The sequence below is a fragment of the Halichoerus grypus genome, chromosome 2 (assembly GCF_964656455.1).
Source record: "Halichoerus grypus chromosome 2, mHalGry1.hap1.1, whole genome shotgun sequence".
In the NCBI taxonomy this organism is placed as follows: domain Eukaryota; kingdom Metazoa; phylum Chordata; class Mammalia; order Carnivora; family Phocidae; genus Halichoerus; species Halichoerus grypus.
The window spans coordinates 158,420,646-158,492,734 of NC_135713.1; the positions used below are offsets into that span (position 1 = coordinate 158,420,646).

Below are 72,089 nucleotides of genomic sequence, written 5' to 3' on the forward strand. Positions count from 1 at the left end.
ATACACTTAATAGACGGTCTATAAAACTTTGCAAATAAATGGTTGTTGAGACCACCCATCGTGGTATAGAGAAGAGATCACCAAGAAACAGAAGACCCAGGTTTATGTCTGGAGTTGCACTATGCTGGTTCCATGATATGGAACAACTAAATAGCATTCCTGAGCTTTGGTGGCCTAAATTTTCATGTGGAACTCTAATCAGTGTTCAATAGCCATATGTGGTTTGTTGCTACCATTTTGGACAGAGAAGATATAGACTATTTCCATCATCACAGAAATTGCTATTGAACAGGGCTGATAGATAAAACACCACGAGAGAAATGGTGTGGCTGCCAATAATGTCATAAAATAGTATTTATGGGAAATGCCTAGAACAGAAGCTTCACTGACAACAGAAACACAGCTGCATTAAGTGGAAGAGACAGCCAAGTGTCTCTGGGATGGACTCCCATATATCTGAGGAATTAGATTAGTGGAGATTCAGATAAACAACTGAAAAACCTCCTCATAATCCTCTGGGAGTTATCTGGACTCACTGAATGATAGGAAGGAAGAAGGGAAAGTAGCCCCACCTTACACGGGAGTCCCTAGCATTAAGCTGAAGATATGGGGAAATTCCAAAAGCTACTGAGAGACTTCAAATGGGAAATGGTGATTTTTCAGATCTTTAAGCTTCTTGACTAAGAAATCGAGCCTTGAGTTGAAGAGCCAAAAAAGTACTGGATGGTATTTAGCTCAGAGAAGAGAAGTTTGGGAGGAGCCTTGTAGGAGATTATAGCTTTTCCCAACCAAGAGACTTTATTAGATGACCTTCCCCCCAATTTCCCAGGATCCTTTTCAATATATTTCTATAACATATTACTTTTAATAATGACCCTTGGCCAGATTTGGTTTTACCAGCCATACTGTAAGTTCCTAAAGGGCGATAATAGTATTCATCCTTCCATTCTTCATATCACAACCAGAGTGGTCTTTCAGAAATCAAGATATGTCTCTTCTTGCCTAAAACCCTCCCATGGCTATGTATGACAAGCGAAATCAAGATCAAACTCCCACAGCCAGGACTACCTACATACTTTATGGGTCCCGGTGAAAAATGAAAATGCAGAGCTCCCCATTCAAAACTTATTAAGAATTTCAAAATCGTAACAGTAGAGCATAAACCAAGCATGAGCCCTTCCTGAGCCCAGGGCCCTGAGTGGCTGACAGGTTTCATGACCATGAAGCCAGACCTGTTGGTATCTAACCCTTGTATATAACCCCCTCAAGGTTTCAGGGTCTTTTAAAAGGTGATTCTCTCTACCTAGAAAACCCCTGGGGGGCTCTCTCACCCCCACCACATTGCGTATTGATTTTTTACCTTCCAGATAGTTGCTTAAATGTCACAACTTCAAGAAAACCTACCAAGGTCTAATTCCTCTCATAAATTCTCATAACTAACTTAGTTCTTTGTATGATTATCTGATTGTCAGTCTAATCCACTGGTCTGTAAGCTCCATGACCTCAGAGACCATGTCTATCTTGCTCATCATATTATCTCCAGAGTCAGGTAAGTCCCTAGCACATGGAATGTACTCAGCAAAAATCCATGTATTGAGTGAACGAATAGACTGAGTTGCAATTTTCCACATACTATTTCTTCAAAGAATTGGTCGGTGAGAAGAGGAAGAGGACTCTGCAGGAGAACTTATCACTGTTCCCAGTCTATATTCCAGTTCCTAGCTTAGCTTCCTTCCATATGCCTTGCTTTGCTCTCTGCTGAGGAATCAACCAGCCAGCAAGCAGGAACACAGAGTAAAGCCACGGCTCCAATTATTTGTTATTGAACCATCTTGCCATTCCCATTGGGTCTCAGCGTCTTCTCATTTGCCAGTGGATTGGACTTATATTTTGTTTAGGGATTTTTATTGATTACATAAAATACATAATTAGCATATTTCTTTTTAAATTTAAATTCAATTAATATACAGTGTATTATTAGTTTCAGAGGGAGAGTTAATTCGCATATCTCTTAAGGTCCTGTGGGGTTTAAAAAAAGAGTCCTAATGGGTTTTAACCCCTGCACTGAAGGAACATAGTAATGGTTTCCAAAGAGCCAAATTAATTAGTCTTTACAATTAAAAACATGACACTATCTCACCAAACCAATCACAGTACTTGCCTCTAAGGAGAGAGAGGCTGGGACCACAGGTGGTGGTCAAAGGAGAATTTAGCCTCATCTGTAATGTTTCATTATTTTAAAAGGATAACATATTTCTATGTTATCATATAATTGTGAATAATATTAAAATATAAAATATAAATCTTATGCTGCATTGCCCTGGTCATACAAAATTTAGAACTTAAATCCTTAAAGACTAGAATGTCCTAGCCAAAAATAAATAAATAAACATATATATATATAATAAAAAATATATAATATAAATATATCTATAAAACTATATATAAACATATATATGGTTGTTGTATAAATATATATTGTTAGATATATAGTTTAAGTTTTAAAAATAAACAACTGCCTTCATTATATCGGTCACAACTGACTTTACCTAGCTTTTCATCATTGGATTGATTTTGTTGACTAGTTTAATTTCTATGGTCATGCAAGACTATTTGCCACCAGATCCTTCCAAATGATCAGGTTGGAACTTGTACAAAGTCCTTCAACTATGTGTAGCCCATATGTGCCTCTCCCTCTGGTTGCCCTGTTACCACCTCAAACTTATTAACACTAGAGAATGTCAAGCTTCTTTTGTTTTCATAAATGGAATTAAGGTATATATTATCATACCGCTTGTGCAGATTTGGAGGTATGTGTATTTGCATACTGTACTCTGAGTCAGGTCATGTCTCTTGATTTATCATAGCTATGTACATTTTTTTTTTTTTAATTACAACACTTAATTGCAGCATCGGCAAAGGTCAGATTTCTGAAGCTGGTGAATATCGGGCAGCATTTCCATGTGAAATGTTACAACTTTACAAGTTTTGTTCTTATTTAATTCTACATGCAGAAACTGAAACATGGTAAAAGAAAAAATGCAAAATAGCTAGAAAAAAAAGATGTAATCAAGTTGTATAGCTATGTACATTTAAAGTTACTTTCTAGGTCTTAGTTCTCCTAAATGGTCTTCAATGCCATCTCCTATTTTTCTATTGGACCATATACTGACTGGTACGATAAACTAAAACTAAAAAATGATGTTGCCTGTCCCCACTGGTGCATTCTTGCATTTCAGGGCTTTGGTTCATCTTACTGTGGTCATCAGCACTATACTTTACAGTGTGAATATAATAAACCTAAGCTCCAGCTCTAAATCAGACTTCCCACCCCACCCCCACAACTTATTGTTAGGTTGTTTTGTAAAATAAACATCTGAAGGTATAGTATTATTATAGGTTTGCCCTCTCTCATCTCTCCAAGCGAAATCCTCCTGACTCTTGCTAAGGTTTGAATCACTGCAACAGAAAGGTGCAGAATCTCCAGCTCCACGAGGCCACCTTCCTGCATGGCAATAATGAGTCAGAGCAGAACAGTGGTTCAAAACACTCTTCACATAGGTAGACTATAAAACAAGTCAGATAGCTATTTGACATATAGCTCAGAAGCATGCCTCTGGTGGGTGACAGGTCCTCAGTATTTTCTTCTGTAAAGCAGGGACAAAACTCCTACCAATAATCACTTTATAATGTGAAAACTCTCAAATGAGTGTAATATGCCAGTTTTAAGTGAAAAGCAAATCAAAGGGGACTCTCCTATATGTCTAACCATACTTTCAGCAAGTGGCTTCCTTTCTCTTTTTCTTTAATAATTGCATTCATTCAAAACTACTATACATTTGAATGAATTTGTAATTGTTAATATTTGAATATAAGCTCTCTTCAAAACCAAGTCCAAATTCCTAATCAGAGTCAGTTGGTTCAAGTCAAACAATCTCTTGCCATCCTTGCACAATTTTAGTTGGGATGGTGGGGTTGGCTTCCTCAGTATCTACTCACACCTTCTGAAAATATACCCTACTATACCATAGAGGCTAAAGCCTTTAAAAAAAAAAAAAAACTCCATTTCCCAGACTGTCTTGCAGCTCAGGCTCTGGACATGATTGAAGTTGCACTGATCGGGCTGTACGTGTGTGAGGCTTGCCTTTGGAATTCAGCTCCATGGGAAGAGAGGAAGGATGCGAGGCATGAGTTTTGCTGCTGTGGATGACAGAGGTCATGTTGCTGGAGTTGGTAGCTGTGTTTACCACTTCCTGATTTAGCAGAGGTGACTTTCTGATCCCAACAGAAATAGTGCTGGATGTAATAGCTGTTAGTGGTGGCTTCTCAACTCAATGGGAGTTTTCCCAGCCCATAAAAGGCATCTTCTTTGGTGGCCTAGTTTAGCGACTTGGTTTGGGAGTAACTCAGGAAATCAGCCAAGAGTCTGTTTCTTTAGCTTTACCAGTGACCCTAGAAAATATTCAATACCCTATACAGATGGTCCCCTACTTAAAATGGTTTAACTTATGGTTTTTCAACTTTACGGTGGTGTAAAAGCAATAAGCATTCAGTAGAAATCATAATTCAAATTTTGAATTGAATCTTTTCCCAAGCTAGTGATGTTGCCTGTCCCCACTGGTGCATTCTTGCATTTCAGGGCTTTGGTACAATCCTCTCTCATGATGCTGAGCAGAGGCAAACTGCAGCTCCCATTCAGGCAGGGATCATGAGGGTAAATGACTTATACACTTACAACCATTCTGCACCCATGTATCCATTCTGTATTTCACTTTCAGTAGAGTATTCAATTAATTACATGAGATATTCAACACTTTATTACAAAATAGGCTTTGCATTAGATGATTTTGCCCAACTGTAAGTTAATGTAAATGTTTTAAACACATTTAAGGTAAGCTAGGCTAAGCTATGATGCTTGGTAGGTTAGGAGTATTAAATGCATTTTCTGACAATATTTTCAACTTACGATGGGTTATCAGAATGTGACCCCATCATAAGTTGAGAAGGATCTGTGTCTCTTTCTGCCTAATGTAGCTGGAGGAGATCATCCTATCATGAAACTGCCCACTAGGGATAGTCATTATTTCACCATTGATGGGTCTCTCTCATCCCTGACCTTTTGAGCTTTCTCCTCAAGAGATAAACATTATCCTTCTCTTCTTGAAGGATGAACAATAAACATCAAAACTTCTACCCTCTATGTAGGTAGTTACTCATCCTGAGTACCAATTAACCAGAACAAGGATGATTCTGGAAATCTCACTAGATAGCTCTGTGCTTGTAGATTTAGACTTTTCATCGATTACTCTCTACATTTCATAATTAGACTCCTTTCTACATTCGCTAACACTATCACACCACAATACTTAGTACTCATTATATTAATATGTTCCGGTGTCTCCTGAGCTCCATATGAGCAAAGAAATATGTTGAGAACTAAGGTGGGATGACGAGAGTCCAAACCAACATAACAACGGGAGAGATCTAGTTCTGAATTCTCTTTTCTCTCTAGAGGAAGTTAGGGAGCTATTTTTGTAGCTATAACTTCACCTCAGATGAAAACATAAAATACACACATATGGGAAAGAACTTACTTTAGTTAACTAGCACGAAATGCTGATGTATGTGGTCCTAAACACAATCACTTCCCATCTGGGACTGAATGTTCTTTAAGAAAAATATGCTGGCAAGACCCAGCACATGGAAGGCAATCCTGCAATCCATCAGTGTCTACGGTTATTGCCGACAGAATTCCAGGAAAGGCTGAATGAAGGAGAATTTGATTTCTAGAACAGAGTACCTTCTATTAAACTGTCAGAGATTTTTTTTCTTCTATCTGAAAAAACAGAGTATACACCCAGTTATTATCCTTAAATTCTACTTAAAGATAGAATCAAGGAAGTTTAGAGCTAAGACTTTGAAATACTATGGTAAAATTAATTTATTGTGTTTATGAGACTGCTCAAAATATTATATCCTCATGAACATCTTTTGGGAAAAATAGCACATTGGTTGCAAAATATTTTTTTAAAAACCCACAACTTTGAGAATGTCTAATTCATTCTAAAGAGTTTAGAAAGCGGCAATGTAGTAATGTATCAGTGAAAAATTTTTTTCAATTTTTTTATTTAAATTCAATTTGTTAACATATACTGTATTATTAGTTTCAGGGGTAGAATTTAGCAATTCATCAGTTGCATATAACACCCAGTGCTCATTACATCAAGTGCCCTCCTTAATGCCCATCACCCAGTTACCCCATCCACCCCCACATCCCCTGCAATAACCCTCAGTTTCTTTCCTATAGTTAAGAGTATTTTATGGTTTGTCTCCCTCTCTGTTTTCATCTTATTTTACTTTTCCTTCCCTTCCCCTATGTTCATCTGTTTTGTTTCTTAAATTCTATATATGAGTGAAATCATATATTTGTCTTTCTCTGACTGACTTATTTCACTTAGCATAATACCCTCTAATTCCATCCATGTCATTGCAAATGGCAAGATTTCATTCTTTTTGATGGCTGAGTAATATTCCATTACACACACACACACACACACACACACACACACACACAGCCACATCTTCTTTACCCATTTATCTGTCGATGGACATCTGGGCTCTTTCCATAGTTCGGCTATTGTGGACATTGCTGCTATAAACATTGGGGTACAGGTGCCCCTTCGAATCAGTATGTTTGGATCCTTTGGATAAGTGCCTAATAGTGCAATTGCTGGATCATAGAGTAGCTCTATTTTTAATTTTTTGAGGAACCTCCATACTGTTTTCCAGAGTGGCTGTACCAGTCTGCCTTCCCACCAACAGTGTAAGAGGGTTCCCCTTTCTCCCCATCCTCACCAATATCTTTTGTTTCCTGAGTTGTTTATTTTAGCCATTCTGACTGATGTGAAGTGGTATCTTATTGTGGTTTTGATTTTTATTTCTCTGATGCCTAGTGATGTTTGGAAGAGAACCTATCTGAGTTCAGCTCCTGACTCTGAAACTTACTAGTGTCTTGACTCTGGATTATTCTACTTCCCTCAGTCTCAATTTTCTCATTTTTTTAATGTGAATAGTTAAATGTGTGCACCTTAGAGAAGAGCTGTGATTATGAAATAATATTTATAAAGTTCCTCTACTCAGCACAAGTTGACTATCACCGTTTCATTACATGTGTCAATATCAAGAGATGATCATCAACCCAGAGGATGGATGCCACTCATGCTTTAATTTTATGCAAATTTTCCAAAATGAAAGCTTCTTCAATGCCTCTGTTCTCAATTCTAAATCCAACTGTGCCATCATTTTTTTTTTTTAAGATTTTATTTATTTATTTGACACAGAGGGAGACAGCGAGAGAGGGAACACAAGCAGGGGGAGTGGGAGAGGGAGAAGCAGGCTTCCCGCTGAGCAGGGAGCCCGATGCGGGGCTCGATCCCAGGACTCTGGATCATGACCTGAGCCGAAGGCAGACGCTTAACGACTGAGCCACCCAGGCGCCCTGTGCCATCATTTTACACATTTTGTTGTTGTTGTTATTGCTAAGAAGAACTACCTAGAGACCTTCTAACAGTATAAAATAGTGGTTAAGAGCTCATATTCCAGTGTCAGATAAGGGGGTTGAACACGTAATCCAGCATTTCTATCTGAGTAACCTCAGACTAGTTGCTTAACAACTGTGGGGTTATGCATCCTCTCTGAGCTTCAGTTTCCCCATTTGCAGAGTGGCAATAATAACTCTCTCATGAGATTGTTGTGGTTATGATGAGAACATAGTAATGAGCAACTCAAGAAACCTGAGTCTTAAAAATATCCAAGACCTTAGTAGTTTAAGACAACAGTTTATTATTTCTTATGATTCTATAGGTTGGTTGGGCAGTTCTACCTCCCATGGTGTCAGCAGAGGCACTGGGAAGGCAGGAAGATTCAAATGGTCTCATTCACATGACTGGCAGCTGGTGCTGGCCTCCCTACGAGCCCATGTGCAGCTATTGGCTGAAGTTCTGTCCCACATGAGCTTCTCCATGTGGCTGTTTGGGCTCCTTCCCAGTATGGTGATCTCAGGGCAGTCACACTTCTTACGTGGCAGCTAGGTCTCAAGAGCATAAAAGCAGAACCTTCCAGGCCTTCTCAAGGCCTTGGCCTAGAATTGGCACAATGTTAGACTGCATTCTGTTGGGTCAAGTGATCGGAAAGTCAGCCTATATTCAAGGAGAGGAGAGGATTTTGCAAAGATGTGAATACTTGGACGTATGGTTATTTTCCCACAAGACCCTGAGAAATATCTACTACATCTACCTTTTAGGGAACTGAGAAAGTTGGATACCCCTTCCAGCATTATTTTAAAGTGTCAATGCTTTGAGGTTCCTGGGTGGTGCAGTCAGATCAGCATCTGACTCTTGGTTTCGGCTCAGGTCATGATCCATGATCTCAGGGTCCTGGGATCAAGTCCCGAGTCGGGCTCTGCACTCAGCGGGGAGTCTGCTTGAGGATTTCTCTCTCTCCTTCTCTCTCTGCCCCTCCCCCTACTCATGGGCACATGCTCTCTCTCTCTCTCTCAAATAAATGAATAAATCTAAATAAATAAAATGTCAATGCTTTAATCTTTCATTTGATGGTATGGGTGGTGCTCTTAAATCTTGTCTGTGGCCCTAGCTTATTATTTTCCTCTCAGACTTCCTGGCCTCATCTCTTTTAAAAAGCCTCCATCTTTGCTACACACATCAAGTGACCTGGGGTTGAAAGTTGAAACCGACTAGCTTGTTGCAAATAAAAGAATATCCCCCAATACATATCATGATCTTTGTTATCAGTAAATGCGTAAGTTTCCATAAAGAGCAGGTTCTCAGGCAAGCAGAGCACCATTTGGTGGGGGGCAGGGGAGTAGGAAAAGCATCCTTACGTCTGAGTGACTGAAGAGCTAAAATACCCAAGACAAGAACCTTGAAACTTAGTCCAAAGCTATCACTTCACCTTACAGGGAGGAGGAAAAAGTAATAGAGAAAAACAAGGAGTTTGTATGGTTCCCACAGCCTTATCCATCCATACACAATGAGGTACCATTTAGAACAGCAGTAAAATGCTCCCTGTTCCCCAACAAGCTCCCTCCTCACTGTGCCATGTGCCACCAGAGTTGCATTTTGGTCCTGGTGAGCTCTTTAGAAGGTCATTTCACTAAAAGGAAAAAGTTGGCAGCAGAAAGCTCCCAACAAAATTAGCAAATAGCAAGGTCCAGAGGGAAAGAGCCATAGTTCACAAAACAGAACCTTTTTGATGTTGACAGAGAAAGATTTGAGCTGAGGAGGATTCAGAACAACTTAGAGCAGGGTTTATTGTATTTATGCTGCCTCTTCTCTGTCCTGGATCCCTTGCAGACAACGCTATCCTAGGGCTCCTCTAGATTCTTACCAGTCCAAGCTCACCCGGGACCTGAGAATCCTTCTCAACTCAACACTCCATAAATACACACTACCAAGGTCTGGAGCTGGTCTGCAAGGTGAAATCTATTGTCCATCTCTGGTGAAGAGATTAAATATTGTCTCTTTTCCCCACGAATTCATGAATATATGGGGTTCCAAAGAGGCCATCAGACCACTCTGCACAGAAGGCTGGTCTTGGCAATCATGCCAAGGGTGAACACAGCACTACTGGGAACAGTTGAAGGAAGGGTCAGGTCTAGCAGAGTGGACACCGACAGGGGAACCTGGGGACACGACAATGAGCAGCCACTCTGCCTCTTCGTGTATGCCTTGGGTCAGCCCTGTGCACAAAGGGAAGGACTCCATCCCTGTTTTCAGAGCAAAACAAAAATTATAACCTAAAACCAGACCCCAGCTCAGCTATTTACAGCATGAACTCAGGACTCAAAAGTGCCAGGTGAGGTGTTTATGACAACACTTCCCCGGAGGCATAAATGGAAATTACTAAAATTATAGGTGACTTGGCTATTTAGGGGCAGTTACGCGCATTTCTAAATCTGAATGATGCTTGGGGAAGGTGGAAGCCTTTGACATTCCAGCAGCCCTTCTTAAAGCCACATAGTATTAAAGATACTTGGGGCCTGAATATATAAAACCACATCCTGTGTTGATATCTGCAGGCCTGTGATTCTTAAACAGGATCGCACTTTGTGATTCTTAGCTGTTCGTGGATTTCAGCATTAGAATATTTATCCTCGTGAAGTGGCCACAACATTTAAGACTAGTAACCGAATGTTTATTTGTGGAACTTAGCCTTGCCCACGGTTTACCGAAATAACAGGAAAACTGGCCTTTTTCTGTGTCTGAACTATGTTTTCTTCCCAACACGTTCTTGCAATGCCAACAACGTATGTTTAAGGAAAAAAACTCCACAGGCATATAGTCCTTAAAAAAGGTAACAATTCATGGAAAAAGTCGGTAAGATTTTCCCCGAAACATGTAACAACTTAGAGACATGTGGGATTTCTTTTTATTCTTACTGTCGTCTAAAAGTGATGACTATCAACGCTTGATTACTCTCATTGCCTAAGTGTTCGAGTGGAACTTATAGATCTTTGTTTCCATTAGAAGTGAAGGGAGAAGGACAAAAACCTACAATTTGATTTCTAAAATGATATACTGAGACCACAAAAATACCCCTGGTCCAAGCTTACCATGTTTACGTCAACTCTACTAGCATTTTGAGATGTTTCATGAAGTTGACTAACCAAGGTCTGAGAGACTTTTAAGGAACAGAAAGAGAGAGAGAGATGGGGTTTGGGGTTAATCAACAGTGCTTAGATGGGAGCAGAGAGGATAGACAGAGAGATGCTAGCTAGCTAATGGGAGAGAGGGGGCTACACCTAAGTGACAAGTAGGATAACAGGCAGAAAACCTTTCCCTCTGGTAACCCCCCATCTCAGGACTTCTGTGTCAAAGGACTCAAAGCCAGAATGCTGTCGACATCCTATCAGGTTGAATTCCAGATGGTTAAATGTAAGTTCAGAAAACACTAGAGGAATTAGAAGAAATTACAAGTAAATAATCTTAAGATGAGGAAGAGCTTTTCCGGTGTAACTCCGAAGGCATAAATAAACCATAATGGAAACATTTGTACACTTCACCCTCTGTACGTTAAAAACCATAAACAAAATGTAAGGGCAAGTGCCGTATAAAGAATCCATGTTTGGTACCTATGGCGAAAGTGTCCTATGGTTGATATACAGGGAATTCTCACAAATAAATGGAAAAAAAAAAAGATAAATACTCAGGGGAAATAGGCAAATAACAAAAACAAGCAATTAACAGAAAAAATTCAAAGGCCCAGGGAACAATGCTCTACATCATTAGGGTCCAAAGAACAAGATGTTAAAGCGATTAAGATCATTTTTATAGTATTGAATGGTAAAAAACAAAAAAAATCAGAAAGAGTTATTAAAGATGCAGAAAGACACACCCTGTCATAGACTGCTGGCAGGAGTACAAAATAACACAATTTTCAGGAGGGCAATATGACAACACACTGTAAAAAAGCTTTTTTTCAAAAAATTGGTGATAGAACATTCTAGAACCTCCATGCAATGGTATGTCAAAAAGCCATTAAAATGAAGTTGTGAAAAGATGTTTAATGACATGGAAAATGTACATATGATTAAGTGGAGAAGCATAAATGGGTTGAGGTGAATGAGGCACTGAGAATGGTATCGGACACATAGTAGGTACTTTATTCAGAATGATTCTGATTTTGAGAGGAGCACCAGTGTATAAATATAGAAATAAAAATCTATGCATATCAAAATACCTAGTTAGTTTAGAAATATAGAAGACATTTATTTTCTTCTTTTGTTGTCTGTATTTTCTCAAGTTCCCACAAGCAATATGAATTGGTTTTTGGAGGTAGAAAGGAAAGGTTTTCGAAAATGATGCTGTGGATAAACAGCCAGTGACATATTTATATATGTAAATAACCATAAACATTACATGATACCCACATGTGTAGATAAATATTATATGCACATAGAGTCAAAGCAAAGGAATTGAGAGCACAAAAAATAAAATGTTGACAAACCTCAGTGACCATTTCTGGGTGTTATGATAACGTGTGCTTTTTAGGAGTTGGTATGTGTGTGTGTTCTCCATTTCCAAAATATGTCATGCAAATGTTTTTCATTTATAATAAAGAAAAAGTTATTTTAAGCAATAACCCCTGGGATACCACAGGACCTCCTGGAATTTAAGCAATGCCCCATTTTGCAACCCATCTAGGGTCAACGCCTCTGTCATCCTGGACCCCTTTGCACTCAGTTCCCACGGAAAGAGTTACCAAGTCCTGTTGATTGGTTAGAATATGTTTTGCATCTCTCCTTTCTTTGTTTCTACTGCCATCACTCTAATATCGTTGCTTGATCGCAATTTCATAAGGCCATTTTCCTGCTCAGAGGTGTCCGTCAGCTCTCCCCAACTCCTTGACCTGGAGTTGAAGGTCTCCCCATGTTATATACCCTGCATTATGAATCACAATCAAACCGGTCTCATTATTGTTCCAAATACACTGTGTATTTGTTTCACCCTTGTTTTTGCTCAGACTACCTCCAACCACTACATACCCAAGGGCCTTTCTCCTTTCCTCTGGGTTTCCTCTGAGGCAGAGCTGAAAATCCACCCTATTTGTGATTCCTGCCCCCACTGCCTAGAGGAAATACATTTCTCCTTTCCAGCCCATTCATGTTACACAGAGAACAAGAATAATAATACAAATAATCTTTTTTTTTTTACCTTCTCTATTAGATTGATTATATTTCTTTATATCCTTACCATAGCTCAGAAGCCTAGTAAATAGTACAAAATGAAGGTTTGGACGTAAAACAAAACACTCTCCAAGACAGGACGTTGTTTACATTTCTATCAACACAATCCTTTAATAAGTGAAGATATTAGCACTCCATTTAAATTAGCTGCCACAGGGCTGTGGTTCCACTTTGCTGGCTCCTGGTGGGGTCCCCTAACAGAAGCCTTCCAGCCGAAGGGTGTTGGGGAAGGTCTTGCGCATGCTCATGCATTTTTCTTGGTCAATGTACAGGGAGTTGGCTTTGACGGCCAGGTCATGCTCCAGGGTGGCCTTGGTGTGGACCAGCGACTGCAGGGTGTCCTCCGCGTCCCTCAGGCGCTGCTGCAAGGTCTGAATGGTGCTGTCCACCTCGTACACTTCGTTGACAAGGCTGCGTGAGGAAAGAGGCATCAGGTTAGATCAGCAGAAGTCACAGTCTGCAGGCTGGTTATGCGCTGAATCAAGGGCCTGCAGGGTTATTGAAGTCCTACTGGAAGCTGCTGGGCTGAGTGCACACGGAGCTCCCAGAGGCACACGGGTCATCCCAATGTCAGGACAAACATGCAGAGGAAGCAATACTGGGCTTCCTTGTGGTTCTAGAATCAGGCCAGCGCCACTCCCATTTATAACGCCCAGAACCCAAAAGGCAAACTAAGCATATTTTAGGGACACCATCAAATTTACCATCAAGTTTTCATACACACACACACATATTATGGTATTTTTTAAAAAGGGAAAACTTGTAAACACGTGACATTTTTTTAAATAATAAAAATGGGAAAAATCAAAGCTTAGCTGGACTTTCTTACATTTTTATAATCCGAATTATTTTCATTGTTAGGAAGAGGGGGACACCCAAGTTTACTCAGTGGCTAGAATTCAGCACAAGAGCAGTGGGAGGGGTTAGTTAATGGGGCATTCCTGAAATTATAATGCCCCTGCCCCCCAGCAACATCCCAAGGCAATGCCTCAAGTTCCCAGACTAAATATATTTGTAATTGTCGAAAACGTAATAGAACAGGATAAGGCTTGAAATCGGCTGTATAAACAGTGAAATGGGTTGTAGTTCTAATAGTTCTAATTACCCTGTGATGATTAAAAAAAAAAAGACATATTTTTTCATTAAGACAAAAAAGAAAAAATTCATTTCATGGAAAAGCCTATAGCATCTCCTCAAATTATATTAGTCAATACTGTTTCAATTTTCATTTCCCTGATTATTAGCAAACAGGTGTCTTTTGGCCTTGTTGCTTGTTGCATTTCTTCTGTGAACTGCTTCTCTCCTTTGCTCCCTTTCTACTGAGGTATTACTATTTATCTGACTCATTTGCAAAGAGCTCTTTCCATGTTAGGCATATTGATTTTTTTTTTTTTTTTTTTTGGTCTGCTTTGCTTCTGGCAAATGTTTTCCCTAATTCATTTTTTGCCTTTTTAATTTTGGTTATGACGTATTTACTGTATGTAAGATTTCAATTTTTTTACAGTAAGCCAAATCTTTCTCTTTCTTTGTGATTTCTTCCATTGTGTTTATATTTAGAAAGTCTTTCTCTTCCTGGGGAGAAATTAAGCAGGGGCTCCTTTACCCACTGATTTGGCCAATTATATTGAGGAGAGATGACTATGTGGTCACTTAAGAAAAAAATTAGGGAACAGTTTATAAAAAGACAATAATAATAATAGCAACACATTTATTAACTACTTTATTATATATATGTGTATATATATATATATATGCTATATATATATACACATATATATGTATATATTATTCTAAGTATTTTACACGATCAGACAATTTAATCCTCATAACACCACCATGAAGTAGATACTACGATTATCCCCATTTTACAGATGACAAAACTGAGGTATAAGAAATTTAGATAACTCTCCTTACAGTTTTGCTTGGAACTACCCATCAGCTGCTTTTAATTACCATGCTGCTCCCCTGCCTAACTCTGGTCAGCTAAAAACACAACTCAAATTTATCAAATTGTAACTAGTGATTCAATATTAAGGGCTTCTTTATTTGGGAATCCATTTATCAGCAGACTGGAGGTGCATGGAATTAATTAAAATATACAGTAATACAGGGGTGTTTGGCTGGCTCATTCAGTAGAGCATGCAACTCTCAATCTCAGGGTCATGAGTTCAAACCCCACATTGGGCGTAGAGCCTACTTAAAAAAAAAATAAAAATAAAACATAAAACATACAGTAATGTAAAGAGAACAGCGACCACATAAAGATATGTGTGTCCTTAGGGATAGAAAGGGTTTTCACCAGCACAGAAGAATATCCAGGCCATGTTAAAATTATTATTAAACCAAGGCAACAGTCTAGCTTCACAGAACTCTGCAGCTGCAAAATAAATGTGAGAGGTCATCAAGCCCAGCTTCCTTGTTTCACAGACAAGGAAACTGAGCTGGGGGACTGATGAGCTTCCCTCCCCACAGGCACGCGGCCCACATGTGTTTATAAGCTTCGCACAGTTATCCAGGAAACTAAGAAGGAAATAAGGAGTCTCACTGGCCATAATAAGGAACTGGGTCCCATTTCCTGCCCCTACCGTCTCAGCTCCCTGCAAGCAAAGGACAGAAGCAGAGACCCGGGATGTTGGCTTCAGCATCCAGGACCCCCTTGGGTAAGACCATTTCTATTTGTAATCCCCACCGTGTAGGGTGGCCAGGTTAATACACAGGATGCCCAGTTAAATTTGAATTTCAGATACATGTGCAATTGTTTTAGTGTAAGTATTTTTTTAACTGTGATCAAAGACACACAACAGAGAATTTACAGTCTTAACCATTTTTGGGTGAACAGTTCCAGCAGCGTTCCCTGCATTCACACTGATGTGCAACCATCACCACCGTCCATCCACGGAACTCCTTACCTTGCAAAACTGAAACTCGGTCCTCATGACACACTGACTCCCCATACCCCTGAGCCCCTGGCAATCACCATTCTACTTGCTGTCTCTCTGAATATGTGGGATATATTTATACTGAAAACCATTCATGGTTTACCTGAAACTCAAATTTTACTGGCCATCCTGAGTTTCAATTTGCAAAATTGGGCAACCCCACCAGAGGGGCCCATGTAGTGCTCGGCACGAAGTGGGCGCTCACAGAATATTAAGATGGTACCAAAGCAACAATTTTTCTACCCCAAACCCTCCATGCTCCCTTCTTCTTAGAGGACAAACGGCACATTTTTAAGGAGATGCACCAAATCAGAAGCCGCTGTTTAGGCTGAGTGGAGGGGAGACAAGAGGGCAGGGAAGGGGGTTCTCATTTCGGACTCCCTAGAGATCTGTATTCAGCGAATTCATTTTAACATCAGAAAGCATCTCAATCTTACTTGTGAAATTGAACAAGAAAACTTGCAGGGAAAAATACGGTGAAACGTGTGACATAGAAGAATAAAGGAATAATTTCTTCGCAGTGTTATCTTGTGTTGAGTAGTAGTATGAGAAAACAAGAGGAAACAGCATTCATACCTAATGATAACCTATGCTCTAGCCACATGATGGAAGCAATGCAAGCAACACTTTGGAAAAAAGAGAATTGCCATGAGGGAAGAAACTCACAATATGGTGTTGATTTGAAAAGTCAAGATAGGGGTTAAGCGGTTAAGCGACTGCCTTCGGCTCAAGTCATGATCCTGGAGTCCCAGGATCGAGTCTGGCATCGGGTTCCCTGCTCAGCAGGGAGTCTGCTTCTCCCTCTGACCCTCCTCCCTCTCATGCTCTCTGTCTCTCATTCTCTCTCTCTCAAATAAATAAATAAAATCTTTAAAAAAAAAAAGAAAAAGTCAAGATAGGGGCGCCTGGATGGCTCAGTTAGTTAAGTGTCTGACTTCAGCTCAGGTCATGATCTCGGGGTCCTGGGATGGAGCCCCCATCAGGCTCCCTCTGCCCCTGCCCTCCCCTCTCCTCCCCTCCCCTGCTCATGTGCCCATGCTCTCTCGCTCTCTCTCTTTCTCAAATAAATAATCTTAAAAAAAAAAAAATAAAGACAAAGACAGGACAGAAAATCCCATAAGCAGCATGATCACAATTTTTTTAACACGCCTGGTGGCAAATACAAAAAAAACGCTAACCTCGATTATCCCTCGATGGCACAAAGAATCAAGATGGGTTTTATTTTTTACTTCCTTTTTCTGATTTTTTTCTATCATGAACAGATGCTACTTTTAAAGCCAGAAAGAATGCGGTAAATATTTTACCAAAAGGGAACACAATTTTGAGGGACTTAAACTCTCTTTGGCCTTTAGAGACCAACACCACAAGAGGGCAACGGGGCAAATTTATCTGCTCTGCCGTGCCCACCTATACCAGCCCGGAGGGGTCTGCTCCCAAGACACCTGCAGGCAGCCCGAAAGGGGCAAGGTGCTCACAAAAGGCTCACAGAAGCAACAATAAGCTGTGAAGACGCATCCACACAATACATCTCCCTTCATCTTAGAAGCTGCACTGTTAAGAAAACAGAAAGACTTTCAATGGGGCGGGGGAAGGAACTGAAACCTAAGTGCCTAAAGTTTCCTTTGGTCTCCGATTGGTAAACACAAAATCTAAGAACCGATCTAAAAGCCCATTTCTGTTGTTGCTTCGATCCAAGGTGGATTAAAAAGAAGTCTCTTGGAAGATCCCAGGGTATAAAGTATCACCAGCAAAGAAACAGGTACTTGGGGTGGTTGCTGCAACAGTACCAGGGATGGGGTTTATGGAAGTGGGTTGTGTATAATCCCACCGGGCCCGCCTCTCACCTTCCCCTGCACTACTCCGCTGGCTTCAGAAGGAACCCTGAACCCAGAGGCAGGAAACAGAGCACAATGATCTATGAGTCCTTACTCCTAGCTGACAAACACTAGTCTAGTGGAAATTTTATCCCGGTAGAGAACTTTTGAAAATACAGATGTTGAAAGATCAATGATTTTTTTTTAAATTTTTTTTGATTTTCTATTTTTTTGGAAAGGGAAAAGATCTACAAAATGCAGGCTGCTAGTACCCTTCCTCCCACTCCTGCGTGAATACGGCTGGGGGGTCCTGTACTCCCCTCCCCTTGTGCCCTTAGAAACACATTCTCACCCATCAAGGCCACATCTCTGCCTCGGCTTCCTTGTTCTTGGCAGATCACAGAGAGCTGTTCTGCTGAAACCGCTCATTTTGGGGGGAAATTACAGAACTGAAAAAAACATTTTGCATTCAAATACAAATAAAGCTACCGTCGTTTTTTGGTTTTTTGTTTTTGTTTTTTTGTTTTTTTTGTTTTTCGCCCTAAATGTACCAAGATTATTGAAGCAAAGCAGAACCTGGTGTGGCCTGCCACCAAAAATGCCAAAAATGGTTAGAATTGCTTTTGAAAGGACCCGTTCAGAACACTGTAAATGAAAATAAAAGTCTCGGAATGAAAACTGCCATTTTTCTCTGTCCTCGCTCCCCTGAGCCCGTGGTCTTTTTGGCAACAATACTTGAACAAGAAATCCTTACGGAAACAAAAGTAGGTTTTGTCCTAAAGTCAATAAAGGGGCAGAGGAAATGGACATAGTATGGATTCCATAGGAAGCAAAGGGAAAGTAAATTCGTGTAGCTGTGAAGGGGGGAAAAAGTAAAAATAATTCGGCTTCTGTGGAGCAGCCTTCAATGCCTATTGTCTGATAACTCCAACAACAAATTAGACCACTACTCAAAACCCTTTTATTTTTTTTAAGGATTTTATTTATTTATTTGACAGAGAGAGACACAGCGAGAGAGGGAACACAAGCAGGGGGAGTGGGAGAGGGAGAAGCAGGCTTCCCGCTGAGCAGGGAGCCCGATGCGGGGCTCGATCCCAGGACCTGAGCCGAAGGCAGACGCTGAATGACTGAGCCACCCAGGAGCCCCTACTCAAAACCCTTTTAAAAAACAGCCCCGGGTTTGTCCAATGCCAGTCTGAACAACTGATAGATCCCCGTCTCTACTTCTGGTGACTGCAGAAACTCAGAGAATAAAACTTCGCTCAACTTCCCCTAATATGATTTGCAGAAAGCCACAATTCGTGATCTAATCCTAACTGGCCAGATGGCCGTGGACTCACTGCCACACTCTTCGGAAGCACGTGGACACCGCAGACGGGCCTCTGGAGTGGAGGACAGCTAATCCTAAATAATGAACGGGCTGTGTAGGAAGAGGGGTTCTCTGGAACCCACTTGGGGATATGTGTAGCCAGCATGGGTGCACACCTATATGGCTATGGCCCAGACAACAGCTCTACAAGGAGAAATGCAGCTAATTCGTTGGCATATATGCCAGAGCATGCTTCTTAGCATCCAACACAGACAATATGCATGCTGTATGGGTAGGGCGTTTTGCTGTAAAGATCTCCTCTGTGACCCTCAGTTTCATCCTCTATGAGAGAGAGATGGGGATACAGTATCCGCTTTGCTGACTCGCTGCATAAGGGCACTGAGGAGGTTGGATGGGATCAGGAGCACGATCGGGGGATGATAAAAGCACCATACGTGAAAGATGGGGGAAGCAGAAGCAAACGGTTGCTTTGGTTGGATAGGGCTCTGCAGTGGGGCAGGCAAGAACTCAAACCATGCCTCTACTTACCATGTCACGCAACACGCTTCTGCCTCAGTTTCCTTATTTTTGAAATGCAGACGATGAATGAGGTAGTGTAAGGAGCTGAGGATGGAGCTCAGCACAGAATGAGATCCATATATGGCAGCCTACTCTACTCCTGCCACTTCACCATCTTTCTTGTCTTCATCGTTGTTGGCCCAACAAGGATCTCCCTTACCCTCCAAGAAATCCACACTTGCTTCCTTGGCAGGGCTCAAAGCTGATTTATCCCTAGGATCAATCCTTTGTGACGATGAGGGAATCCCATCATGGAACCAGGTAGGAGACGAGACTAGTGGCATTTCCCCACGGCACCAGAAAGGAATTTGGAGTTGAAGTGAGGCACCTTTGTTCCTCCAGTTGCTATAAATTTGATTTGCTTCTGCACAGAGCATTTCATGACCTGAGAAAAGCCATGGAGAAATCCAGAAAGAAAAGACAAGCTGACAGATATTGGGAAATTGGAAATGAAGCCAGAACATCGGCGGGGTTGGGGGCGGGGGGAGTTTTGCCCAATTCCTGAGGAGCCCATCCTAAAAGGAATGTTCAAAGTTAAAATCATCATCATGATGAAAGACGCCTAGTGTTGGGTGGATAAATGGCGGCATGAGAGTCTTGTGGCCATGTCTATGGGGGGATGTGCTTGATGAAGTCCAGCTGTTTTCGATTTCCAGTGAGAACAGAACAAACTGAAGTGACCCTGAAGGGGTCCTAGGGGACCATGAGGATGGTCTTAATGGGGACAGTAGATATAAATGCCAAAAAAGGCCAATGAGAACAAATGGGTGAGAACAAATAGAAAGGGGTCAGTGGAGCTGGTACCACAAGTCCCTTTTCTGATGAGTCCCAGGCGCTGAAAACCACACAGCAAGTAATGCACTCTGCTGCTTATAAGAGAGATATTCTGGAAACTCTAGACCCCAGGGAAGCGCAGAGGAACCCAGAGGCCACATTGGCCCCACTGAATGAGGCTTCACGTTTATTATCACTTTTTTTTTTTTGTATATGGTGTTGATATCATTTCCCTTTTTTTATTTTTATTTATTTTTATTTTTTTTAATTTTATTATGTTATGTTAGTCACCATACAATACATCATTGGTTTTTGATGTGGTGATCCATGATCCATTGTTGTCGTATAACACCCAGTGCTCCATGCAGTACGTGCCCTCCTTAATACCCATTTCCCTTTTTTTTAAATTGTGGTAAAATGTACATAACACAAAAAACTTACCATCTCAACTGTTTTTCAGTGTACAGTTTGGTGGCATTAAGGACTTTCAAACTGTGGTGCGTCTATCACCACCATCCATCTCCAGAACTTATTCATCCTCCCCAACCGAAATTCTACGCCCATTATTAATAATTATTAACACTTCTGAAGAAGGCTCCAACACAATGACTCTTACTATGCTCTTCCATATGACCGGTGTGAAAGCAGAAGGAAGCGCCTTCATAAAGAGCATGGAGCCGCCATGGGGCTGGTGGGTTGCCCCAAGGAGCGCCCCGAGGTTTCCCCTCCTGCTCAGGGCCCACTTCCGTCTCACCGTAGCTGAGCCATGTCCCGACAGAGCTCTATGTTGGGTCTCCTGGTGCGCTCGTCCAGTCTGGTCTGAGCCACCTTCAGGAAGGCAGACTTGTCCTTGATGGCCTTCTTGATGGATTCTATGGTCATTTCAGTCTGGAAGATCTCCTGCAGGGTCTGTGTGAAGAGAAGCAAATGTTTGAGGCCTCTTGCATTTAAGGCCTGAGGCCCACCTTGCCCTTTCCCGTGGGGAGGTGGTTTCTCTGAGGGCCTTTCTCCCCCCACCCCAGCCCCATCCCTGGGAATCTCTGGAGAGCTGACTGTGTGTGTCTCTTCCCAACTCCAGGTGAAATCTGCCAGGCGGAGAGTATTTACACCACAGAAATGAGCAAATATGACAAATTGGAGCCTCCTTCCCACACACAGCCCCCACCGATTGTTAAATAATTACCAGCACATATGTGTGTGTAACTCTGAAAAAAAGTGAGGCCAAGAGGTTTCAATGGCCCTTACATCCCTCCTCACATCAGTATGTCCTGCCTCTTTATCTTCTTACTAGTGTCATAGAGATGTTTTCCTGCTAGTAAGAAGCAAACCAATTCAAGTTTCTGAGTGTTTCCCTTGCAAGGGAGGAGCGCTGGCAGTTTTGGGGAGTCCTGATTTTATATTCTTTTTTTCTTAAAGGAAGATCCTCCAAACTACATAAACCCAGATCCCTCCCTGGTCTCCTCTCCTATGCTCTGACAATTCTTCTTTCTTCTATGACTTTGACCTCTGCACTTGCAATTCTCCACATCTGTCCACCACTCCCCCCTTCCTCAGCCACCTTCCTGTGGCCTGGAGACACACCCCAGTGTCACCCAAATTCTTGTAAAACTTCGTGTCTTGACCACCACGCTCTCACCCAGTCCCACCTGGGCATTCTCCAGTTGGAACCCTCCAACCCTCCCCCCACGATCCCTGCTCTGTGCATTCCACAATGGTCCTGCTCACTCCCTGCACTCCGACCAGCTCATCTGGAGGTGGCCCCTATATTCCTGGACCCAGTGGCCCTTGTGAAACTGTACTCTCAAAGGTGACAATAACCCTCCCCGATGTCTCCCTCTCTTTGAAACCCTTGCCCTGTTTGTCTTCTCCGGCCAGCTGCTGTCCTAATTCCTTGCCTCTCTCTGTAGCTGCTCCTCACCACTTCCCAGTACAAGGCTCTGTCTTGAACCACTTCTCTGCTCCATCCTTTCTCTCCTGCAGAGCTCTCCTGTAACCTCATGGATTCAGCACTTGCATAATCCAGGAGCCCTGAAATCTGTCACTTGAGCTTTGACCTCCCTCCCAAGCCTTCAACAACCTGTTGAAGATCATTGCACTGTTCCTATCCCCGAAGCCACCCTCAGGGGCTCCCTGCTCCCGAAGCCATCCCTGTCTCTCCCCAGTGGAAATAACTCTTCCTTCTGCTAAACTTAACATTTTATCTGCAGCTCCGAGGAGTTCTTTCTGCACCTTTCTGGTCCTTTCTACTTTCATGTCTTGTCTCGCTCTAAGATACAAGATGGCAGGGCCAGTGTGTTGTTCATGTGTGCATACCCCAAAGCACCCAGCACAGTACCTCCAATGTAGCTGTGCTGGCCTGAATGCTATCCCCTCCCCACCCCCAGGAAAGTTCCTGTGTTGAACTAACCCCCCTAACCCCCCGCCCCAGTATCTTAGAATATGATTGTATTTGGAGATGGAGCCTTTGAGAGAGGTAATTATGTTAAAATGAGATCATTAGGGTACGTCCTAGTGCAATAGGACTGGTGTCCTTATAAGAAGGGGAGATTAGGATGCAGGCATGCATGGAGGGAAGAGCAAGTGAAGACAAAGGGAGATGGCCATCTCAAGCCAAGGAGATAGACCTCAGAAGAGACCAACCCTGCTGACACCTTGATCTTGGACTTCTAGCTTCCAGAATTGTGGGGGGGAAAAAAAAATGACTTTTGTTGTTTATGCCACCCAGTCTATAGTGCTTTGTTGGGATAGCCCCAGGGAACTAATGCAGAGGTAAATAAAAATTTGTTGAACAAAGGGACTCCATCAGGGCAGCCTTCTAGAAGCCATTAGAATAGCTTCATACTGCCCAGTGGATACCTTCCCATCAATGTCCTCTACAGCTTGGCTCCAGGCTGCCTTTGCAAGCTTCTCTCCCAGGACACATGCCCTCCATTTACAGATCCGAACTCAACCTCTGACTGGCTACCTCCTGAGGCTTCGTTCGAGATTTCGTCCCCCCGCCCCAAATGTTCACCTCTTTCTCCAAACCCCAACAACACTTTCTGCATCTGTTATCTGGCAACCGCAATCTGTAATTTTCTATTGTAGTTACTAATTGTTCATGAGCTTGTCCTACGTATGCACATCTTCACAAATATAAGCTTCCTGGGACCAAACCTGCATATTATACTTCTCTCTGCCCTTCTCTCTGTCGTCCAATAAGTATTTGTTGCTCAAAGAAGACACCCTGAGAAAGGAAGTTAAATTGCTGCAGTCTGAGGAAACATGGCGCCCTCAATTGGATAATACTGCCTTCCAGCACACATGGCCGACTGTGTCAGGTTCTTAAAATAAGAAATGAAAACCTATAGGCAGCATAATCCACAGAAATAATAAGAGCTCCAAGACCAATGCTAAGTAAAGAAAGAGCTCCTTGTTTATCTTGAAACACTCAAATTCTGCTTAAATCCTTCATTTTATTGTCATTGTAAAATGCTTACGCTTAGAGCACTTTAAAAAGTTCAATATCTGAAACACTTTGAACTACCTAATAGTTTCCTGTATTTGGTGTTGTATTCCAGAGAAAGGTCCTGAAGTAATTTAACAGAAAACATTCCTACCATATGTTCTAATAATAAATTCACTTCCTAGTTACATACAGTGATTCATTAAACTTTAATCATAATATTTTTGTTTCTATTAAATACTAGGAACCTTTCGGTGCATAGTGCATTCTTTGTACTCCAAAAACCAGTGGATTCCAATTTCATTTTGACACCTGCCTACCTGGATAAAATAAATGGTGTGCTTTGTACTGTTTTTAATTTTTCTTAGTCTATATGGCCAGGAGTTCATGCGTCTTATGGCGTCTCTCCAGGAGTGGTGAGAGATTTGTGGTCCCAGAGGCCCCTGCTCTATCTATCCAGGTCGGCTAAGGGGTACCACTGGCACTTGACTTACCTTCGCTAAGTGAATCTGAATCTTATTTTTAGCATCTGCAGTCTCAGCAATGCGATTGGTGAAAGACAAGTTCACTTTGTTGAATTGATTCCACATCTCATTGGCAGTCACGACCAAGAGGTTTTGAATGTCGTCTCTTAGCTTCGCAGAGGCTGCTCGTTCACTTTGGGAACTGAGAATATTGTCATCTGTAAATTTGGCCCAGGATTCGGGCACTGAGATCCTGGAAAAAAAAAAGTAGAACCATACAATGGTGACAATGATGAATCAGCCTAGACAGACTGTAAGCGATCATTCATTTTGTGAAAGGGGAAACCCCCATCACTGAATCCTGGTTTATTGCATAAAGTGTAAACATCGGAGGAAAGCTTATTTAAAACGTTTCTTAATTGTTCCTTATTTTTCTGCTTAGTTTCTGTAAATCCAGAGCATACACTAAGTCCTCTGCCAATCAGCAGGGAGGGGGGGCAGGAGCAGGGAATGGGTGAAGGATATGGGTATTTGGGGCTCATAAGAAATGTGTCTCACTGGCCCGATAAGCATGTGAGAAAATATCCAACCTCAGGAGTAATCAAAGGAGTACTAATGAAAACAGCAACATACTAATAACCCTTCATCAGAATAGCAAAGACTGAAGAGAATGATAATTTTCTGGTGAGCCTGTTTTTAAAAGGTTACTCTCATATCCTGCAGGCAGGAATGTTGAATTGGTAGAACCATGCTAGAAGACAACATACACCAAGACCCTATCAAATGTGTATAACCCAGAAATTCCATTTATGGAAATTTTTACTGAGATATAATTGGCATATAACATTGCATTATTTTCAGGTAGGTGCACAACATAATAATTTGATACATGTCTACATTGCGAATTGATTGTCACAATAAATTTCGTTAACATCCAGCACCATACATAGTTACAATTATTTTTTCTTTGGATGAAAACTGTTATGTTCTACTCTCTTAATAACTTTCCAAAACATACAATGCAGTATCATTAACTATAGTCACGAAGCTCTACTTTACATCTCTAGGACAAAAAATAAGGAGTGCTTCGTGAATTTGTGTGACATCCTTGCCCAAGACCCATGCTCATCTTCTCTGCATCATTCCAATGTTAGTGTATGTGCTGCCAAAGCAAGCAATATAGAAATTTAACATAAGGGGGGCACCTGGGTGGCTCAGTCGTTAAGCGTCTGCCTTCAGCTCAGGTCGTGATCCCAGGGTCCTGAGATTGAGCCCCACATCGGGCTCCCTGCTCAGCGGGAGGCCTGCTTCTCCCTCTCCCACTCCCCCTGCTTGTGTTCCTGCTCTCGCTATCTCTCTCTCTGTCAAATAAATAAATAAAATCTTCAAAAAAAAAAAAAAGAAATTTAACATAAGGAAATAATGCACCCAAAAGTGTATATGTGAGGATATTAATTTTCATCAATATTTATGACTATCCTTAAAAAACTGAAAACAGTCTAAGTGTCCAAAAGTAAAGAAAAAGTTGAGTGAATTATGGTACATTTAAATAAGTAACCCATATAGCATGCAAACTTATGTTGCAGAATTTTTTCACAATGTTTTTGACATATCATGAAATGAGAAGTCAGACAGACCATATAAACAGTATGTGTGTAATGCCATTCTTTAAAAATATAAATCTCTATCTACATGTGTGGAACAATATTAGAAGGACTAACAGTTAACATTGGGCATGGTGGGTTTACAGGTGGCATTTCTTTGCTTGTTGATATAATGGGATATCAAATAAGACTCTTACTGTTGACGAGAGGTGTTAGCTCGTGCCACAGTGACCCAAAATAACACCCTACATGCTCCATACCCTGACATTCCATGAAGGATGGCTAAAAATTCATGCTGGAAATAGAGAAGGCCCTTAATGGACGGCAAGGTGCTCAGTGTGTGTGGCTTGATCACAGCACATTCCCCGCCCCAGAAGGAAAAGAGGAAGATGATTCCGGCTCACCTCAAACCAAGTAAGAGGCATTTCAAGAGGACCACTTAGGACATAGAGTCTGAATCTGATTCACACCTGAAGAATCTAAAAATCAAAGTTGGCACCCGCCTGCACTATTACAGGAATGCTAAGAGATGGGGCTGCTTTGGGGGTGACCAGCCCCACAAAAGAGAATCCATGTGGGGGTTACCTTAAAAGGGGGAGGGGGCATAAGCATGGGAAGGAGAACAAGGGAACTCTTTGAGGTGACAAAAATAGTCTTCATCTCAACCGTGGTCGTGGTTATGTAGGCATAGAAATTTGTCAAAACTCACCAAAATGTATATGCTTAGACCAAATGCATTTTAGCGTAGGTGAATTTCACCTCAATCTGTCAGGTTGATTTTTTTTTTAAGGGAATGGCTAGAAAAACACCATGAACCCAAGACTGCATCCAGGGACGTGGCAAAGAAACCATTGGTGAAGCCAGTTTAACAAGCAGTGGTACATAGGCAAACTGTGGAAAGAGCCAAGATGTCCATCGACAGATGAATGGATAAAGAAGATGTGGTCCATATACACAATGGAATATTATGCAGCCATCAAAAGGAATGAGATCTTGCCATTTGCAACGACATGGATAGAACTGGAGAGTGTTATGCTGAGCGAAATAAGTCAATCAGAGAAAGACATGTATCATATGACCTCACTGATATGAGGAATTCTTAATCTCAGGAAACAAACTGAGGGTTGCTGGAGTGGTGGGAAGGATGGGGTGGCTGGGTGATAGACACTGGCGAGGGTATGTGCTATGGTGAGCACTGTGAATTGTGCAAGACTGTTGAATCACAGATCTGTACCTCTGAAACAAATAATGCAATATATGTTAAGAAAAAAAAAAGAAGAAGATAGCAGGAGGGAAAGAATGAAGGGGGGGAATCGGAGGGGGAGACGAACCATGAGAGACGATGGACTCTGTAAAACAAACTGAGGGTTCTAGAGGGGAGGGGGGTGGGAGGATGGGTTAGCCCGGTGATGGGTATTGAGGAGGGCACGTTCTGCATGGAGCACTGGGTGTTATGCACAAACAATGAATCATGGAACACTACATCACAAACTGATGATGGAATGTATGGTGATTAACATAACAATAAAAAACCCCAAGCAGTGGTAATAAAATGTGAAGTTGTTTTTCAGCTTGTACCCCGCAGAGTCCAGGGCATCCAACACATTGGCAACACTTTATTTTCTTTATGCTTATCTGTGTTGTCTAGGTTTTTCTGCTTCAAGTAGCTGTTATTTTCATAGTTAGAAATACAAACAACAAATCACTCTTTTTGAGCTTTTTGAGGTATGGTTGACTTACAATGTCCTATTACTTTCAGGTGTACAACACAGTGATTCGACAATTCTATACATTACTCAGTGCTCACCACAATAAGTGTAAACAACAAATATTCTTTTACAAAACAATAGAAGAGGCAAGTGTCAAGGCCTGACAGGAATACACATGCTTACTGAAGACTCGTCCAAAGCAGGGTGTGTCTTTTATCTTCCCCACATCTTCCCATGTTTTCCATTTTAATCTGTAAGCTGCATCATTTTGAAGGGGGAGAGAATGAATTAAATGACATTGAAATCATAGAAGTCGTTCATGCCTGACTTACGTCGCATCAACCCTCTCCACGCCGCGAAAGTAGCTGATGCCATCCGATGTGTTTCGCAGATGGTGGCACTTATCGTCAATTCGGTAAGCCGCCTGTTTATCACTCAGGTCCTTCTCCAGCTCGTGCTGGGAAGCTCTGTTAGCTCTGTAACACAGAGTGGGGAAATAGAGCTTCAGGTTTAGGAAACAATTTGATATGAGGAAGAGTAATTGGCTCTTCTGTGCTGGGACCCACCCACTACTGCTGTCTGGGTCTCTCCTCTTTCACACAATGTCCAGCTTCCCAATTAAAAGGAGCCTTCCCTGGAGATGTCCATACAAGTGAGTAATCAGAACCCTGTCCACACTTCCCCTCCCATGGTGTGTAGTGGAGCTTGGGGGAGGGAAAGGTATAGATAAACAGAAGGCAGGTATCTGGAGCCCCAGGGCTGGGACCCGTCTTCCTAACACAAACATTGTTCCAGACAGGACCCTGGTTTAAAGTAATCTGTCCACATCTGTGCCTCTATTTCCTTCTTCTTTTTCCTCTTCTATACCCTAATTCCTCCATTCTTTGAGTGCAATTCCCCAAGAAGTTCTATAGGCTATAGACATTTATAGCCAGCCTCCCTCCTTCCATAAGTGACCTCAGTTTGTGGTCACGTGAGGCCTAAGAAGTTTGCCAGGTGATAGAAACCAAGCATCAATATTGAGCTCTGGGGCCAGAGACAGAGTGATTGAAAGGAGATCAGGAATTGGGGGCCCCCAGGCTCATCTGCTGCAGTAGCCACCCTCCTGGGAAAGAAGAGGCTCTGAGATACATGGTGTTCCCTGCCCTGCCAAACAGAGAGGAGACCCGGCAGCTCACTACCAAGGAGATAGACCCATGGGGTGGGCATGGGTGACAGGTGAGCCATGTCTTTACTCATGCAGTGGTTGATTCAACAATTAATTACTGAGTGTCTACTACCTGTCAAGCACTGTTCAAGCCTGAATGCATCAATGGACAAAGCAAACATCTCTTCTCTCAAGAAGCGTACATTCTAGAGGGAGGAGAGAGGCAATACCCCTAATGAATTAGCAAATCATGTAGTTTGTTAGAACAGTGCAGAAAACAAAGCAGAAAAAAGGAAACAAGAGTGTGAATGATGATTTAAATAAGATGGTCAGAGTAGGACTCCTTGAGGAGGTAATGTTTGAGCAAAAACTTGCAGAAGGAAGAAGCAGATCACTCAGGGCTTCGTTGGAGGACATTGGAAGGAGTCAAGTTTTCCTCCAAGTGAAATGAGAGACCACTGACTTACAATTTTAAAGGACCATTTGGTGCTGGGTTTAGAACAGATTGTAGGGGGCAGGGAGACCCATTAACAGATAGGTACAGTTACCCAGGTGAGAGATAGTAGTGGCTTGGACCAAGGGGGTAGCAGTGAAGGAGGTGACAAGTGTTCAGATTCTCAGTATGTTTTAAAGAGAGCCAAGAGACTCCCCTAGGAGATTAAACATGAAGGGGTAGGGGAGAGGTGAAGCTGAGTAATTGGAATAGCAGAATTCCATCAACAATGGTGGGAGAGTAGGCTGGGGAGAAGACAGAAGTTCAGCCAACACACTGAGCTTGAGCGTCCATTAAACATCCAAGTGCAGATACCAAGGAGGTTGTTGGAATTTGGGAGAGAGGTCTGGGATGGAAATAAAAATTGGGGGATCATTAGCATATAGATAGTATTTGAAAAAGCAGGACAACCAGATGATCATCATTTTGGTGTTCCTGGCATCCAAAATGGTCTTGGCGTACAGGAGCCACTTGGTAAAGCCACCGTTGAATGGAATAGATAATTCCAGCTGCAGCTTCCCCTTAGCTTAGCTTGTACCTTTAGGTAAGTCACTTATCAGAGCTCTTCTTTTTGTGTGAAATAGAAATGAGGGTAGCAACATGCCAGTAACCTGCATTTTGATCCTGAAACACTTTTGTGAATTCTAAAACACGTGCAAGAGATGAAAGGTGAGAGAGCTGCCTCCCCTTGATATTTCTGTGTTCAATCTCCCATCTCAGGTTATTGTGTTGAAATTCTGGGATTAAAGGCCTTTCTCATTTGTGGTCTGGGACCAAGATGCCCCATACCCTTCCTCTCTTGGGCTGACACACCCTTGACCTCCTCTGACCTAACCTCAAAACCTCCTTAAGGAAGGTACTTGAGGCAGCACCCCATCCACCGGTCTTATAGCCCAAGATGGGAAGAACCTTGGCTGCCAGGTTGGTGCCTAGTGACATTCCATTTTCAACTGAGATCCAAACTCAGGCCTTTGTTGGGTGCTCCAAAGCAAATAGAGTTGAAAAACCCTCCTCCCATCGCCTTCACTGGACCAAGCCCAATGACCACGTTAAGGCTTCCATAAACCCTGGAGAAACCATCCCAGGAAATGAGGTAGGCATTTTATCCACTGCGTATTAAATGAAAAGCAAGGTCTTTAAAGGATCACCAACAAAGGTTCCACACAAGTGCATACATGGAGCCAGAACTTTCTGCAAAGACCTGAACAGGGCTGGGAAAATGAGGCGGTTTGTAGCAGAGACTGATATGAAGATGTGGCTGTGGAACAATCTGGGCAAGAAGAGTGAAGAACATGGAGGATGAGCTGCAGATTTTAGATTATAAAAGAAAATAGGATTGGGAACTGGACCCGAAGAAAACAGAACAGGCACCATTCTGTGAAGGACGCTAAACTGTGGTTCTATGATTTCTAGGGAGCAGAAGCCAAAAAGTAATATCAGAACTGCACTGCTTTGTATTTATAGCTCAGGTAAACAGTATAGTTAACCAAACCATGTGTAGTAAGTCATCCTTAACTCATCTTCTATCCATCCTCAACATTTCTAGACTAAAGAACACTTCCAATCACAGCGAGGGAGAGATCCCAGCCATCTAAACCTCACCAACCTGTGGAGCATCAATCCTGATGGGCACAGTGGGCAAACAAACAAGCAGAACTGATACCTCCATAACACGTATTCTTTTCAGGGTCTCACACCTTATCCTTGACAAGGTCAGTATAAGCAGAAGCATCCTTTCCTTTGGGTGACATATTCGATGCTGTTTTCCATGGCCATAACCAGATGAACATTCATCTTTCTAGTCATGTTAGGAAAGAGGCTCAACCAATGTGTTTTCTATGCTGATGGTTGTTATCATTGCTTAAGACCTTCTTTTGATTATTATTCTCCCCCGCCCCAATCCCCACCATAAATATTAAGTACCTACTATCTACTATTGCCAAGAAAAGAGGGATTTGTATTCTGGGAGAGAGTAGGATGGGTGAACGATTACAGTGCTGCAATGGGGTATAACCAGAGCACCAGGGAGCAGGTACCAGGGTCCCTGGGAAATCAGAGAAGGCTGAGTCTTTAAGGAGCTATGGAAATAATCATAAAAGTGAGCCACAATTCATTACTTACCCAGCTGCTGGGCTGAATATATACAAGTCAATCTCTCCTCAAAGAATGAAAGTCTTTTGAGTTAAAAGAAATCTTAGCCATACTCCAAGGTAGGGCAGAAATCCTTTCTTTAGCATCTCAAAATTATTTTTTTAAGATTTTATTTATATATTTGAGAGAGAGAGTGCATGTGCCTGCACGCGCAAGTTTGGGGAGAGGCAGAGGGGGAGGGAATCTCAAGCAGACTCATGCTGAGCACAAAGCCCCACACAGGGCTCAATCTCACAACGCTGAGATCGTGACCTGAGCTGAAACCAAGAGTCTGATGCTTAACTGACTGAGCCACCCAGGCGCCCCTCAAAATTATTTCTTTAGCTATAAATTTAAAGCAAGCACTCCAAGTACTCATCTCAACCTCCAAATAAAAACGTATATGTGCACATGTGTGTGTGTGTGTGTGTGTGTGTATCCATATATAAGAAATCCTTACATAAGAAGCTAAGAGAAATTTGAATGGGAGGCACGAAAGCATAGTTTTGAGATAGATTTTAAATTGTATATAGAGTTAAAGGTCTTACGCAAGTTGAGCAATGGCCTTATCCAAATGCAGCTTCATCTTTTCTTGACAACTCAGAATAATATCAACTTCCTACTCAATTGGAAAGAAAAAAAACACACATTAATGTTTTCATCAATGGGTATAACATCCAATGTCAACAATGTAACAAAACATCAACAAAGGAAAACTCTTCCTGGAAAAAAATTGTCAAGCGAAACAAGAAAACAATTTTTACACCCACTTATTTACCTTTATGCCCTCATGGTCCTGCAATCTGAACATTAAACTGAGGTTCACCCCTTTATAGGGTCACAGGAAAATTATATTATGTAACAATTTGGGACAGGAGTAAAACTGTAGGGTTTGTCTTTGTTTTTATCTCTGGCCCGTAACTAAAACAATATAACAATAAGTTAATAAATAAATTCTGGTGATGTGCAAGGTTGAACTTAATGCAGGCTTCTTTTATAATAACTATTCTTCCAAGACAAAGTAAACTGGGGAGGGAAAGGGGCAGCCAAAAAGGGACCTCCCTCTGGCAGTGCATATAACCTCAACAGACCCAGCTCTTTGGTCCAAATAGAACTTGACTTCCACACCGGGAGGCCAGCCCTCCCTCCATTGATTGCCTGTACCCTGCAGCTCAGCTCCTACATACACTCAGACAAACACCTCCGTACACTGCTCTACTTGACCACACACATGGCATTCTGATGCCTCTAGGATATATATGCTATTACACAGCATGTGTTGTATCAGAGACGTATTAAGGAAACATTTCTCGGGGCGCCTGGGTGGCTCAGATGGTTAAGCATCTGCCTTCGGCTCAGGTCATGATCCCAGGATCCTGGGATCGAGGCCCACATTGGGCTCCTGGCTCAGCAGAGAGCCTGTTTCTCCTTCTCCCTCTGCCTCTCTCCCTGCTCATGCTCTCTCTCTCTCTGTATCTCTGTGTCTCAGATGAGTAAATAAAATCTTTAAAAAAAAAAGTAACATTTCTCGCTGTCCTCTGAAATTCATATTCACATTAGAAAGTCTAGAAATTCAAAATAGCACCGAGAAGACATTTAAAAAGCGCACATGGTCACTGTTTTCACTTTTTCAAGCACAGAGGGATCACCCTATGTGTATTGTTTTGTGGCCTGCCTTTTCATTTTATTTATTTATTTTTTAAGATTTTATTTATGTATTTAGAGAGAGCAGGGGCAGGGGCAGAGGGAAAGGGAGAAAGAGAATCTCAAACAGACTCCCTGCTGAGTGCAAGCCCGTGTCGGCTCGATCTCATGACCCTGAGATCATGACCTGAGCTGAGATCAAGAGTGGGACGTTTAACCAACTGAGCCACCCAGGTGCCCCCCACCTTTTCATCCTAAACCTGAACATTTTCCCATGACATTAAACTATACTATGATGAACAACCTCAGTAAATGTTGAGACACCACCAAAGGGGTATGCCTTTTTTCAAGGTTTTGACAAATACAACCAATTGCCCTTCCGAGAAGTTGTACCCATTTACAACAATAAATGAGAGTACGCTTCCTCTCCTCACCTACTAAGCGGTCACTACCAAATCCTCTCCATTTCTGTCAGTGTGATAGGACCCTCCCCCAAACAACAAACCTGGTGAAATTTGCAAGTTGATTTTTTTCTTTTTTTTTTTTAATTTTGTTTTATTATGTTATGTTAGTCACCATACAGTACCTCATCAGTTTTTGATAGTGTTCCATGATTCATTGTTTGCATATAACACCCAGTGCTCCATGCAATACATGCCCTCCTTAATACCCATTACTGGGCTAACTGCAGGTTGATATTTTAACTATGTATTTGTTCATCATTCAACTTTCTTCTTTTGCAAATTACCTGCTTCTGCACTTTTTCTGTTGTTTTTTTTTTATTAATTGATAAGTATTCTTATATTTAAAATTTGATCTTTTCCCACCATAAATATCATAAATGTAAGCATAAATATATACAATATAAAAATATATGTATATTTTTAACCAGTTTGTCCTTTGCCTTTTATTTTTGCATAGTGAGTTTGATATTTAGACATACATGATTTCTTTGATGTCAAATTTATTAAATATCCCCTTTTGGTCTCCACTTTGTTCATTTGATTTTAAAGGCCTTCTCCACTCCAATATAAATTACTACTCAACTATATAGTCTTCTTATTCTTTTATTGCTTCACACAAAAATATTAAATATGCCTGGAATTCATTTCAGTGATAACCCTACCAACTCCTTCTTCAATCCTCTGAATTAATGGAATAAGTGAAAATTACTTCCCACCTCATGTTGTCATCAAGGTTCCCCCTGCCCTTACAGGTAGCAAAGGTTTCTCACACATTCTCACAGTGGGTTGTGCATCAGTCTTTGTTTTTAGTGTTGTTCAATCTTCATCTTTCTCTATGGCTTGATGTGTGTATAGCTATTTCACTAAAGTGTTGCCAAAGGATGCGTGGAATACTGCTTAGAAAATACTATTTAACACCCAAAATCCTAGTGAGCTTTTATACTATGTATACACAAGGCATGTAGTGGGAATGTCCGGGACTTTAATGGGAAAAAAGATGCATTTAATGAGACTCTTGTTATAAAAAATATTCTTCAACAATAATTTCTATATTTGAATTTAAATAATGTCATATGATAAATATCAGATGGTTGGAGGCAGAAGGGTTCATGGAAATAGGGAAGGCCTACCTTTGGAATTGTCTCCCACTGTTAATTTATCTATTAATCTGTACTCAAGGTTCATTTGGCTTTAAAAAGTTCAAGGAGTTAGCCTAGTCTAGGAGGACCAAAAAGATGGTACCCTGATCAATCCCCCAAGAGAAGCCATTCTATAAGAATTTGGTGAATATCACTAATTGAATGTAAAAGTCAACAGAATTCATGAGAAAATATTTCAATGTGGCCACCTTCTTCAAAAGCAGGCCTTTTAAGGCTACTTCTTTTCTTTGCCAATGTTTATTTAGTTATTCAAAAAAAATTAGACCAGTGTTGGTTAAAAGATATGCTAATATCACTACTTTGAGTAAGCTAAGGATATACTCATTACTTGAATTAATTGGCAATGATCAAGGCACCCCTCAGTTGACAAACCATTACTTTAACTGCAGATTTCGTTATTTTGAGATAAAGTAACCTCTGCTACTGGTCTACAAAATATTAAACCCCTAAAGCAGTGGTGGTGGTTGTTTAAAAAATAGATTCATTGAGATATAATTCATGTACAATAGAGCTCACGTATTTGACTGTACAATTCAATGGTTTCCAGTATATTCAGAGTTATGTAACCATCACCAGAACCAACTGTAGAACATCCTCATTACCTCCCAAAGAAACAACATACCCTTTCACTGTCACCCCGTTTCCAGTCTCCTGAGCCTGTTTCTCTGAGGCTGCCACTAATCTACTCAGTCTCTATAGATTTCCCTAATCTGGACACTTCATGGAAATGGAATCCTGCAATGTGCCGTCCTTTGTGCCTGACTGCTTCGCTTAGCATAAATTTTCAAGGATCATCCATGTAGTAGAATGTTTTAGCACTTTTTATGGCTAAATAACATTCTACCGTATGGCTACACCACATTTTATATGTCACTGATCAGCTGACGGACATTTGTGTTGTTTCTAAATGGCTGTTATGAATAATGCTGCTATGAACATTCATGTACAAGTTCTTGTGTAGGTATGTACTTACTCTTGGGCAGATACATAGGAGTAGAACTACTGAATCATATGGCTACTCTATATTTAACCATTTTCCAAAGCAGGTGCATCATTTACATCCCAACCGGCACATTCCCACCAACACTTGCTATTATCTGTGTTTCTAAGTATAGCCATTCTAAGGGGTGTGAGGTGGTATTTCATTGTGGTTTTATTTGCATTTCCCTGATGAACTAATGATGAGCATTTTTTTACTGTCCTTATCAGCCATGTGTATATTCATTTTGGAGAACTCTCTGTTCAAATCCTTTGCCTATTTTGAGTTGGGTTATTTGGGGTTTTTTAGCTTTAATTTCAAGAGTTCTTTATATATTATAGATACAAGTCCTTTATCAGATGTATAATTTGAGAAGATTTTCTTCCATTCTATGGATTTTCTTTTCACTTTGTTGGTGATGTTCTTTGAAGCATCCAAGTTTGTCATTTGGTGATGATCAGTTTATCTCTTTTTTCTTATGTTGTGTGTGGTTTGTGCTTTTGGTGTCAGATTTCAGAAATGGTTGCCTACTCCAGTGTCACAAATATTTATGCCTATGTTTTCTTCTAAGAGTTTTATAATTGTAGCTTTTACATTTAAGTCTTTGATCCACTTTTATTCAATTTTTTATATATGGTGTGATGTAAAAGTCCAACTTCAGTCTTTTGCACACAGACATCCAACTCTCCAATCACCATTTGTTCATGAGAGTATTCCTTTCCCATTGATCATCTCGGCACCCTTGTTGAAGATGAATTGATTGTAAAAGGGAGGGTTTATTTCTGGATTCTCAAATTCTATTCCATTGATCTATATGTCTATCTTTATTGTCTCATGTATTGTAACTTTGTAGTAAGTTTTTAAATCAAGAAGTGTGTGTCCTCTGAATTTTTTTTTTAAAGATTTTATTTATTTATTTGAGAGAGAGAGAATGAGAGAGAGCACATGAGAGGGGGGAGGGTCAGAGGGAGAAGCAGACTCCCTGCAGAGCAGGGAGCCCGATGCGGGATTTGATCCAGAGACTCCAGGATCATGACCTGAGCCGAAGGCAGTCGCTTAACCAACTGAGCCACCCAGGCGCCCAGAATTTCTTCTTTTTCAATATTATTTTGGCTCTTCTGAATCCCTTGAATTTCCATGTGAATTTCAGGATCAGCTTGTCAGTTTTTACAAAGAAGTCAGCTGGGATTTTGACAAGGATTCTGTTGAATCTGTGGTCCATGTTGAGAAGTACAGCCACCTTAACACTATTTAAGTCTTCCAATACATGCACATATGTCCACTCATTTAGGTCTTCATTAATTCCTATCAACAATATTTTATAGTGGTTCTGAACTCTGGCTGTTCATTAAAATTATCTGGGGAATATTTTTAATACCAATGCCTAGTCCCCACTCCAGATTTGAATCAGAATTTCTGGGTGTGGGACCTAGTCATTGATGTTTTTAAAATCTTCTTCAAGTGATTCTAAGGTGCAGCTAGGTTTGAGAGCTAGAATAATACACTAAAAGTAGTAAAGTTTAAAAAAAAGAAAAACTCTTGTAAATACCAAGAGATATTCTGATGAAGTTAAGAATTGTTAGAACTGATGTATAATTTACTTGATACAAAACATCTCAGGATCAGTGAGAAGAAGAGGCCAAAGGATATTTGCTGGTAAATTCTTCCCGCTTTAGAATGACAAAGTAGATTACAAATTATTTCAAGATGGGAGATTCATCAGAGGCAGGGAAGGAAGAAACAGCAGAGCATCGACCCATCCACATAAAGCTACTTGATTCGGGATCTTGTTCCTAATCACTCATGTGGCAGCAATAGGTACTGTGGCTTTTACAAAATAGATTGCATAGCCTCTTTGTAGTGGCCAAAACTTTCCTGAATTTATTATTTCCATGCATATTTCTTTCAGAGAATCACGCAGTAGAGGAAAGCAAAGAGCAAATTAAAAAAAAAAAAACTTCTGCTTATCATCCATAATGCAATAGGTCACTAAAAATAATTTAATGCAATGTTAAAAGGGACCCTGATGATTTATGAGGATAATATTACTGATGACCAAGTTGCTAGCTCATCACATTTACTTTCTTACCAAGGATTCTTTTTTTTTTTTTTTTTCACCAGGGACCAATCACAGAAAGGCAAACAGGTGGGACCCAGCCATGCTGGTTCAAGGATAGTGAATTGATTTCCTGCTGCAGAAATTCAGCAAGTCAGAGTAGGAAATGGGACTGAGAAGGAGTGAGAGCCAGACAATGGAAGGTCATAGAAATTAGGGAGTCAAGGAAGAGTTTTTAGCGGCTCGAATCACTGGTGGTAATGGTAGTACGGATCCAAGTGAAGGGAAGATATTTGGGGATTTCGCATTAACCAGTTCTGAAGGAGGAAAGGATGGTTTTGAACAATGGTAAGAGAGAACAGAACGGAAAGGAGAGGAACAATTTTACAGGAGCTGGAAACTGATTACAAAGGGTGAAGATAGTCAGCAAGCCATGCCACAAGTGACAGGAGAACCTTGGTACCATCAGTAGGAAGGGGAAGGTGGAAGGCATCGGGGTAGAAGGAAAGTACACTTTCAGGCTTCATGAATATGAACCAAAAAAGCGGGGAGGGGTAGCAGGCTTACCAACATAAATTCATTTGACAGGGACTTAGGGACACAGAACTAATGCACAATAGAGTGTCTGGCCAGAAAAAGAGATTAGGAAGGCCAAAGCATGAAGCGGATGAAATCTTAAGGAATGGCACAGATCTTGTGGGAATAAGTCTGGCAAGTGAAGGCCAGAGAACTTAGACCTAAGTCACATTTAATTGGTGGACATGGAAGGGAGCCTAGCAGGAGAATCAGCATAGTAGTGCACATATGACTCTCAGCTTCTGGATGACAATTTGGCTATAGAGCAAAACTTCCCAAAAGCATCTGCCTTTTGACCCACCCATTACATTTCTTGAAAAGTATTCTAAGGAAATAATCAGAAATACATACAGTTATCAATAATAATATTTTTGTACACAGCTGTGTTATTATAATAGCAAGAAAACCAAAGGGGGACTGAGATAGGGAAACAACTTAACTATTCAAAAAGAAAGAATTGATTTTTTTTTTAATGGTAGCACCTTCACATTGTGGAACACAGTGTAACCATTAAAATCATGCATATCATACATATACACATAGAAGTATATCTAATGCTATAGGAAAATTACCCCAACACAATTCTTAAATGAATAAAGCACTTTTAGAGGGGAAGGATGAATAGGCAGCACACACAGGATTCTTAGGGAAGTGAAAATACTCTGTATACTACAATGATGGATATGTCATTATACCTTTGTCCAAACCCATAAAATCTGCACCACCAAGAGTGAACCCTAAGGGTATTCCAGACTTTGGATGACAATGATGTATCAATGTAGGTTCATCAATGGTGACAAATGTACCACTCTGGTGGGGGATGTTGGTAATGGGGGAAGCTGTGCCCTAGCAGGGGCTGGATGGGAAATCTCTATGCCTTACCCTCAGTTTTGCTGTGAACCTAAAACTGCTCTAAAAAAATTAAGTCTTTAAAAAGAATGGTGCTGCCTTCCCTACAACCATATTTAAGAATAAACATCGTTGAGCATTTATCCATCAAAAAAAGCACTATTCAAATTATGCATACAGTATAATTCTAATCTTGAAGACATGTTTGTGTGTCTTTTAGTTGGATGGTGTCTAAGTATGATTAATAAAAAGAAATTCTCTGAAATTCTCTGAATAAACTGAAATTCTCCAAAATTAACAGTGATTTCTGTCCAACTGAGCTTCAGATGATTTTTATCTTTCTTTATCCTAGTCTGTATCTTTTGAATTCTCTCAATGAACATCTATTACTTTTATAACCAAAAAAAAAATCTTTTCTAAATGCTATAAACATTTGATACTATAACTTATTTATAAATGGCTTCATATAACATAATTTTTGTTTGTTTCTACACATTAAGCACATGTTTGCAACTACATTTCTTGCTATTGACTGTACTTACCGTCAACAGTTCGGCTTCCACTTCATCGTGAACTAGATCAATCCCCATTCTCTTCTCTCGATGAAATAGACATTCTCTGGCTACCTACAGATACACAAATAATGGAAAGCACTAATACAAAGTAACTAAAATCAGCCATGAGCAGCTCTAAGGATTTGGTTCTCAAACAAGTCAATAGATACTCCCAATACCAATTTACCAACTTTTCAAGCCATTTTGCGGGAAATCTAGCATGAGACCCACCATAACAACTAAGTAAATCCTTATTGCTAGTTAAAAGGTAGAGTTCACTCTTCAAAGTGATTTGGAAAAAAATTCTAATTTGGAAAGGTGACAAAATCAAGCATATGGCATCTACTTGATTCCTACAAATTAACATCGGAGAAAATTACTTAGCATTAATTTCTGCTACAGAAATAATATCCTGAAACATTATTTCCAAATATTTTCTATTGAGATGAGTGAGGAAGAAACAAATTATTATCTTTAAAGAGGCCAAAATATTTGTGTAGCCAAAAATCCAAGTGATTATTTTAAGTACCATTTATTGTTTTCCTAATTACAAAAATAATGTGCCTTATCCATTAAAGAGAAAAAATATAGAAAGGTAGAAAATGATTTAGCCATATTCCTATCACAGTTTGTCCTTACAATTTTATATTATGCTTTTTAGGACTGACATTAAATGGTAGGCCCCGGTCATAAAATATTCTTTGACACAAAGTATGCTAATGACTCGAGTGGAAAACAGCTTGGATTGCTAACAATAAATTATGTATGAAAGAACATTACGCAAATGTTAAAACACTTTTTTCAAAGACTATTTCATGACATGGAATGACTGTATAATGTTAATGTTTTTGGCATAAAATATAATAGTATGTACACTGTAATGTGGACATCATATTGTTGAACAAAATCTTTGAATGAATGTATATTTTCATTTACTAGAAAATGAATTAATGGGTTGAGGGGAACTCTGATTATTTTCATGTATATTACTAATCTGCTTTTTGTAAGTTTCTACTAACCCAAGTCTAGTAGGATTCTACTCATCTTACCTGCAACATAGAAAAGTATCCATCTTCTTCACTTTGGCCAATTCTAGATGTCATCAGTTTCCACTGTTGCAAATATGATAGGCCAAAGATGGATACTTCATTGATTTAATTTGCATTTTTATTAGGAAATTTTAACTTTTTTTCTTATATTAGTTGATCATCTGGATTTTCCCTTTTGAGATGTTTCTGTTTATGTGACTAATTCTAATTTTAATCAGGACCTTCCTACACTGTGCTGATAGTAAATGTTCGAACACAGAGGAATATTTGGACAAGAATTGCAGAAAAAAATACAAATTAGACCCATCTCACTGAGAGGAGTACTGAAAGGAAGAAACTGGATGTCCTCTGGAAATTCAGAGGGCAAGTGGCTATCATTTTAAGGATACTCTAAAGTGGAGTGGGTAAGGTGGGGTGCAGAATAGACCAGGAAACCTCAAAATGAGCCAGAGCACAAAGAAAGTACGGAAGGGCTTCCAATCCTGAAAAACATCTAATGATAAGTTAATTTAAAAGGACATCATTTGAGAAATCCTTTCTTAGGATTTCTGGAGGTTGTGTGTATTTTTGTGTGCTTGTGTTTGGTGGGGGGACGGGGTGGGAGTGTGCAATAAGAAATAACAACGTTCAGGGGTATCCAACAAACTCTTCAACCCACTAGACTTCTAGCTCCTTAATTCTCTAAACTCTTCTGCTACAGATGTCATAATAAAGACCTACTGCAAATGCTTATCACATGGGAAGTAAGTCATACAAACATGAAGAAAAATGGTGTTTGCTTCATCAATATATATACACCTCCTGATTTCTGTAATTTGTGCATCTTCAAATTATGGAATGTCTTCTTTCAATGGTGGTGGGTAGAATGGGGTTGGAGCCCCCTCCCCCAATCACACACTTGGTGGGGTGAGCAGCAGCCAGAGGCCAGCAACAAACTAAAATGCTGCCTCCATGACCATAACAACTGGCTTAACCTCAGGCCCATTTCTCTATTCAATCAAACTCACCCCATCTCCTAAGATGGTCTCATTGATCATTTCACTGTGCCCTAAAAAGGAATCATAACATATGCACAGGAGGCATTTCATGACACAGATTAAAAGAATAGTACTTTTTTCCTTCAAATATTATATACAATAATCCAGGGACAGCAATGCCCAGGCAGCCTATTTAATAAATGGGAAGATGACATTCTTACCATAAAACACTGTGGACCCTAAGGGTGTCTCTCTACTTAACCTCCTTTGCTTTGCATTCAGAATTCATTCTACTTAAATAGTTGTTCTGTAGGATGTGTAAAACTGGTCATGGTTTTACCAACTACTGAAAGTAGTTGTAGATGGACTGATAGGACGTTGGCTTCTATAGGTGAAGTGAAGCATAATTCGACAGAGAATAACCACAGTAATTCACTTAGTGGATTATAATCATACAAATATGTAGTGTCTTTTATTATAAGGTCTTATATTTACCTGAAGAGGGGCTTCTGTCTCCATCAAAGCCCTCTCCAATTTTTTCTTAACATCAGTGAGTTCATTTGTCTCTCCAATCATTGCATCCAACTCATGAGTGATTTCAGATTTCCAAAATCCTATGTCATTGACTCGTTCTCCCAAATTTTGGGTGGAGTCTGCTTGAGTTTTTCTTGTTTGCTGATATTTGTCTTGAATCAGGCGAGATGTATCTACCCTTAGTCTCTCTGAATTATGTCGGGAAGTGTTGGATTCTAGATAGTTGGTTAAATTGGACCTGTACCAATCATCAGGAGTATACCTTGTGAAGAGAGTGGTTCTATTGGAAACAAAGGGAAGCATGGTACTCTCGCACACCTTCTGAGATCTGGTGCAGTACGGACCCAAGGTCGGCAAGTTGGAGGCTACTTTGTAGTATGTACTTGGTCTCCAAGGAAGGCTCAAGGTATGGGTTAAATTGTAGTGGGGGAAGCGGTCCCTATAGCTTGATGCCATAGTACTGATGGCTGGTAGAAAGTTGGTTGGTGTTGGTCTAGGGTGGGCATAAGTTGCCGTTAACGTAGAACCTAAAGGCTCCATGATGCTCAAACACTATTTGTAAATCTCTCCTGTTTAAAAGAGGGGAGGATGTAAAAACAGACAGTCACATAAATTAATCTTTGGTGAAAATTTACAAATAAAAGCCACATTTGACTTTTAGTAGCAGTACTCCCTAACATATTAGGTATTTGTTCTAATTTGATATCCACCCTTACCAGTGATAATATGTTCCAAAAATATTTTTTCCCATCTCTGTTTCTAGAATATACTAAAAACTACCTTTTTTTTGCATTGGCCACTTGGATTTCTGAAATTTTTTTAAATTATGATTTAAATTTAAGTTATTATTATCTTGTAACAAATCTAAATTAAGAGCCTAAAGTATGCATTTTAACAGGGACTCAAATCTTGGCTCTGCTATTTACTAGCTGTGAGGCATTGGGCAAATTACTTAAGCTATCCGTGCCTCAATTTCCTCATCTCTAAAATGGGAATAATAATAGTACTTACTTCTCTGGATTATTATGAGAGGTATTAACAGCAAGATGTTACTTGGCAGCATTTCCCCTACCAAGTCATCCTAAATGAGCACAAAACCTGGATAACAATAGTGTGCTTGGTATGCAAACATAGCTCAAGGCAAATACCTGGCTCCCTTCTCCTGGCAACTTCCCACCTCTAGGCACCTCCGATACAGACACTCTAGAGCAGTTATGAGAGTAAGCAAGACAATGCTAAGCACTTGAAATGCTTATCACAGTTCTGGGCTCAAAATAAATGTTCAATAAATGTGAGCTTTTTAAACTATTAATTCAAAAGAGTATATAAAATAAAAGATAAATATCCATCCCTCCCCCAAAAGGGAACACTTTGAACATTGAATAGTTCATTAATAGCTGTTTCTTTCCAGATTTTCCTATTATATACCAACATATGTATCATTTTTAAAGCTACCTTAAAAATGCATCTACTTATATACAATTTATACATATGAACAGAGCTTTTTAAATACAAATATTGAATTATCTTAATCATTATATGTATTATTTATCATTATTAATCATTATATGTATATATTATTATACATTATTAATCATTATATGTATTATTATTTTTTCTTTTTTTTTTTTTAAGATTTTATTTATTTATTCATGAGAGACAGAGAGAGAGAGAGAGGCAGAGGGAGAAGCAGGCTCCCAAGCAGCAGGGAGCCCGACGCGGGACTCAATCCTAGGACGCCGGGATCATGACCTGAGCCGAAGGCAGACGCTTAACCATCTGAGCCACCCAGGCGCCCTAGAACACACATTTTTAAAAATATTTCTGACCTCTCCCCCTGTTAGAACATATAGATCCACTTCATTCTCTTTACCAGTTGAAAAGTATTCTATTGTCTAGAACTTTTGGTTATTATTAGCCCAGAAAGTCAAGATGCCACAGCTGATGACATACTTTTCAGCATGTAAACATCATTCTGTTTGGGGGTTAATGTCTATGGACTCATTTACTGAAAAGGAAAAATAAATCAGATCCAATTCTATAACCATCTCAGGAAAAAAAAAATCATTCGATGATTATTTAAATAGCTATGTCTTAAGGCCTTTGCTCCCCAAACCACAAAATAATCTATTTGTAGAATTGTGGTCAAATTGAAACACACTCATTCCACATGTGGTGAAACAGCTGCCCATGCCATGGTGGTGGCCCACACAACCCTAGCTCCCTGACCTTTTCCTAATTCTTCCCTCCCTCAGTCCCCAGATACCTTGTACTGGCCAAGCTTATGAGTATGGTGGTGAAAAAGAAACCTTAATAATCACTTGCAGTTCTTCCCCTCAGTTTGGAAGTTAAACAATGTTTTTCAAAAAAGAAAATTCAAAGCAACTTGAGGCCTTAGGGTCCTCATGGCTACTTTCAGTTCTAACCTCTTCTCCAGTCAAATCTAGAAATAATCTTGTCAGTTTTCTTTCAGCAAGAAACTTCAAGTGGGCTTTGGGCCACTCTTACTTGGATTTTCTTAATTCTTGACAATAAAAGCTAGCGACTTACTTGGTCCTTCAACCAAGGAATTCCAAGTGTAGAATTACCACATATGTTTACTCAACACCTATTATGTTGAAGTCTTGAGCCATCTAAACCCATGATTTTCAAACCATGAGTCATCTACTATGAGTGGTGATTTGTGAAATGCAGAGGTTCATAAGCCAGAGGAGACATATGGATTGAGAAATTCAATATAGTTTACAAAACTTTCCAGTGATATGTTTTTTAATTAGGGATGGGATATAATTTAAAACCTGGAATCTGAAGCATAAAGCTCCATTGTTTAAAGTTCACAGATGTAGAGCTCCTCATGTGTGGCAGTAAGTTTCACATGGAAATACAATATTCTACACAAGACAAAATATTCTATGCAGTTACACAATGGAAGTTCTAGCTCCAGCCAGCCATCTTATAAGTCATTCAGGAAGACGGATTAAAAGACAATAGCATGGCAACATCTTATATTCTGGGTCATTGTTGGTCAAGGAAACTGAGAGTGTCATGGCCTAAGAAATACTTAAAAATTCAAAATAGACTTCTGATTCCAACCATGATAGAGTAATAAAAACTAGACTTAGACTCTTACATCTAAAACACTAGACAAAATATATGAAACACCTGTTTTGGACAATAGGGAGCACAAGACTCTGATCTCTGAGAAAAGAGAAACAAATAAGGCAAGCCCTCTGATTGTCCTGGCATTCTACCTGGAGGCAATTTCCAGATTATGGGAAAAACAGATGAAAACTGAACAGATCCTGGCAACTTTGTGAGTTGAGGAGGAGATCAGAATTTTGGGAAGCTGAGACAGCTGGAAGTTGTGAAGCAGGATTCCAGAATAATGCAAGCTATGTAGAAAAAGAGCGCCCTAAGTCTATATAGGGGTCCACTTGTGTCTTTGCTAAGCAATAGGATACACATACATCAAGGGACACTGTATGAACTTTGGCAAAGAATGATGGCAGGGTTGTCAGCTGAACAATTTCTAGAGCTCACAGAAGATGGAGAGACATTTTGAACTCAGACCAGTCAGAGTGGAGAGTTGTTGGTGATCACCTAGAGCATTCTGTGGAGACCCCAGAGAAGTCACACATTAGAGACAAGGCTGACCTATCTCTGGAGTGAAAGTACTAAAGATTCATTCCAGCAAAGCTTAAAAAGAGGCACAAAGAGATCCAATTAATCCACAAGTAATTTAATTGCCTGACAACATCAAGACATTCAAATATGTACTATCACAATGTCCAGCATTCAATCAAAATTAGCAGACATGCCAAGCAGCAGAAAAAATTGTGACACATAATTAGGAAAAAATCAGTCAACAGGAAAGATTTGATAGAACAAGCAAACAATATACAAGTATTTAAAGGAAAACAAGAACATAATGAACATAAAACAAGAACAGAATCTTTAAAAAAGAACCAAATGTAACTATAGGAATAAAACATACAACATATACTTATACAGTATATACTTGAACAATTTCACTAGATGGGATTAACAGCAGAGTAGACACTGGAGAAATAAAGATTAGTGAGTTAAAATCTAAACAAACCAAAGCACAGACTTTCTCTAACTGAGAAAAAAAAAAAAAGGAGAAAAGCCTCAGTAATATAGGCACAATATCAAGTAACAAACATCACGTATTTGGAGTGTCGTATAGAAAGGAGAGGGAGATAAAATATTTGAATAATGGCTGCATATTTTCCAAATTTGATGAAAACTATAAATCCTTAGGTCTAAGAAGCTCCAACACTCCAAAAGGATAAGCACACACCCATACAAACACACGTGCACACACCACTACCACCACTATCACCTCAAGGATCATCAAATTGCTGAAAATCAGCAATAAAGAGAAAAACTTAAAATCAGAGCAAAAAGACACATTACATAGAAAGGAACAATGGTAAGAATTAGTGCAGAATTCTTGTCAAAATCTATGCATGCCAGAAGACAATCAAACAACATCTTTAAATGGCTGGGGGGGAAACGTAAGCCTAGAATTGTATGTCCAGTGAAAGTATCCTTCAAAGATGAAGGTGGAATAAAATTTTTTCATAAAAATAAAAACCAAGATTATTCATCATCAGCAGAACTGCACTAAAAGAATTGTTAAAAGAAATTCTTCAGGCAAAAAGAAACTGTACCAGATGGAGACTTGGATCTACACAAAGAAATAAAGTGCCAGAAATGGTATGTGTGCTAATATAAGAAATACTCTTTTCTAATTTTTAAATTTCTTTAAAAGACGGTTGTGTAAAGTGAAATAATAAAAAATTATTGTGGAGTTTATGGTAAAAATAGAAGTAAATTATGTGGTCATAATAGCACAAATGTTGGAGAGCTGAAATGGAAATATATTATTCTAAGGGTCATAACTAAAATGGAATAATACTGTTTAAACATATACTGCAACAAGTTTAAAAATGCATATTGTAAACTTTAGAGCATCAGTTCTCAAGATATGACCCAGAACCCACGGACTTGTCCTAAACCTTCTCAGGGGTGACAAGGTCAAAATTATTTTCACAGTAAATGCTCAGGTGCTATTTTCCTTTCTCACTCTAATTCTCTCACAGATTTACAATGGAGTTTTCCAGAGGTGACATGATATGTGATATCACAATAGACTAAATACAGTAGATAGGAGAACCCAGCTGCTAAGACAGAAATCAAAGAACTCTACCACATGTGTAAAATGATGCTACTCTTCTCACTAGATATTTTTTGTTTCAGGAACATAGCTTTTTAATAAAACATTTTATTTATGTTACTATATAATGGATTGTAATGATTATTTTTAAAAGAATTGATGTTTTTAACTGTTCAATTTTAATTTCTAATATAATTAATATTAATGGATGCAATCCACATAAACTAAAGCTCTTTGAGATCCTCAACGTGAGGTTGTTTGAGTACAAAGGGGTCCTGAGACCAAAAATATTTTGAACCACTGACCTGGAACATCTTCTAAAAAAGAAATAAAACAGAATTAAAACTAATCAGCTAAGGGGGGTGGGGAAATGGAAGACTGACAAAGACACATAATTAATCCAAGAGAAAAGAGACAAAAGTAAGACAGAGGAAACAAGTAGCAAGATGGTAGACACAAACCAAATCACATTGTTAATTATATTTATAATAAATGGTTTAAACAATCAAATTAGAAGGCACAGATTCTTAAGCTGGTTTTTATAAAGCAATATTGAACTACATGCTGTCTCAAAAAAAACCCATTTTAAATATAAAACGTAGATAAGTTAAAAATAAAAGTATGGAAAATGGTACACCATGTAAATACAAATCAAAAGAATATTGAAGTGGCTATATTAATAACAAACCAAGCAGACTTCAGGACAATAAATACTATCACAAATAAAGAGAGAAATAAGGATAAAAGGATTAGTCAAGGAGATATAATGATCTTCAATGTCTATGTAACCACCAGTAGAATTTTAAACACATAAAGCAAAAACTGGCAGAACTAAAATGAGAAATAGATCCACAGCTATAGCAGATACTTCAACACTCCTCTGTCAGTAATTGTTAGAACAAATAGAAAATTGGTTAATAAATAGGCTATTTGAACAATACAGGACCTAATTTACATCTATAGAACACACCACTCAAAACAGCAGATTCTTTTGTATCTATATGAGATGACAGATGTTAACTAAACTTATTGTGGTAGACATTTCACAATATATGTAAGGCATTATGCTGTATACCTTAAACTTATACAGTGTTATGTGTTAATTTATCTCAATAAAACTGAAAGAAAAATATTTTTAAACAGCAATTACATACAATTTCCAACTACACAGAGAATATTCACCAAGGTAGACCATATACTGACCCTTAAACAAGTTCTCAATAAACATAAAATACTTAAATGATACAGAATATGTTCCCTGACCATATTGAACTAAATTAGAAATCAATAAGAGAAAGATATTTGGGAAATTCTCAAATAGTAGGAAATTAAATAACACACTTTTTTTCTAAGCAGCCTCCACGCCCAGCATGGAGTCCAATGAGAGGCTTGAACTCATGACCCTGAGATCAAGACCTGAGCGGACATCAAGAGTAGAATGCTCAACTGACTGAGCCACCCAGGCACCCCTAAACAACACACTACTAAATATCCTCTAGGCCAATGAAGAAATCACATGGAAAATTAGAAAATATTTGGAACTGAATGAGAATAAAAACAGAGCATATCAAAATTGTGGGATACAGCTAAAATAGTGTTTAGGCAGAAGTATATAGCTTTCAATGCTTATACAAAAAAATAAAAATTAGCTAAAATCAATTATCTCAGGGCACCTGGGTGGCTCAGTCAATTAAGCATCTGCCTTCAGCTCAGGTCATGATCCCGGGGTCCTGGGATTGAGCCCCACATTGGGCTCCCTGCTCTGGGGGAGTCTGCTTCTCCTTCTCCCTCTGCCCCACCACCCCCAACTCGTGCTCTCTCTCTGCTCTCTCTCAAATAAATAAATAAAATCTTTTTAAAAATTAAAGATAAAATAAAATCAATGATCTCCACTTTATTCTTAATAAAGTAAGGGAAGCAAAGTAAGACCAAAGTAGAAGGAAAGAAATAATAAAAAGAGAAAAGTCAATGAAATAGAAAATGGACAAACGGGGCAGCGGGGGAAGCAGTGAAACTCTTAACAATAAAATTGGTAGACCTCTCACCAGACTGATCAAGATAAAAAGAGAGGAGACAAATTACTAATATCTGTAATGAAAAAGAGATATTGACACAGACCCTGCAAACATTAGACAGTTAATAAAGCAATGTTACTAACAACTTTATGCCAAGAAATTTGACAACAGAGATGAAATGTACAAAATGCTTTAAAAACACAAATACCCAAAACTGACTAAAGAAGAAATTGATCATCTGAATAGCCCTATGGTAGTTAAAAGAATTGAATCCATAGTTTAAAATATTTCCTCAAAGAAAACTTCATGCCTAAATGTGTTTGTTCAAATTTTAAGGAGGAGTTTTTTTTTAAAGCCTATGGTTTATTTGATGATGTGCCTTTTACAACATTTAAATCATTCTCTAAATTCTAACTCAGTCACATCTTAACAGGGCTCGTGCAGCACATACTAAGATCATTAACTGATGCTATAAATGTCTCCTATTTGCAAGCAAACTGAACAAATTCTTTGGGAAAATGACTGAAAATAGCTGTGGAAAAATTCATACCCTAAGTTATGCAATTGTTTTTTTTATTATACTTTTAGGCATGACCAAAAAACATTTTAAGAAATGAAGTCAAATACAGTGTTTGACTCTATTTATTTAATGTGAAGTCAATAGTTATTTACCTACTGAAAAAAAAATGCTATAATTGTCTTCTATAAATATTAACATGCTAAAAATATAATCAATAACACAAAGACTGTAGGTACGGGGAAGCTCCACTTATAATCCCAAAGATGACCTCAAGTTGGATAAACATATTTTATTAGCATATTTAGGCAAGGCTCTAAAATCACAAATATTTTAAGGTATAAAAACCTGTGAATCATTTTCTGCAGAAGACATGACAAGTACAGATTTCCATGACTTGCTTCACATGGTGCCTCAGATCAGTGACCAGGATAGGCTTGAAATGATCACATACAACGCCCCTTAGCTCCTTTGGTCATATCCATCTAACTACTCACAGTTTCAAACTGGGGCAAAAATAAAACCCTGCTCCCACCACATTAATGAGCAGCAGATTTTTTTAAAAATTATATCAGATTTCAACACTTAAGCAGTTTCTCTTTATGCATATATTAAATAAGAATGCAGGAAAAGTTAATCTCTTTCTTCCAAAAAAAAAAAATGTTCAATACGGAACTCTCTTCTCTGAGAGTGGAAATAAAAGTTAATATACCTTGGAGATCTATGTGGCAGTCTCTAACAAAGTTGAAAAAGCACATTCCCCATGACTCAACTCAATTCAACTTTGTGATAGACCTAGAGAAACTCAAGTATGTACCCAAGAATGTACAAGAATGTTTCTAACAATTTTTTAAAGGAAACAGTCTAAAAGTCTATCAACGGGAGTAGGCATACATCATTGGTAAGTTCATACAAGCATTATCACACAGCAGTTAAAATGAGTGACCCAGAACACGACACCATTATATAAACCTTTAAAAATAACACTATATATTCGTTTTTGGACAAATACACAAGTAGAAAAGGTACACAAATATACAGAATGTAAGTAAACACTAAATTCTGGTAGATAGGTACAGCTGGGAAACGAGAAGGGGAATGGGATTCCCAAGGGGTACATAGGAGGGAGGTCTCATCCACGACGGTAACGTTAGCTTGTTTGTTTGAAGTGAGGCATGAGTGCATGGATGCTTGAACACTCTACTTACTGAGTAAAATATTTCACTTCAAAAAGAAGAGTAGAATATTTTATCAGAAACCTCGAGACACTTTGCCCATTAGTGAAACAATTTGCTTGCTTTTTTCACGGTGGCCAAACAAGTAATATTACCCATTTCTAAAATATTTATCTACACCATCATAAGCACCCAGAGAGAAAACATAAAGGGGCTTGGTCTAAAAGGTCAAAACACAAGTTAAGAGCTTCAGAGTCCGAGCGGAACAGAAATGGCCACAGGCCTTGAGAGAACACCGGCCCTTGCAGAATCTCAGGGACTCTCTTTGAACAGCCAGGTGGTTGGATGCCCTCCCCTTGACGGCACTTGAAAACAGTGCTACCGGGGGAAAAGCACAGCACTGCTAACTGGTGTAAGAAATTACAACAGGGAGCACAGGGTCGGGGGTCGGACTCCCTTTGCTGGTTCCGCATTTAGAAATAACTTCTCAATCCTTGAAAAGCGTCAGAAATGTCAGTTACAAAGGCATAGGGTAGGGGGTTGGGTAGCGGGTACCAGTGGGTCTGTAGGGTTTCTATCCTGAAGGGTGGGAGCAGGGAAGTGCAGATTGGGGAGAGGAATTCCAGGGTTTCCACGACTTCACCCCGAATTCTGAGGTCAGACGTTGGGGCCTCACTGGGGAAGGGGACGCTGTAGGGGTCGTCCCAGCGGCAGGCAGGAGCCGACCAGACCACTCACCTGCCAGCGGCTGCGGGCGAGGGGCGGGGAAGGGGCGGTGAGCGGTAAGGATGGCAGCCCCCCACCTACCGCCCTTGATGGCTGGGACCCCGACAGGTCCGGCCCTGGCCCCGCCTTCCCCACCTGTGACGTCAGCTCCCGCGGACCACTCAACGATCGCCCCCGCCAGCTCGCCGGGAGCCGATTGGCCGGTGGGAGGAAAGGCGGGAGCGGGAGGAACGGAGGGAAACTCTGCGGCGGGCGGTTGCCATGGACGCTCTCGCGCCTAGTAACCACGGCTCCCGAGTAGACCGGCTCCGTCGCGGACGTGACGGGGTGAAGCGCAACCCGAGGGAGAGGCCGCGGTGATACCCCCGCCGCTCCTGCGGCACCGGAATGGAAACTCTTCCGCGGCAGAGGGCTTGGTGGCCCATTCTAGGTGCAGGACGCGGACAAGCCTCCACATTTACACCTGTCTTCCGCCCAGCCGGGCTTCTCCCGTGGGGGCATTATCTAGTGACCGTCCCCTCCTTCCTCACTTTCTAAGGAAAGGATTTGGGGTTTCCCCCTCTCTCTCTTTAGCTAATATTTCCGTAAACAGTAGCCTCCACTAGTTCATCCAGAGGCTGGGTCACCTGTCTCCCATACATCACTGTTCACCCTTGCAACTTCCTTACAACCATGTGGTAGGAATTTACATTTTACACGAAAAAATTCAAGCTTGGAGAAGTTAATTGACATAGGCAAGGTCACCCAAACGGGTAAGTGGCAGAATTACTACTAAAACTCAGATCTGTCCGGCTTCAAGGCGCTCTTTCCACAAGGCAACAGTCTTAGTGGGTGAACAGTGAGGCCATGGAGTTACTATTAGGGCTAAGGAAAATACAGCCCTCAGTTAATCAGTCTTGGTTGGTCTGGGAACCCCTGTGTGACACTCCACCAAAGGGTAACAGCGGGGGACTTGCTGCCAGGATAAGGCACCATCAGGCTGGCCCCTAACAGACCTTAGTGAGGTGACTAAAGGTGAGGGACCTCAGCTTTGCCAATTCAGAAAAGTGTTTCGGTCTCCTTTCCAAGTTTACTAGAGGCTAACTCACATTAACTGAACTCATAGGAACCTGAACTAGAAAAGCGGGGGTGGGGGGTGCCACCACAAGGGTTTATATTAAGCAACAAGCACCTCTGACAATGGAGACAAGCCCAGAATATTTACCCCAAGCAGGAAAACCACAGACAACATCCGATGATCAGAAGCTGCTCATTAGCCTGGCCACAGGACTAAACGGCCAAGTCTAGGCTCCCAGACCCCACCAGGGTACCAGGGCTCCCCAACCCTGTCCTTCTGTTCTCCTATGTTCCTTACCAGCAACTCTTTCTATTTCTGGCCTCACAAACATTTTACCTTCAGATACCTTTTTTAAAATTACTTTTTCTCATGCAGAGTTTATATTTTGTATTCATTCTCAGAAGTCTGGATGGGTCTGTAGGCTGTAGACTTGGTAAATGCTACCATGGGTCTAAAATGGTGCCGGTTCATTTGTTCTGGTTTTTAGATTTCACATGTAAGTGAAGTCATATGGCATTCGTCTTTCTCTGTCTGACTTATTTCCAAACAAACAAAAACAGAAAGAGACGCATAAATGCAGAGAACAGACTGGTGGTCGCCAGAGGAGAGGGGGTAGGGAAATGGGCAAAATACGTGAAGTGGATTCAGAGGTATAATCTTCCAGATCCAAAATAAATAAGTCACAGGAATGAAAAGTAGGGCATAGGGAATGTATATGCTATATATCATAGTAACTTGGTAGGATGACAGATGGTACCTACACTTTTCATGGTGAACATTGCATAATATATAATTGTCCATTTGCTATGTTATACACCTGAAACTAACATAACACCGTATGTCAACTATGCTTCAATTGGGGAGGGGGGACCCTACCTGTAAATACTACCAGCCAAAAGGCCTGCAATAGTCCTAGAACGGATTTAACTGCCTGTTAAAGATGACACCCAGTCTTTGTGCTTGGCATGTGTTAAAATGCCTAATATCACCACTAATTGAATATCAAATTCATTCAATGTCTGATCTAAAAATAAACAGGTGAAATTATAGCAGAATTTGGTCCTTTGAATGATACATGCAGCCAGTGAAATTTTAAAACCTTCTGATGAAAATTTCCGGTTACACTGGTCAGCTCTGGTCTCCACAGAAAGAATTGAATGATTTTTTAAAAAATAATCCAGATGCCCTCCCCCTAAAATTGCTATGTGATCATCAAGTCTTTGACAGAATGAAGAGGTTAGTTGTCTCCCCCCTCAGCTTTATTTTACAATGGAGAGCCGCTACAATGCTTATTTGTCCCTGTTTATAAAGAGAATATAGCAAAACAATGTACATTCAGCTACTCAACCTCACATTTGTCAGCAGCTTCATGAGTTCAGGGATGAGTCTGTTTCTGTCCATCTCTGTATCTGCCGGACCTGGCTTGGTACCTGCTGCAAAGCAGGTGTGCGATCGATGTTTGTTAAATGGAGTGAATCTGTGATGACTGGCGGGATAGGAGATCATCAAATGTATGGAAGTAGAGAAGCAATAAAGCAGAGTCTCCACACCTGACCACCCCATCTCCCCTCCACACCTGACCACCCCGTCTCCCCCTCTACACCTGACCACCCCATCCCCCCCACACCTGACCACCCCGTCTCCTCCTCCACACCTGACCACCCCATCTCCCCTCCACACCTGACCACCCCGTCTCCTCCTCCACACCTGACCACCCCATCTCCCCTCCACACCTGACTACCTCCCATCTCTTCTCTCACTCATGTCTTCATCCTTAGGCAAAGGAGACTTTCTCATTAATGGTCACTCAGAACCACATTGCATCCCACCATTCAGATATCTAAAATATTTCCTTTCCTCTCCAGCATCTTTTACTTCTCTTACTCCCTAGAGAACTTCCCTTCCATCTCCCAACATACTCCAACCATTGCTGTTACTGAATTAAGACCCTAGGCTTTCCTGCATCATGAAGTCATTGACTTATACCTCTCTTCCTTACCCCATCAAGTCCCTAATAAATGGGACCATGACCATGGCCTCTACATAGATTTTTGCCGTGTAGAGTCCAAGGAGTCAAGTTTTGTATATATGTTGTTAGCTCCCGTGTCTACATCTCTGACCCAGTGTTCCAGTCTGGTTTGACATGCTCTGTGCAGGACAGCCTGTTGCCACCACCTTCCACCATGACTCTCTCGGACTTGACAAACACCTCATCTGTCCAAATTATGTCCCATAATCTTTAGCAAAATCTCTTTACATGAAGCAGGGACCCAATGTTCAAAGTAAAACATTGAAGCCCCTTTGTCCCTCTGCTTCCCCATTTCTAGCTATGATAAAAACACAGGCTAGAAATCTCTCATTCATTCATTCAACCATTACTTAATAAGTGCCTATTACCATGTACCAGGCACTGAATAGCAGAGAACAAATAACACAGGGTCCCTGCCCCAAAGCAGCGCCAAGTTGGGAAAGATGGAATATGGGTGAGCTCTCCAACCCTCTCTCCCCACTCCATGACCCCAAACATAGGTGAACACACAAACCTCCGCCCCAGTTTCCCATTCTCCATGTGGGCCCCCAAGAACAGCCTGTAATTTTTCTGCATCCATGATTTGTTCGGAATGTCCCCACAACCTGGAGCTCCCTTCCTCCCATCTCTGCCTATATAAACGCTAATCATTTTTTGATGCTAAGGGCAAATGCTACCTCCAAAACATTATATATTTTGCTCATCAAACTGAACTATTCTTCTCTATCCTGTTAGTTTGTATGGCAAGTAGGGTATAATTCACTTGATGCTATATTTATTTACTAATGTTTTGGCCTCACTCCCTAGAGTACGCCTTGTATCTGCACACACACGCACACACCCCATTATTGGACTGCAATAATAATCGTAGTTAATATTTAATGAATCCTCACTCTGTGCCATATACCATATCTTATGCTAGGGCTTTACATGCATAATCTCATTTATTTCTCTTATTAGCGGTAAGGAATAGATTATTATCACTTCTATTTTTTAGATGAGGCAATGTAGGTTTGGAGATGTTGGGTGGCTTGCCCGAGGCCACACAGACAGCGAGAGGAAGAGCCATGCTCTGAATCCAGGTCTGTCTGGTCTTAACTTCTATGCTCTTTGCCTCTATATGATAAACAAGTTTGAAATAAGTCATGTGTCAGAAACACAATACCAACCACAAAGAAGTAGTTTTAAAGGATTACACCATGGCAGGCACTAGCCTTCACATCCATGAACTTCAACTCATCAACACCCCTGGGGGAAAGGTACCGCTGCCCCAACACACATTAATACCTGCTGAAGGCCTGGTGAGTTGCCTTGTCTGTAACAACAGGTAAAGCAGGCCCTGGGGCACAGATTCCCTGTTGGGAGGCATTAAAGTCATCTTTTCTATGATCACACCTTTAATAAAGGCAGGCAAAATAATCTTGATACCACCTAGAAGGGAGAATGACAACTCCCCATCTAAGTATCCTGTCTAGGAGTGTGGGAGATGGAGAGGAGGAGGCAAAGGGTAGCTCTTGGAAAACTGATGGAAGAAGGACCGAGAGAGAAAGAGAAGTGAAAGAGGGGTATGGGGGTATGAGTGTAGGGGGAGTAGAGGGAGAATGTTTAGGAAAATGAGATAGAAAATATTGCCTTTATAGCCAGCTGTCTCTAACCTGCCCACTCTTTCTGAATTCTTTTAATTCCATAATTCTGTTTTATGGCTATTTATATGAGGAAACTAGAAATATTGCATTGTAAAAATGTGAGAGTCTCAATTATAGAATAATGTAAGCTCTAAATTGCAGTCTAAAATTAGAGAATAATGTAAATTCTTTTTTTTATTACCATATAATGTACTATTTGTTTCAGGGGTACAGGTCAGTGATTGATCAGTCTTACACAATTCACAGTGCTCACCATAGCACATACCCTCCCCAATGTCCATCACCCAGCCACCCCATCCCTCCCACCCCCCCTCCACTCCAGCAACCCTCAGTTTGTTTCCTAAGATTAAGAATCTCTTATTTTTTGTCTCCCTCTCTGGTTTCGTCTTGTTTCATTTTTCCCTCCCTTCCCCTATGATCCTCTGTTTTGTTTCTCAAATTCCTCATATCAGTGAAATCATATGATACTTGTCTTTCTCTGATTGACTTATTTCGCTTAGCATAATCCCCTCTAGTTCCATCCACCTCGTTGCAAATGGCAAGATTTCATTTTTTTGATGGCTGCATAATATTCCATTGTGTATATATATATATATTCTTTATCCATTCATCTGTCGATGGACATCTAAGCTCTTTCCATAGTTTGGCTATTGTGGACATTGCTGCTATAAACATTGGGGTGCACATGCTCCTTCAGATCACTACATTTGTATCTTTGGGGTAAATACCCAGTAGTGCAATTGCTGGGTCGTAGGGTAGTTCTATTTTCAACTTTTTGAGGAACTGTTTTCCAGAGTGGCTGCACCAGCTTGCATTCCCACAAACAGTGTAAGAGGGTTCCCCTTTCTCCACATCCTCGCCAACATCTGTCCTTTCCTTACTTGTTAATTGTAGCTATTCTGACTGGTGTAAGGTGGTATCTCATTTAGGTTTTGATTTGTATTTCCCTGATGCTGAGTGATGTTGAGCACTTTTTCATGTGTCTGTTGGCCGTTGGGATGTCTTCTTTGCAGAAATGCCTGTTCATGTCTTCTGCCCATTTCTTGATTGGATTATTTGTTCTCTGGGTGTTGAGTTTAATAAGTTCTTTATAGATTTTGGATACTAGCCCTTTATCTGATATGTCATTTGCAAATATCTTCTCCCAGAGAATAATGTAAATTCTTGAAATGTATTCTTTATCATTGGTTCTCAGAAATTACTTAGAAACAGATGCACATCGTTTTATTCAAATTTGCGCCATCCATATCAATGGTTTTATTTTCTTTGAGTGCTGTGATGATTATCAGTACTTTTAGAAGCAGCAATATCAACCTATGAACTGGATACGGGATCCACGTTGACTTAATGTGCAGAATACAACACTCATATTTACAGAAAAGTGCTTCACCGAGGACTGATTGGGAAACTTGATTGAGTGTGTGATGCATTCATTGAGAATTTTATCATTTACAACCGTAGTAAGGCGATATCAGCTTTCACTGTTATGTTTTGCTTTTGTTACTAAGCTATTTGTAGGGGTGTGTATCACCGTCAGCTTTTTTAACTGAATAGACTTTCTCATAGCATGAAATTGCAGGGCACACCTTGTTGGGAGTACCTCCAGAGATCCAAAGGTACATAGACTCAGCCAAGTTTAAATATCATCTAGCTCCCTTGTTTAGCAGTGAGAAGCTGTGATTCTAGAAGCTAAATGACATGCCTAGCATCACATTTTTACTGTGGCCTCCTGATCAAGTAGGAAATGATAGGCTCCCACGGGACTCTCTTTCCTTGTGTCTCCATCAGAGTCATTATCCCATTGTCATATGTCTTTATAGATCATCTCTCCCATGAGATTATGAGGCCTATGAGGACAGGAACGATGTGTCTCCAACCTTAGTCACAAGAACCATTTTGGAAGTCACTCATGCCGTTGAGTGAAGTTCCAACATACATCTTCACTTTTGTCTTACCTGTTAACATAAATGAAGGTATCAACCAACATTCAGGTTGGAACTCCCCTTGTTCATCAACTGCAACTATAGGTTGGCCAGAGATAGAAGAGTTAAGCAAAAATCAATAAAAGCACTCTGTAAAAATCAATTGGCTATGTGGAACTTACAACACAGAGTATTGTATAGCTTGTTATTATTTATAAATTGTGTGCTCTACATCCTTTGTATCGTTAAAACATATAATGAAGTTGTGTATGTATATATGAATACATTTTTCCCAGAGAGCCGGTGGTTAAAAGTTTGTATGGCTGTAAGTGGATCCCTGTTCCTATCTTTAAAGAGATTATTGTCTAGTGGAACATGGGAAAGACCCATGGTGCAGGCTCCAGTGTTGTGAGAGTCCCCAAAAGAGGGCTGTCAGCCAGGGATTCCTAAAAGTTTAGTTTATAAATAATATGGAATATAGTGTAGCTCTTTAAACTGAGGAGAGTTTGTGGAAATAAAAATGGAGCTGGCTGTAGACAGATGTGCTATATTTGTATCGGATATTTGAAATGGTATTACTCAGTGATTAATAAGAAAGTTAATTTCTTTTTGTTGATATGGTTGAAAACAGTTCATCTCTTTTTAATACACTTGCCTGAATCTGGCGAGTGTGAACTCTTGTCTGCTCTGTGTTGGTCTTTGTCTGATTTATGTGAGTTTGGTTGACCATTTCTGAAGGTGCCATACTGTAGACACAGGTACCAGATAGCTGACTGCACCTTTTATGTTCCAAACTGAAGTTTTCAGCTCAGGTTTTGTTGTCAGTGAGGTAATATAGGGAAGACTTTAGTCAGCTCAGGGTGTTGGTCATAGTGCCCTGGTGAAGAACACCTCTCTAGCTCATTCTTTAGGGGCAGTAGCAGATGCTGTTAGTGCTACAGTCCACATTCCCTCAGATGTTTTGACCATTTCTTTTTAAGATTTTATTTATTTATTTGAAAGAGAGGGAGCGCACGAGAGAAAGCATGAGCAGAGCAGAGGGGCAGAGAGAGAGAGGGAGAAGCAGACTTCCCACTGAGCAGGAAGCCCAATGAGGGGCTCTGATCCCAGGACCCTGAGATCATGACCTGAGCTGAAGGCAGACACTTAACCGACTGAGCCACCCACGTGCCCCCACTTTGACCATTTCTTAAGCACAGCCTGCCAGTGCACTTTCACCCATAACAGTGGACTCTACATCTCCTTGAAGAAGGACTGCCTTTGGCTGCCAACGTCTACTTTGCCAGCATAAGAAAAGCTGGATGTGTCTAGGAATTTGTGCCTTGAGCCAACCCTTGCCCAAAGACTAATGAGTTCAGGGGTATAAATACCCCAGTTCCCTTGCCCTAATTGGACAACACTGAGGGGTGACCTACCCTGTCTCCAGAGCTCCCCCTATGGTATTGAACCAAACCAATCCCTCCTGGGGATTTGGTTTGATACCAAACTCCTGCTTCCCCTGACTTCCCATCTAAATATCTAGATCTCACGTCCTCATTTCTCTACTAGTTTTTCCAGGGCAACACTTTCTGATAAATCATTTTCACACTAATCCTCAGGGGTGGTTTCTTGGGAACCCAACCTATTCACCCCCATCCAGCACTCCCTGGCCACAGTTGATTAGACCACAGGTGGGCACCTAGCTCAAAGGTAGCCGATCTGTAAACTGGCCAGCAGACTGAGGTGGCCGTAGCACAAAACCAATCTAACTAGATCCTCTCTCTTGGAATGTTTGATTTTGTGTCATATAGAGAGTAGCTGAGTCAACATATTTGATGTTGCAAAATTGTAGTTTAGATTCATAGATTTAGACTGCCAGGGAGCAACAAGACAACCTGGTCATCGAGGCCCTATTGCATCCTCAGCGACTCTCCAGTTTGCAAATATATTCCCATTTCCATGAGATTTCTTATTTCTACATTCTCCTTCCTGTAACCCTCATTATTCAAGGTAATTAGATATCTCTGTTTTCCAAAGAGCCTAAAACACAAGCTAGGAATCACCTCACTGATGGCCCCAATTTTCTGGCCACTCATTGCTAAATTCTTCAGGAAAAGTTTCCTGAGAATTATCTAGGCCGTAATGATTTGAATAGAAGCAACATGAAGCCAAATTAGTATTCAAATAAGTGGAATAATGAAGATGGAAGGAAATCTGATTGAGATATTGAAAGGCTGAAAGGAGGCAGACTAGTGCTCATGCTTGAGGTAGAAAAAGTATTTGAATCCTCTTCAGACTTCCATAACCTCTTCTGTCACTTGCAGCAGCCAAGATGAGGTTTCCAAGCTAGGGAGGAGACAGAGAGGGGAAAAAAAGAGTCAAAAGTCTATCAACCAGGAGTGTGGAGGGAACTATAGAAACCATAAACGTGGAGCCCTTTGGCTTAAAGGTGACTCTTGAGCCTTTGGACACCTTTGATTCAGTGATGAAGGGACCAGACTAGAATGGAAACTGAGGCGTGTTGTCTGGGACTTGCTCCAGGTTTGCTGTATAACTAGATTAAAAAGGAGCTTCTGATCTAGCTCAGCTCATCAGAGCCCAAAAAAGAAACAGGAGCAGAGGGCAGACATCTTTGTTCAGAAATGGAAGTTGAATGACCTTTGAAGTATCAGGCCAGGTAGGACATGGAGATGAGTGGTACCCACAGTACAACCCTCCATGTCAGAAAGGAAGGCCAGAATTTTACAGACGCAACCAAATGCAAACAGAATTCAAGCTTGCCTAGAATCAACATCATCTTTCCCACCCCTACCCCACAGTTCTCTAGAATGCTCATAAAAATACCAGTGCTCTTCATAGGCCGATAATTAGCTCATCTGAGTCACAATGCATAGACATCTTTGCTCTGCTAGAACATTCCCAAGTACTGAGCATGACACATCAGAATTGCCCAGAGGGCTTTTAAAATGCAGATTTCAGGGTCTCATCCCTAGAGGATCTGATTCAGTAAGTCTAGGGTGGGGTCTGGGAATCCATACAAACTTTATTGCAAAGGAATTTACTTGGATTTGAGCAATAATACAATTTTGTTTAGATGACCCTTACTTTAATTTGGGGGATTTTTTTTAATTGAAGTATAACTAACATACAGTGTTTTATAAGTTTCAGGTGTACTTTACAATCAGGGGATTTTTAAAGGCAAAGAAGGCATTCTGTCTTTTGATTTCCTTTGTTTGAGATAGATATTCCTACACTTACCATAACCTATAGTGTAACCAAGTTGTCATTTTTCCTGCTTGTGATTGAGATTTTTTTAAACATATACTTATATTTCTAATTCAAAGTAAGTTTAATTTTTTTTAAGTATCCAGGAGTAATTTTTATGTCTCTCTTGTTTCTCCCTCCCCAGGTTTGGGAGACCCATCACCAACATCCTTTGATGTCTCCCTTACACCCAGGAGGCCTGGTGTGGGCATTCTCGTTGGAGCTTTATTTCTAGTCTCCTGCAAATAGTACTTCTAGGCAAACTGAGCAGGGATGGACGTATTATCTCTGAACAGAGCCTACCTAGGTAGCTCCATCTTCCCTGTTTGATCAGACCCTGGCTACAAAGCATCCACCCCTCACTGCTTTGAAGCTTCCCTAAGGAAGAGCCTTCAAGACTACAATTAAAACCAAAAAGCGAATTTCATCATACCTCAAGATACTGTGAAGTATTCTCATTTACATAAATACCTGGAGCCTGCTTACACATACCTGCTGAGAATATATACCTATATATTCTCTCTTGTCTCTCTGTCTCTGTCTCTCTCTATATATATGTGCATACATACATATACACGTACATATATACACCTATATATTCTCTACTTCCTTAGAATTTATTTGAGTCCAAAGTGAGAATCATCAATTTCCACACTATAATATTTCTTCTTACTTCATTCAGAACAACGTTTGAATTGTCAACCAATTAGAAGAAAAGGAGAAAAGACAGTGAGCAATTTTATGATCTGTGGGCAATCCCAGGCCACCTCTCCACCCCCAGGGACAAGAGGTATTACAGCTGCCCAAGAAACACAGTGTCCTCCCACTTTCTTCCACCCTACCATTCAAAGTCACCAGTGCTCTCAGGACACTAAGCATGTCATCATGAATTCAAAAAGTGATCATCTCTTGCTTATCCTATGAAGGGATGCAATTCTGCAGAGACCCCACTGCCATGGTGACTGGTCCTCAAGGATCGTGTTTGAGTTGCACTTGCGCCCTGTGGGTCAGACCGCCATGCTCTGCATGGGTTACAAGTGTGCTGCCTTCAGCAGCTGGGACGACATTGGCCCTTTTGCCTCTAGCCTTGGAATGCTTCTGTATAACCCAAATGCCTGCTTTCCATTTCTCTACATGCTGTGATGCAGAAGTGGTTGGAAAACACTGCTCTAGACACACATCTACTAGGCATTTCTGAAGACCGCAGTCATCTACCATGGTGGCTTCCCACACCCCCATCTGGGGTACCGACCACAGCTAGGGAGACATTTTCTACCTAAGGTGGCCCCATGCCTGTTGGAAAGAACATAGCTCCAGTAATAAGACAGACCCAACTAGTAGTCTTGGTTTTGCCCTCCACTGGTGCGCAACAATGACCAAGTCATAACCTCCCTGAGACCTGGTTTCCTTATCTGTAAAGTGGGGATAATAATACCACCTTCGCAGGTGGCTATGCAAATTAAATGGGAACACAGGGGAAATAAGAGCTCCCCTTCTCCTCAGAGGAGCACATCGCTGTTCCTACAGAACAAGAGAGGGGTGACGGTGGAAGGTTCCTGAACCTCCACAGCCACACATGGTGGCTATTTTCTCCTGGCCTCCCCCTCCCGTAGCAGTGTAGCAGAAAAAGAAGCATCACATTATCTTGCAGCAGAAACATGGCAAGACAGAATTTAATTATATGTGGCTGCAAGTTAGCCACAACATTGGATGAGGTCATCAGTTCTTACAGAAAATGACCAAGGCTTCTTGAAAGGTGACAACTATTTTTAAATAACTAGATTTAAAAAAAAAAAAAAAAGTGTTTTCTCTCTCCTCTCAGTTTAAGGCAGATTGGCCCAAGGCCTAATTTAGATCAAGGTTTCTTATGAGGGCTAGAGATGATCTTCCCCTGGTTCTCTATCCCTGGAGTTCTTAGGTACTTCCAAGCATGCAACTTAGATATAACAATGGAAATATATAACTTGGTATCTGAGGCAGACATCCAGGAAGTTTAAATAATTTACTGGGTACTGCGCTCTTTCTGGGGGGTATCTAAAAGAGCCAGGAAGAGACTGCAGAAGACAGGGGAACAATGATTCTACCATGGCTCTGAGAGTCGTTCTCAGAAAATGCAGAGCATTGAGAAGGACAGGAATGTCTGCTGGGTCTGGGGCACCAGCCGAGGTGCAACACGGCAGCTTTCACCAGCCTAGCAGAACCTTCTAGACTATTAGGCAAGCCTACCGGAGGCACTGGGATACTTTCCAAGGGGGCATGTCAGCACTCAGATGGTTTTAGAGCATCAATTTCCAGTCTTCAGCTTCAGTACATATTCATTCCTACAACTGATCTGCCTTGAGGGGAGCAGGGTCAAGGGGTCCTCCTGGTTCCCTCACCCTTTCATGAAGACCCTTCTTATTTTCAATTGCGTATTGGCCTCAGGTGTGAAACATCATGGGGTGCCAAACGAAGGGCAACCCAAAGACTTGGCAATGGTTCAGAAAGTGTATCACTGTAATAATTAAGTAATGAATTATTTTGCCAATCTAGTGGGTTTTTAGTTCATTTCCTACAAAATTGAAAGAGGATCCAAACAGCTGTCCATCCATCAAATAATTTTTTATGATAAATGATCTTGTTAATTGGGGCATATCACTCAGAAGGAGTTATATTTTAAATTGAGTAACATTGATATAAGGATTCTCCTTCCAGTCCTATCTAATTGGTATGAACAAAGTTTCTCAACAGCAGCATCCATAAAAATGAGACGTTAGCACAGAAATAACAGTGAAACTCGCTCAGTTTAGCAGTGTTATGTGTGCTAATAGTAAAATAAGTAAATCATGTCCCATCCATCTCATGGAAATGTGCATTTCCAGTAAAATGTTGCTTTGGGAGTTTAAAAATAGGATAAATTTCTGTTTTTTAGGTCAATAGTATACCAGTAATTAAAAGTTTGACATTGGGGCGCCTGGGTGGCTCCGTCGTTAAGCGTCTGCCTTCGGCTCAGGTCATGATCCCAGGGTCCTGGGATCGAGCCCCGCATCAGGTTCCCTGCTCAGTGGGAAGCCTGCTTCTCCCTCTCCCACTCCCCCGCTTGTGTTCCTGCTCTCGCTATCTCTCTTTCTGTGTCAAGTAGATAAATAAAATCTTTTAAAAAAAAATTTTTTTAATAAAAATAAAAAAATAAAAGTTTGACATTTTCCCATTCAGAGCCTTATTTGATGGAGTTATAAAGATTTTTAAATTGTTAAATTTCACTTATATACATATTTCTGTTTTGTTTATGTTTTCTTTTTGTTTCATTTATATACAAATTTTGGCAGAGAAACACAGGAGTGTGGTCAATGGGAGATTTTCAAGCCTAAATACACATTACATTAAAATGCATTTCTGTGGGGGAAGTTGAATAGGAAAATGAGCTCAAAGAATTGATGTAAAATTTCTGACCATTAAGATAAGCTTATTTGTTTATTTTTAAATGGGTGATGGTGGATATCATTCATTATGTATTTAACTGGATATATTAAAAAGAATGATGTTATGACTTTATCAATACTGACAGTACATAAAAATTACTTCTTGGGGCGCCTGGGTGGCTCAGTCGTTAAGCGTCTGCCTTCGGCTCAGGTCATGATCCCAGGGTCCTGGGATCGAGCCCCGCATCGGGCTCCCTGCTCGGCGGGAAGCCTGCTTCTCCCTCTCCCACTCCCCCTGCTTGTGTTTCCTCTCTCACTATGTCTCTCTCTGTCAAATAAATAAATAAAATCTTTAAAAAAAATTACTTCTTTGCAACTACTGAAACTTACAGTTTTTTTGCACATCAACTTTAAAAAGTGCAAGAGAGTACAAAATTTTTCAAAAAAATGTTTAAGGTTACATGAGCTCCGTATTTTGAAGACTGTGGCTCTAAGTGCCCAGATGGTGTTGAATTGGCTTCTCCTATCCCTACCTCCTAAGAAATTCCTGCCCACGTTTTAGCATTCAAACTGAAAGCTGCTCATCACTGTCCTGTCACCCAGGGATAGCCCTGGAATGATCTGTTCATGAAGAAGACACATTCTGGTATTATACTTTTCAGTCAATATCTTTCTACAAAAGGTAGGAATAATATGAAAGCTTGTGGTACTCTTTTCAGGACATAACCTTGAGATAAAAGAAGTGACAAAAGTGTTATCCAAAACCAGCTACAGTGAGAGCAGTTCCTGGCAAACACAAACTACATCTGGGATGGAAGAAAAGATTATTCTGGGAGAGGGGGAAGGCTTGGCAGGAACTAGAGGGGAGAGAGCAGGGAAGGGAGGTGGAGGGGACATGCCAAGACAGATGCTGATCACAAGTCCCTCTCCAACCCCTGCTCAGGGTCCCCAGGACTTGCAGATGAACCTGCCCTTTACCAGTGTCACCATGAGTCAACCCCATTAGCTCCTACCAAAAAGTGGATATTGGAGTGAATGCAACTGACTGGTAACATTCATCCCAATGTTGAGAAATGAGCAGGAAGTAACAGCAGGAGGCACTGAGCCCCATGAGATCAGGGAGGGGCCTTCGTTTTCCAAAATAAGCCACCAAAAGCAGAAGCTGGATATGCTGTAAGAAAACATCAGCTGCACAGTGTTGCTATGGCCTGACCATGTTTGCTTTCAATGAGGTAGAAGAAGCAAGTAGAATTGTACAGACTGATGGCTTAGATCATGTGAATGATACAAGTACACCATACTACAAAATCCTTGCTCTTCTTACACCAGGCATATTCCTTGAACACCTTCTGAAGAATTTTTGCTTCCACATGGCTGCCTTCATGATTGGAGAATTTTGTTTGCAGGTAATTAGTAATCAAAGCAAGAATGGGCCCACCCCCACCTAATCCATGGCCGCAAACTTGCTGCTCCAAGTGTGGTCTATAGACCAGCAGCAATGGTATCCCCCGGGAGTTTATAAGAAATGCAGAGCCTAAGATTATGCCTTTATGACAGATCGACGGAATCCAAAGTTTTACAGCACATCTATGTGAGCTGTTTGTACGCTAAGGTTTGAGAGGCACTTGACAACATGGTACAGCTACTCTGAACATAGCACAGTAGATGAGATGAGGGTTGAATACTTGATGTACATTGCACAAACCAGTATCTTTCTTGAGACTCATAACTGAGAAACAACAATGATCAGGGAAACTAGATCTTCTTGGTTGTCATCCTTCCTGTGGTATTGTATAATAATATACTTATTGGACAAACATTTTGTTCCTAGTGTCTGGAGCAGCTTGGAATTTTTGTAAATTATAAGTGTGTGTGTGTGTGTGTGTGCGTGCACGCACAAGCATGCATAGCATAAGATGCACATACACAGCACAAGAAAAGGAAACTACAGACCAATATCCCTTATGAATACAGATGCAAAACTCCTCAACAAAATACTAGCAAACCAAACCTGACAGCATATCAAAAAGATTATACAGGACGATCAAGAGAGATTCATCCCTGAAATTCAAGCGTGATTCAACATTTAAGGAGCAATTGATGTAATACACTACATTAATAAAACAAAGGGGAAAAAACACATGATCATCTCAGTTGATGCACAAAATATTTGACAAAATCTAACACCCTGTCCTGATAAAAACACTGAGGAAACTGGTAGGAGAAGGTAACTTGCTCAACAGGATAAAGGGCATTTATGAAAAACCCATAGCTAACATCACACTCAATGGTGAAAGACTGCATGGTTTCCTCCTAATATGGAGAATAAGACAAGGATGCCCACTTTCACTCCTGCTACTCAACATTGTACTGGAAGTTCTAACCAGAGCAAGTAGGCAATAAAAGAGATAAAAATTATCCAGATAAGAAAGGAAGAAGTAAAACTACCTCTATTCACAAGTGACATGACCCTATATGCAGAAAATCCCAAAGAAAACCTTCTAGAGCAACAAATGAAGTCAGGAAAGTTGTAGGGTACAAGATCAACACCCAAAACTCGGTTGTGATTTTACACACCAACAATGAACAACCTGAAAAGCTAATTAAGAAAACAATTCCATTTACAATAGCATCCAAAAATACAAAATACAAAGGAATAAGTTTAACCAAGGAGGTGGGAGACTTGTGAATTGAAAACTGCAAAATATTGCTGAAAGAAATTAAACAAGACCTAAATGAATAGAAAGCAACCACATTCCTGGATAGGTTATTGTTAAGATGTCAGCACTACCCAACGTGATCTACAGAGTCAATTCAATCCCTTTCAAAATTCCAACGGCCTTTTTTGCTGAAATGGAAAAGCCAGTCCTCAAATTCATATGGAATTCCCAGGAGCCCCAAATAGCCAAAACAAATTGAAAATGCAGAAGAAATTTGGAAGACTCACACTTCTTGATTTCAAAATTTACTGCATAGCAACAGTAATCAAGACAGTGTCGTACTGGTGTAAGGAAAGATATACTCAATGGAATAGAACTGAGAGTCCAGAAATCATCCCGGATATCTCTGGCCAGTGGATTTTCAACAAGATCATTTGATGGGAAAAGAACAGTCTCTTCCACAAACTTTCCTGGGTCAACTGGGTATCTACGGGCAAAAGAACGAAGTTGGACACCTACCTCATTTCGTATACAAAAATTAACCAAAATGGTCCAATGACCTAAATACAAAAGTAAAACCATAAGCCTCTTAGAAGAAAACATAGTAATAAATCTTTACGACCTTGGATTTGGCAATGGATGAAGGAATTACTTTGTTTGCATACTGATTACAAAATTTTCCACATCTATGAAATTTTACTGAGTACCTTAAGAAACCTGAATTTGCTTAAGACAAGGGCTACAAAATAGCAAGTGTATGTTGAGTGGTCATATGTCCCACACAGGACAGCGTGCTTCACATGTATTATGTCATTGAAATTGAAAAACCGTGTACAAAGGGGAAGTATTATTAACCCCATTTTACAAAGGAGAAAAAACGAGATTTTAGAGCTAAATTAGTCTGTACAGAGTTAAGCAGTTACTGTGTGATGGTGCTAGCATTTGATTCTATATCCCTCTGATACTTACCAGTTTGCTTCCTCATAAGAAACTTGGTTTTTACTTAGTGTTAGCTGTCTGGGGATGCTTGGCTCTTAAATCTTGGTGCAATCCATCAGGCATGCCATCAGGTGTGGTGAGAGAAAGCACACCATCATCACCTGTCTGGAAACCAGAGCAACCAGTATGGATTATTGTGGGACTCCTTACATGGGATTTCAAGTGATGATACCAGTCAAGAGGGACTAGGGTGTGTTATGAAATATCACATGACCTAGAGCTTGAGGATATTGGGTCAAAGGGGAGGCTTTACCTGTTTTCCACTCAGATGTTTGTTTGGTTAAAAATAACTGTAAGATTTAAGAACGTGTTCTAGATTTAAATATAAACTAATATTTAACAAGTAGTACATTTGTTAGAGATGCCTCAGCCTCTACTAGGTCGACCAGAAGGGGCTCAGGCCAACACAAGACCTCAAGAAAGGTGACAATTAGTGCATTTTTACTTGGCTTACTTTGGTTTCACAACAGCCCCACATATAGACCACCCAAAATTTAACTTTGATGGTTACACAAATAAAGGAATAGTAGGCTTCTAGAACTAGAAGAAATGTCAAGTGGCTCTATTTTTCTTTCTATCTTATTCTGGTACCAACATTTTGTTCCACAGGAAGTGGAAAGTATATATACTTACACTTTTCTTCTGGAAAAAGTTAATCACTGACCTCCTCCTCTTGCTCTGTAAAGAATATTAGAAATCTAAGGAAACTCAAAAATTACACAGTTCAGTCTCATTTATTTACAAGCAAAGAAACCGAAATGAAGCCCAGGGAGTTTCAGTTAGTTGCCCAAAGTCAAATTGTTGGAAGAATCTGGAGCAAAACTAAGGTGCTCTGACCCCAGGGAACATTTTCCAATCCAGCAGAATATGTTTTTCACACAGCACATTTGAGCTCCCCTTCACACACCTGACATTCTGAGACTTCCATCGGCCTTTTTTTCTCTCTCTCTCTTTCTATTAAATATTCTCTTTCCTGGCTCCTTTGCTTCTTTCATTTCTAGTTTTCACTCCCACTTCAGTGGAATAAATCCTTATAGCTTCCTATGCAAAAGCTCATGGTCACTAAAATTTGTGATTCCTCATCTATCTGAAAATGACATCAGTCTTCCCTCACTCTTGATTAACCTTTTGACTCAGTATTAAATTTCAGGTTGAAAATAATTTTCCTGCAGGATTTTGTCATCTGCCATCCAGGTTTGTGTGATAGCACTGTGATTCTTAATCCTTCCCTATGTAACCTGGTTCCCCCCCCTTTTCTTCCTCCCTACTGTTCTGAAATTTTATATAGATTTGTTATACAGTTGTTGTTGTTTGCTTATTTAATTTGTCACAGTACCACGCACCTGGCTGGTCCTTACTATGTAGACTGCCATGTCCGTCAATTCCAGAAAATTTTCCACACTATTTCTTTGATAACTTTCCCCCTTCTGTTTCCTCTGGAACTGGTGTTAGGTGGATTTTGTTTCTCCTGAATTGAACCTCTAATGTTCTTATCATTTCTCTCCTGTTTGCCATTAGTTTTTCATTTAATATTTACACTGTTGGAAGATCTCTTCAACCATATACCCAGACTTCCTGTCACATTTATTTTAGTGATACTTTTCATTTCTAAGAGTTTTTAATTGTGATCCAATTATTTTTTCTCCAAGAGCTATGTTCTTTCGCGAATGCAGTGTCTTTGGAAACATTAGCTGTGCAATATTTTCAGTTTCCTTCTCTTCCTAACATAATTTCTTCCCTCTTTTCTTATGTTCGTTTTGGACACTTGTGTCACTGGTGATCCTTGACTGTCCATTTATGTTTCAGAGCAAGGTGTCGAGAGGCAACTGGGAGCTCTAAGTATGTGAACAAGGCTCATCAGCCAGTAGCCTCCACATTTGGACACCTCCAGATTTCACTGTGTGGATCTGTTCTTCTCTGGGGAAGAATCTCCAAACCCTCACCTTTGTGCAGCTGCTGACACTGTGTGAGCAAAGCATCGTGCCTTAAATGTCCAAGACCAGGACTCCTTCTGTCTAATCTGTCCAGAACATCAATCTGCAGTTTCTTGTGTGGAGCTGGGGAGGCAACCTAGATCAACTTCTCTGGATGAAGAAGGTAGTCCTGTTGCCTATTTGCAGCCCCTGGCCTGCCTCCAACTTTCTGTGGTACCTGATGCCTCTGAGTCCAAGGTATTCAAGGCCTTGAGTCCAAGGTCTTCACTATTTATAGAATTACATAGTTTGTTTTCCTTCAGTATTCCCTGCTTATATCACATTAGAATGTCGTTTCTTCCTCTTTACTAAGTCAGTTCCTCTCTCCCATCTATTTTCCATCATCTAGAAATGTGTTTAATTCTCTGGTCCATGGATGGCTTCTGTCTTGCCTCCTTAGCCTTATGAACATGCACCCTTAGTCCTCCTCGAATATCATTTCAGAGTGATCTTGGATAGAGAACTGGGAGAGAGAAAGGACACACAAGTATATTTAGTCTGCCACCTTCTGCCAGTTCTTTTTTTCCCTTCTCTTCTTGTCCAATTTCAAAGTTAAGCTCAGAGCAAGCACACATTAGGAAGGTTTATATGTTTTTCTATGTTCTGAGAGATTTCATATAACATATTTCTTGGTAGAATTTGCCCAAAAATGGAACTGGGCCTTGTATCCTTTTAAGGGCTAGATTTTTGACAGCCTTTTCAATTTTTCTATGGTTATTGGTTTCTTTTGGTTTTCTACCTCTTGTCAAACCTTCTCAAAATTTGATGTTTGTTGGGGTGCCTGGGTGGCTCAGTCGGTTAAGTGTCCAACTCTTGATTTTGGCTCAGGTCATGATCTCAGGGTCATGATCTCATGGTCGTGAGATCAAGCCCTGAGTCAGGTTCCCTGCTCATCACGGAGTCCGCTGGAGATTCTCTCTCTCCCCTGCCCTTCCCACCCACTCTCTCTCACTCTCAAATAAATAAATAAATCTTTTTTAAAAATGGTGTTTGTAGGGCGCCTGGGTGGCTCAGATGGTTAAGGGTCTGCCCTCGGCTCAGGTCAGGATCCCAGGGTCCTGGGATCGAGTTCCGCATCAGGCTCTTTGCTCCTTGGGAGACTGCTTCTCCCTCTGCCTCTCTCTCTCTCTCTCTCATGAATAAATAAATAAAATCTTTAAAAAAATAAAAAAATAAAAATAAAAAATGGTGTTTGGAGCTTTGGATCTCCAGATCTCTGTTTGTTTTACAGTATAAAAATCCAGAATGTAGAAAGCATTATTCACAATAGGCAAAAGGTAGACACAACCCAAGTGTTCACCAATGAATGAATGGATAAGCAAAATGGGGTATACACATACAGTGGAATATTATTCAGCCTTTCATGAGGAGAAAATTCTGGCACAAGCTACAGCATGGATGAACCATGCAGACATTACCTAAGGGAAAACAAGCCAGTCACAAAAGGACAAATACTGGATGATTCCACTTTTATGAAGTCCCCAGAGGAGTCAAATTCAGAGACAGAAAGTAGG

The 72,089-nt window shown here is 40.4% G+C and overlaps 1 protein-coding gene and 1 non-coding gene across 2 annotated transcripts; both read right to left on the reverse strand.

Annotated features, from left to right (window-relative positions):
* Nucleotides 1–12,957: 12,957 nt before the first annotated feature.
* TEKT3 (tektin 3) lies at nucleotides 12,958–42,552 on the reverse strand. The gene is made up of 7 exons (XM_078066439.1): nucleotides 41,974–42,552; nucleotides 39,441–39,524; nucleotides 31,719–31,789; nucleotides 27,733–27,876; nucleotides 24,118–24,340; nucleotides 20,933–21,087; nucleotides 12,958–13,174 (listed from the first exon to the last, which is right to left on the reverse strand). The coding sequence occupies exons 1-7, from the start codon at nucleotides 42,550–42,552 to the stop codon at nucleotides 12,958–12,960; spliced, it is 1,473 nt and encodes a 490-aa protein (XP_077922565.1).
* LOC118554331 (U6 spliceosomal RNA) lies at nucleotides 25,159–25,261 on the reverse strand. The gene has a single exon (XR_004926437.1). It is a non-coding gene; the product is annotated as a U6 spliceosomal RNA (small nuclear RNA).
* Nucleotides 42,553–72,089: the final 29,537 nt, after the last annotated feature.

Coding starts and splice junctions, on each gene's coding strand:
- TEKT3 (XM_078066439.1), bottom strand. CDS start 42,552: ATGGAGCCTTTAGGTTCTACGTTAACGGCAACTTATGCCCACCCTAGA. Junction 31,790..39,440: donor TGGAAGCCGAACTGTTGACG/GTAAGTACAGTC, acceptor CCAATTGAGTAG/GAAGTTGATATTATTCTGAG. Junction 27,877..31,718: donor AAGGCCATTGCTCAACTTGC/GTAAGACCTTTA, acceptor TCTGTGTTACAG/AGCTAACAGAGCTTCCCAGC.